Source organism: Durio zibethinus, chromosome 11 (assembly GCF_047325235.1).
Source record: "Durio zibethinus cultivar Kanyao isolate XHJ-2024 chromosome 11, ASM4732523v1, whole genome shotgun sequence".
NCBI classification, from domain to species: Eukaryota; Viridiplantae; Streptophyta; class Magnoliopsida; order Malvales; family Malvaceae; genus Durio; species Durio zibethinus.
Genome location: NC_143172.1, coordinates 14381014 through 14441961, shown reverse-complemented (window position 1 = coordinate 14441961; position 60948 = coordinate 14381014). Strand labels below are relative to the sequence as shown.

The following is a 60948-nucleotide window of genomic DNA, read 5'->3' as shown; positions in this document are numbered from 1 at the left end:
TTACGGATTTCGATTTGTCATGTTTCAATATGTGTAAATTTTTAAAATTTTCAAGATCAAGTTAAAGATTTTTCTTTTTTAAAATCAAAGTCCGATCGAAGACGAGCTTAGAGTTTTTCATCTTATCTTGAGTATATATATACCTATTTTTAATTATTTATTTCATTTTATAGTTATATAAATATATTATATTAATTAAGTTATTATTTAATATTTTAATTTAATAAAATACTATATTTATAAATATTTTAGATTTATTTTATCCATCCATTATATAAATTTTATTTGTTTTTACTTTTGTTTCATCTTCGTTTAAGACGTCAACATGACACTTTTTGTTTCTTTCCCTTCTTTTTTCTTTCCTTTATTTTTCAACTCTTTTTATAAGAGAAAAATATTAATGAAAGTGCCTATGTTGCACCCAATTTTTTATTTCCTTTCATACTTATTTAAATTTTTGTTTTTTTATTAAATTAATTTTGTAATAAAATAAATTGATTGATAAAGATGATAAAATAATCACTATCTGAAAAATTTTTATTCATTTCGATTCGATATGGTATTTTTTATATAAAATTTATATCAAATTAATTCAAGTCGATTTTTATAGAAATTGAGGACAAGTCAAAAGTAAATTTATGATACTTTACCCCAAGCCATTCTATGATATATATATATATATATAAGTATATATTTTATTGTCAATTTAATTTTATATTTGTAAAATATATGTAATATCAAGCTTTTTTGTTAAAAGCTTGATATTAAATAGGTCCTACAAAAAAAAATAAAAAAAAATTTATAAAATATATTTTGTAAGAATAAGAAGTCAATTTATGTATTTGCGTGTGACTTTTATTTGAAGTTTTTTGTACTTTTCACCTTTTTTACTTTTTTTTAATTTAATAAATTTTTTAATAAAAAATTAATGAATAAAAATAACAAAATAAAAAAAATTAACTTGCAAGTTTAATTGATTTAATTGTAATAAAAAAAATTTATGAGCATATATTATCTGTAAATAATAAAAAAAATCTATATGGTAAAATATCAAAGTGACTCAATCTACCATTTAATGGCTCACATTGTGGTGCACATCAACAACGGCTGGCTGCCCCACAAGATGGAACATTTGTTGATAATTTATAGTAGAAAGTTCAAAAGCCAAGGGACAAAACTTTAATAGTTGTAGCACTAGTAATTAACATAGAAGTTTTGGATCACTCTCGTCTCATGTTTCTTGTGAAAATACAATGGAGAGGGAAGATGAAGAGTCTCTGATGGTGTTGGTTTTAATGGGGAGACGAGCAAAGAAAACGGAGTAGGAAGAGAAGAGATTATTGAGGAAGTGAAGAAGCAGCTACGGCTGGCGGGTCCTTTGATATGTGAGAGTTTGTTGCAGTATAGCTTACAAGTAATATCTATTATGTTTGTGGGTCATCTTGGTGCATTAGCTCTTTCTTCGGCTTCACTGGCCACTTCTTTGGCAGCAATACTTGCATTTAAATTGCTGGTAAGAATTGAGACGGGTTTTCCCTCACTTAATTTCTTTCTTGAATAAACAATTTCACACTTAATTCTAGCTTAGTTAACAAAACAAGCCAGATTACAGAAACTTGCTGAAACCTGTTTCCATTGGAATGATTCAAAAACACATTTGCAGTGAATTTCTAAGACTTGTTTTCATATAAACCATGATACAGAAAAAAAGTGATTCAAACAGTTAAAAAATGTATTTTGAGTCACATTTTTGGGATAAAAAAGTTTGTAAGTGGTTTATACTTTTGAGAAATAAGTATAAGTGAATTTAATCATTGACTTGGCTTGGTGAGTATTAAAGTGGTGTTATATCATATCTAATAAATATTTAATTTTTTGTAGTGCTATATTTAAGTCGAGCCCTTCAATTATTGCTAATTGATTTTGGATTGAATGTTTAACATGATATCAGAGTCAGAATTTTTTTTCTGTTATCTTTTTTAAATTTATCACGTGATAGACTTTTTAATGTGATAGAAACCTATTAAAGTAATATTATCTCATATTTAATAGATATATAATTTCTTGCAATCTTATATTCAAATTAGATTCTTCCATTTGCTGTTAATTAATTTTAGGTTTGATGCTTAACAATGAAACATAATGGATGTCTTGTTCTTGTTTGGCCTATCAAACAAATTGAACTAAAAGGAAGGAGCAAGAAAATTAACCTTTTTGGTCCTAACAGTTAGCTTAAAATGAGTTCAATTACTTTTGAAGCGATTTGTCTTCTGTTGGAACAGATAGGAATGTCAATGGCATTGGAGACCCTTTGTGGCCAGTCATACGGAGCAAAGCGATATCGTATGTTGGGCACACACACGCAACGTGCCATGTTTGTTCTTTCACTCATTAGATACCCCTTGCTATCGTTTTGGCAAATGCAGGATCAAGTCTGGCTGCCATAGGCCAAGATCCTGAAATTTCGCAAGCAGCCGGTGTATATGCTTGTTTCATGATCCCAAGCCTGTTTGCCTACGCTATTCTTCAGTGCCCTCTCAGATTCCTAAGGGCCCAAAACAATTTATTCCCAATGGTTTTAAGCTCTGGAATCTCAAATTTAATACACATTTTTGTGTGTTGGATGTTAGGCTAAAAGCTTCCAATTCAATCACACTAGTGAAAGTAAAATCAAACAATAAATCAAATACATAAGAGACAATAATTTAACGTAATTCGGTCAAACTGACCTCCATCCACGGATGAGAAACAAGATCCACTAGTTGTAGAGAATTACAAACTTACATCTAATCATCAACCTCATTCAACAATCAATACTCATAAGACACTCATTCAACAATCAATACTCATAATACACTCTCAATTTCCTCTAGTCCTATGAAGTATTCTTAACCCAAACAAACACAAACCCAAACCCTTATGCACCTTTTCAACATAACCAAATACATACACATATGCTCCCATACATCATACCTATGTGGACTCTCTCAGTCTATTCAGTCCACTCACAAACAAACATATACATCCATAAAACGTAGAGCCCAAATACCCCTATAGGGTGTCTATCTCACAAAATCCTACAACTCTCTTACATCTTTTTCTCATACCTAACCCTATAAAAACTTCACATATTTATAATCATACAAACTTACCTATTAAGAATCCATTTTCTTTTAGAATTCTTCTCTTGCAAGTCAAACTTATCTATTAAGAATTATTTTTTTCTTAAAATTCTTCTTTTACAAGTCTTCTTATCTATCTAGCAATATCTAACAAATCTCGAACAAATTTTTAATGGGATTTGAGTCCATATTCCCAACATTAGATTCTAGTGTTTAGATTTGACCTTGGGAACAAAGGTGCTGCTCAGGCAGGCTCCGTTCCTTACTGGATCAATGTGTTACTGTTGGCATTCTATATTAAGCTCTCTCCCTCTTGTGCTGAAATGTGGACTAGTTTTTCAATGGAGTCCTTGCATGAGATTTTTACCTTCCTTACATTAGCTGTTCCTTCAGCCATAATGGTCTGGCAAGTTCCTAAATCTCAGTGCTCTAAACCATCAACAAAACGTTAAAGAAATGAATGAATAGTTTATCACACTGATCATTCAAAAATGAAAACATTTCTAATATTAATCAGTCTTATTTTTTCTGATTTTGACCCCAGTCAGTGCCTATGGACAACAGGCCATTCTTTTTCTGCTATATTTATAAAGTTCTATCATGTATTTGTGAGATACATAGCCAACTTGCAAAGAAGGAAGTTAATTTTTAGTACTTTCCTGTATTAAACAGCTTGGAATCATGGTCTTTTCAACTACTGGTTTTTCTCTCCGGTCTTCTTCCTAATCCACCAGAGTTAGAAACATCTGTGATTGCAATCTGGTCAGTGTTGGGGCCAAATTTGTCATCATATTCTTCATTTACTCAATAAGTTTAGTTGAGTTTTATTCAAGACTTCTTTTGCTTTCGAAGTCAGTGTTTATTGTTCCCAGCATTAATGCCTACGCAATTATATGGATGATCCCCTTGGACTGAGTAGTGCTGCAAGGTCAGTCATGAAACGACCATTACTGGCATTTGAAATTTAGTTACATAAATTGGCAAATAATTTCAGAGTTCGTTCATTGAATTTTTTCTTTTTAAGTTTCAAAGTTTGTTTAATTTTCCATTTTATGAGAGAATGTTTAATTTTCCATTTTATGAGAGAAAAGAATATGAAAATATCCTGCTATAGTATTATATTAATTGGGACTCATTTGATGTGAAGTTGTGTACTTGCAGCAATCCCTCTACTAAGCACTAGACTGAATCCTTATCTGCTAACATCTTTGGTGGTTTTGTTATTGCAGCATTCGGGTGTCAAATGAATTAGGAGCTGAAGATCCAAAAGCGGCCCATTTGGCAGTGAGTGTAGTCCTAGTCCTGGCTGTGTCTCAGGGCATTTTGGTGGGATTGGTACTGATTTTGATGCGCAACATCTGGGGCTATGCTTATAGTAATGATGTACAAGTCATCAGATATGTTACAGCTATGATTCCAATTCTTGCTACGTCCAACTTAATAGATGGAGTCCCGTGTGTTCTTTCAGGTTTTCCCCTACAAGTTTTAAATATATCATCAGTATCTTTTATCTTTTTTTCCACTTTGGTTTTCCCATCTTCTTCTAGACTGTCACTATAACGTATACAAGTCCTGACTGGCTCCTGACCTATGTTGCTACAAGTCTTCATTTTTCTTCAAGTACAATTGTCTGACACATCCGACGGATGAGTTCCGGGGTTCAACCCCCCAAATATATGGAAAAACTATTAAAAAAAAATTAAGGAACTATTGTGTCCAACATGCATTAGTATCCGACACTCACCCCCTGAATTTGAGTAAGATACCTCTTGGCATTCTATTTGTTGGTAAAGATTGTTATCGGTATCTCAAGAAAATACATTTTCACAATATCAAATGCACCAGGAATTAACAACCATGAGATGATCTTGGAAAATAATTCTTCTACCATGTTGTGTTGCTGGTGAATTGATATTCAGTTGCTGATTGGCTGGTAACATACATTTGTGAACATTTAGGCATTGCCTGAGGGTAACTAAACGGCACATAAATAATACATTAATATTCGTAAATTATTTGAGTTTGATTCAAATAAAATTTAAATTCAATTCGATTATTATCGAATCGAGCTCGAACTTGTGTAATTCGACTTATCGATCGAGTCGACTTCGAGTATTTTTATATCTAGTTCGAGTAACTCACGAGTTTAATCGAATTTTTATATTTTAATATATTTTTATTATTTTAATTAATAAATTATCTCGAACTCAAGCTCGAACTCGAACACAAATAATCGAGTTTTTATCTAATCTAAAAATTGATTTTATTTTTACATGTTAATCAAACTTAATCAAATGAGTTCGAGTAATTCAATTTATATATCGAATTAAATTCGAGCTAAAACAAAAAAACTTGATCAAATTCAAATTAAAATTTAAATTTTAAATTTCGAATCAAATTTAAATTTAAATTTAATATTATATCGATTTAAATTCAATCAAATTATATTTATAGACACGTACATCAATCGAGGATCCTATTATCTTTGTTGGCATTCCTTTGTCCATTGTATTAGCTTTTGTCGTCCGAATCGGTGGCAAGGTATCAAATCTCGTCAGTCACTTACTCTTGTTTATTATGCCTTTTGTCTTTCTCAATTTATGAAATGTGGTTTTACTCATAAACTATTAACCGGTTAATCATAGAGGCTGTGGCTTGGCATCATTGGCGCACTCATCACTCAAATGCTTTTTCTTTGATAATTACGTTTCGCACTGATTGGGAGCAAGAAGTAAAAGCATTGGTTTCCTCTCTTTCCGCACCTAGCTATTTCATAATCATGGCTTTTCTTGACTAATTGCAAACCTTTTTTTGTTGGTCTTAGACGAAAAAAGCTATGCAAAGAGTCCACGAATCTAAAGTACTTGCGAAGGTGGACAATGCTTTATCATGAAGCTCAAACCTTACTGCCCTACACCCAGTACTGAAGTTGAACTATACGGCAACAACACAGAGTTGGGCTATTCTCATTTTGCTTTGGTTGTTGACGATATAAAAAGTGGTGTGAAAATTTTAAAATATTAAAAACGTTATTTTGAGATTTTTTTTTTTTAGTGTTTATATTATTGAAAAAAATATTGTGAAGAGATAAAATGTCTAAAAATACATCTATACCATAAGAAAATAATCTTTTAGAAAACCATCAAAATGCCTTTCTTTTTATTTGATAAAAAAATAACACGTAATTAATTTATTATTATATTCTCATATTATAATTTTGAAAGTATTTTTTTTTTATAATTTTTTATTAAATAATTTTTTAAAAAATTATTAAAATATCATTTTATTATTATACCTTAATATCATAATTACAAAAATGCATTTTTTATCCCAAGTACATTATTTCAAAATAATACCACCTAAGATGCTTTTTTATTTGAATTTACAAATTAAAATTTTAAACTGAAAAATCAGATTTTTTAATTATTTAGCATTGATGTTAATTCGAAATCAATTTTTAAATACAAAAGTTATTTTCAACAGTATTGATAAACTAAACCTTACTATCTTTTTCGTAATTTAACTAACTAAAACCTAAATCTATATCTCTCAACTCCAAAGCTTATTTCAGAAAATTGGCCTTCATCTTTTAAGCGGTAACGGTTAACCAAATAGACTTTAGACTTTCTCATGGCTTGTGCGATCCAGTGATAAAACATTTTATAACAATATAGATTTTTTAAAACAGCTAAGAGAAACTATAAAAAAAAAAAAAAGAGATTAAAATTGCATTTATAAGTCAATATTAAATTTTACCACTATATAGCTGAATTTTGAGATTATAATTATAATTTTATATTTTTTATATAAATTAATAGAATTAACGAAAATTTATCATTTTCATCAATACTATTTTTGTTTAAAATTTCAAGAAATTAAAAAAATCAATGACAAAATTTGATATTTCAATTCTATTTTTTATCTAAAAGACAAAATTAAAAACACTAATAAAATTCAGTAAAATTTAAATACAATAGTAAAAATCAAGACCGAATTATTATATAATGACAAATTTTATCTTAATTGCCAAAAAAAAAAAAAAAAAAAACCTAATGAACTGTTGCTCAAGGCATCTGACACCAAAATACACTCGAGTGATTTTATGTGCATACACTTCTCTTCTTTCACACAAAACATTCACATATACTAGTAATAATATATTTTCTTCTGTCATCCAGATCATTCACATTTACTGAGACACTTTCCTACTTACTACATTATACATTAGCTACACACATGCTAAGTGACATTCGCGCAAAAAATAAAAAAAAATCATCACATGCGGAAATAGATTGACCCAATAAACCCACAACCTGCAACAATATGCCCATCCAATTATCTAAACAAGCATACGATATAAATCAAAGATATTATTCACTCATCTCAAAACATGTGCAAACACACAAGACATTAAGGTAAGACGTGACACTAAAACTTGGTTCATCCCCTCGTGCTGCCCTTCACCCAGAACAACATAAATAATAACAGATCAAGTTGGGTCTTTCTATCAACCTGAACCACCAAGCTGTTCTCAAGCAGCAAATATCAATTTTTCCCTCTTCTTGTTGGATATGCTTTTTTCTTTTTTTTTCCTCATCCTGTTATAGGTAGAACAAGTTATATTCAAAATTTTGCCTTCTATGGGCTAATACAGATTTCGTCAAAATGTTTCTTCCTTTACAGTCTTTTGCAAGCCGAAGAAAATCCTCTCAAAAATAATAATCCTCAGCTTCAACGTTAACTGCTTCTTCATGATATCAAGGGAGGATACCGACCAATAAAAACCCCAGTCCCAAATATAGAAAATGGATAACAGAAACTTCAAGAAGTCACCATATAGCTCATAAATAGCCGTGCAGCAGAAACATAACCATAAAAAATTCTCAGATACAAATATGTAGATTTTTCTTATTCATTGTGTTGGAATTCAAGATCAAGTTTCCTCTTCAGATGAGATCTATCAGCACTGCATAACAACAGTTAAAGAATCAACTCAGTGTTTTTCTTTTTATTGTTTTCAGGTGCAAAGAGACCTAGTCATAACAAACATCAGATAATTTAACATAAGTAACATCAAAAGTGGATGGTAATGACTTTTCTTCCCACTCCCCATCTTTTCACCTTTCCCACCCAACCCATTTTTCCTCCTTTTCCGCTCCATTCCAGAGAAGATGAAAAAGGAACCAGGAAGACGTTAAATTCCATGCTGGACCTCCTTTACAAAGGACCCAATCTAGATATCGCATTTTTAAGTGCAATGACTAAGAAACCCTAACCATCACAAAATTATCTAAAATGAGAAGATGCAGATCACAAGAACACCCATAGCAGACCCCCAAGTTAAAGAATTTGCCACTTTGATTAGATCTTTTAAGATAATATTTTCACTTAGAAGCTTTATCATCTTCTATATTTCAAATGATCATTTGGAATATTTAGCTTAAATTTCTGCCAAATGTCAGAAATGATCATAATCCCTACCTAATATTTTACAAGGCCTCCTTTTGGTAGAACAGAATTCAAAGTAAATTTCCAAAAAGCAAAAAGGAAAAGAGAAACAGCAAACATTCAATGTCTGTTTGATTCAAATCGGAGCTTGAAAGGAACAATATATAGGACTAGAGATATCTTAACAGTAAAATCATCAAATTTAAACACAAATAAATTCTGGTGAATAAATGTTTCAATTGATTTACTATATTAATTAAGGCATTGAAAGGCTTTAAATTAACTCCCCATCCTTCAGCCCTGTCCTCTTCCACACCTACCTTTACCAGCCACAAAATCAGAAACATAAAAATTCCAACTAGAAAAGCTGGCTTGTCCAACTCTAAGTGGGGACACATACAATATATAATCTAGTGAGCATAGTTATGCATGATGAATTACACCAGAAAAAACAAGCCTCGTCTATAGTGGTAACTGGTAATGAGAGAATAAAAGTAAATGAAATACAATTAGGCAGCCAAAGACCACATAAAGATCACAAGCAGACAAAGTAAATGAGAAAGTAGAAGACGCAGCTAACTCCCATTATAAACATACAAAGCCAATCCAACAACCCCAAAGGTCTTACTCCAACTAGATTGTTTAAATCTGGACTTTTTATGGCAGATACAACAAAGCACAAATCTAAATTTTCTTGACAGTATGCAAAATGAACCCAATACAGGAAAACTTTATGATGCATACACAAAATTAAAAATAATGATTTTAGAGAAAAAAAAAATCTATTGTATGCAACTGTGCAACATTCAGTTTAAAACTTATTATTACTTATATTTTGACCCATGTACTTGAGTAACCTTTAATCCTTTTGAATATAGGCAAGATTTACCAAAAACACCAAACTAATTGTTTGCTTTAAGCCAATATTGACCGGGACTAATGTCCATAACTTGAGCCTCATTACCCTGTATTTATCCAAGTAGTAAATGGGAGAAAGGTAATCAACAATGATACAGGCTACAATGAACAAGGATAGAGTAACATACAACATGGGGATTCTTCGAAACTTATTATACAGAGAAAGGGATTTCCTAATAAATTATTCCACTTTCCATATTAAAGCCTTTGCTTTATTAAATGGACAATATCTTACTGTGGGAAAACACTTATTTACAGCTGGTTGTAATCTTGTAATCTGTATATTTATATTTGTATCTCTAGAATTAAGTATTTGTATCCCTAGAATTAAGGAAGATTTAGTTTCCTAGTTTAACCCCTAGTTAGTTGTATATAAACCTAAGATTCTTGTATAATTGTAGATAAGCAGTTTTTCAATATACATTCAGTTTCCACATGATATCAGAGCTTTAGGCTCTTCTTGGGAAGAAAAATTTTCAGCCTTCATTGCCGACTTTTTTAAGCCTTCATTGCCGACTTTTTCAGGCCTTCATTGCCGACTTTTTTAGGCCTTCATTGTCGAATCCTGTTTAGGCTTTCATTGCCGAACCCTTTCAAAAAAAGATATCACTATCACCCAATTTGAGGAAATGTTAACTGGGAAAATCACTGGAGTACTACAGATGTCTCAGAAACAAGGAAAGTTCAACAGGGAAGAGATTGAAAAGCTGAGAAACTTATTGAAAATCCTTGAAAAGCCTGCTATGGTATGTTCTTTGGGTAAAGTTTCTAGTTCAAGTAAAGCTTCCGGTTCTCATGGATTAAATGTCTCGGCTAAGCCTATTACGAGTTCTTGGGTCATTGACTCAGGAGCCACAGACCACATGACACATTCCTCACAAAAGTTTAGTACATATAACCTGTGTCCTAGTAATAAGAAAATTGTTGTTGCTGATGGTTCACTTACCACAGTGGCAGGATTAGGAGATGTTCAAGTTAATCCCTCGTTTGTTCTCAAAAATGTTCTTCATGTTCTTGGATTGTCTACTAATCTAATATCTATACAAAAGCTTACCAGAGATATGAATTGCAAAGTAACTTTTTATCCCTCTTATTGTGAATTTCAGGACCAGAGTTCGGCGAAGATGATTGGACTTGCTAAGGAGAAGGATAGACTATACTATCTTGAGACATTAAATAACACAAGTAGTATAAAAAATAGTTTACCTTTATCATTTCTTTCTGAAAAATCTTCCAATAAAGACAAAATCTGGCTTTATCATTTTCGTCTTGGACATCCTTCTTTTGGAACCTTGAGAAACATGTTTCCTTCTTTGTTCAAAGAATTAAATGTTGAAGATTTTCATTGTGATATTTGCGAATTTGCAAAACATAGACGTGTGTCTTTTCCAATCAATAACAAAAGAAGTTCTACTCCTTTTTTCTTGATTCATAGTGTCATTTGGGGTCCCTCTACAATTTTTAATATTTCTGGTGCGAGATGGTTTGTTTCATTCATAGATGATTGTACTAGGATCTCTTGGGTTTTTTTACTTAAATCCAAATCAGATGTGAATAGTGTGTTTTTAAGCTTCCAAAACATGATCCAAAATCAATTTGGAGTAAGAATCAAGAGATTTAGGTCTGATAATGCAAAAGACTACTTCAACCAGAGTCTATCCACCTATTTCCAAAAAGAAGGGATTATCCATGAGTCATCTTGTGTTAATACTCCACAGTAGAATGGAGTGGTAGAGAGAAAAAACAGTCATTTATTAGCCACAACCAGAGCCTTTCTTTTTCAAGCAAATGTACCTAAATCTTATTGGGGGGAAGCTGTTCTCACTGCCACACACATTATAAATAGGTTACCTTCAAGAGTTTTGGGATTTAAAACTCCTATGGAACTACTCTCACAATTTTATCCCAACCTCAATACCACAAACAATCTCACACCTAGGATATTTGGTTGTACATCATTTGTTCATGTTCACAGTCATAACAGGGGAAAGTTGGATCCAAGAGCGATTAAGTGTATTTTTGTGGGGTATTCTTCAACTCAAAAAGGATATAAGTGCTATCATCCTCCTACCAAAAAATTTTATGTGTCTGCAGATGTCACTTTTGAAGAAAATAAACCATTTTTTACTCAACCTTATCTTAGGGGGAGACTTCATTCATGGAAGATAAGGATAAAGACTTCTTTTTGCTTGATTGGCCCCCTTCTTCAACATTTACACCCATTAATTCTTATGAGTCAAAACCTGTTTCTGCTGAGCCCAAGTCAAACATTGAATTTGAGTCTGAACCCATTCCAAATACGAAAGATGTGACAAAGGATAATATTGTTCTTGATTCTATGAAGGAATTACAGGTGTACTCAAGAAGGAAAGTTCCAGATCCTGAACCAGTACCAGTCCAAGAACCTGATCCTAACTCTGGAAATGAGGTAACTACAGTTTTTGACTCTGTTTCTCAAAATGAGCACGAATCTCCTAAAACTATAACTAGTGATTATGATTTGCCTATTGCCATTAGGAAAGGAACCAGAGAATGTACCAAGCATCCACTATACCCAATATTTAATTTTGTGTCATTTGACAAATTCTCACCATCCCACAAAAATTTTCTTGTGAGCCTAAACACTATTTCTGTTCCAACTACATTATCCGAGGCATTATCCAGTGAGAAATGGAGGCAAGCCATGAAAATAAAAATGGAGGCCTTAGAGAAAAATCAGACATGGGAACTGGTAGAGTTGCCTAAAGGAAAAAATCCAGTGGGGTGTAAATGGGTTTTCACTGTAAAATACAAGGCAGATGGTACTGTTGAAAGATATAAAGCCAGGTTAGTGGCTAAGGGCTACACTTAGACCTATGGAGTGGATTACCAGGAAACCTTTGCTCCAGTTGCCAAGATGAATACAGTTAGGATTTTGTTATCATTAGCTGCAAATTACAATTGGCAGCTTCAACAATTTGATGTAAAGAATGCTTTTTTACATGGTGATTTGGAAGAAGAAATATATATGAAGGTTCCACCGGGATTTGAAGGTCATCTAGAAGCAAACAAAGTATGCAGGTTAAAAAAGGCTTTATATGGCCTTAAACAGTCTCCTAGAGCTTGGTTCGGGAGATTTGCCAAAGTGATGCTAGCAATGGGATATAACAGAGTCAAGGAGATCACACATTGTTTATCAAGCACTCTGATTCAGGGAGAGTCACAGTTCTATTAGTGTATGTTGATGATATAATTGTAAACTGGAGATGATGAAAAAGAGAGAGAATCTCTAAAACAGTGTTTGGCTAGAGAATTTGAGATAAAAGAGCTAGGGAGATTGAAGTACTTCCTAGGAATTGAAGTAGCTCACTCACGGCATGGTATTTTTATCTCACAACAGAAATATGTGATGGATCTTCTGAAGGAAACTGGGAAGCTTGCATGTAAACCTACAAATACCCCTATAGATCCTAATCATAAAATTGGAGAAACTAATGAAGATGCTGCTGTAAATAGAGAGATGTACCAAAGATTAGTTGGAAGACTCATTTATCTCTCACATACTAGACCTGATATAGCATATGCTGTGAGTGTGGTAAGTCAATTTATGCATAGTCCTAAAGAAGTGCACCTACAGGCTGTCTACCGTATATTGCACTATTTGAAGGCCAATCCTGAGAGAGGTATCTTATTCCAAAGAGATTCGGGGTTAGTTCTAGAAGCATATACAGATGCTAATTATGCAGGTTCAGTAACTGATAGAAGATCTACCTCAGGTTACTGCACTTTCTTAGGTGGTAATCTTGTTGGATGAGTAAAAAACAGAATGTGGTGGCAAGATCAAGTGCTGAAGCAGAGTTCAGAGCAATGGCTCAAGGAATTTGTGAACTACTATGGTTAAAGATTATCCTAGAAGACTTGAAGATCAAGTGGGATGGACCAATGAGACTCTACTGTGATAACAAGTCTGCAATAAGCATTGCACACAATCCTGTGCAACATGACAGAACAAAACGCATTGAAGTAGACCGGCATTTCATAAAGGAGAAACTAGACAGTGGGTTGATTTGTACACCTTGCAAATGTGTTGACTAAAGGTCTCAGCAGTGCAACATTTCAAGAAATTATTTCCAAGCTGGGAATGGAAAACACCTATTCACCAGCTTGAGGGGGAGTGTGGGAAAACACTTATTTACAGCTGGTTGTAATCTTGTAATCTGTATATTTATATTTGTATCTCTAGAATTAAGTATTTGTATCCCTAGAATTAAGGAAGATTTAGTTTCCTAGTTTAACCCCTAGTTAGTTGTATATAAACCTAAGATTCTTGTATAATTGTAGATAACAGTTTTTCAATATACATTCAGTTTCCACACTTACAGTCAGAAATTTCAGAAAGATTGTTTCAGAAACAAAAGTAGAAACTTTTCTAAAATCTCATCCAATGCGCATTTAAGTAAAATCTTGTTTTCAATCTATGCATAAGAGCTATATCTTAAGGTTCAAAATGTACCTTTAATATATTTAGAAGTGTCTAAAAAGTACTAAAGATGCCTTCAAAGGTTCAAATTTCATTCATAAAAATTTTGACCAGAATGCATCAATATAGTGTGATTATCATATCCAATGCGAAGGCATTGGTTACAACCAGCTTATTGTAACATCCAGTAAAATAGAATTGCAGGAAGACAATTCCTTGATACTTTTTGCAAGAATTGTTGGATAAAAAGTCATTGTAAAGTATACTCTTATATAATAAAGAGCAGCATGTAGGATCCATTAAGATGCATCATTTTATTAATTATATATAAACAGCAATAACAGTGGGTAATTATGATCTCATCCCCATTTATATCATAAATACTACAAAGAGAAGACTATAAAAAATGTCCATTTCAGAATATGACTAATGTATAATATCATAACCCTTTAGGCGTAACCAAATAATAGCAAATATTTATATAAAGAAATGAGTTAATTACACTTTTGATACCTGAACTTACAAAGTGAGGAATTTTAATCAAGAGGATACCCTTGATAAAGACTTAACACTCTTGATATGATTTCTTTAACCAACTTTGACAGGTGGTGACTCTATTATGTGAAAACGATTGCATTTAATAGTATTGTTACTCCATTCTCAAGTTGAACTACATGTTGCACATTTGAATCACATAAAATGCTTTTGAGGAGAGTATAAAGGATGAAAAACCTTTATAAAATGACCACACAATAACTGTTGCCTTACCTGTTAATTGTAGGTCTACTCAGAGGTTTTGAGCCAAAGATTGAAAAATCTACTGATGTTGGCACATGTTCTTTCTTTCCTGCAACGTCACCAACTGCCTGTCTCACTTCACCATCACACTCATTAATCTTCTCTGCAAGGTTGGAATTACCTTCAAACCTCTCACGATCTGGCATTACTCTCCTCGATTTTCGTGGGGGAGAAAGGACAGTGGGACCATCCTGGGGATTAATATCTGACACTCGCGATTTAGGAGTAGGCCTAGGGAGTTTAGCAGGATCTGTAGGTAGAGGCGCAGATGAAAAATACCTGAACAAAAAACCAAACATAAGAAAAAAAAAACCAAACATTCTCTTTATATTTCTAACTGAAAAGTTTCACACACCTGTGCTCTAATGCTTGCTGCACTGAAATCCTAGCTTTTGGGTCATAAGTGAACATTTTTGATAACAGATCTAAAGTGTCATCACTGGCCATTGGAAACAATGAGCGCAAAGGTGGTGCAGGAACAAATTGGTATTCTACATAATCGGGAAGGTATACCATATCTGGCCATTGAGAAGATGTTGGAGTCCCAAAAGCTGCAAAGATCTTTCCTAATTGATCAATGTCACTTGTGCCCTATCAAATGATAAATGTTGAACCAATGAAATTTGAAAATGAGAAAATATACCAAGAATGATACTTCAAATTGAAGACATATAGGTACATAATGAGAAAAGGAAAGCTGAAAATGACAAACCAAATATGAGCTTGTCAAAATAACTACTAACATTTTCACATGCTAGGATAATAATAAAGTTCAACTAATGGCAAATATTTGTCAGCAAACTCCATGTAATAATCCATATTTACACCAAGACCTGCAAATTGAATATTGCTTGGAATAATGCAACAAAAAGTTAACACTTAAACATTTCAAAGGATGAAGAAGCATATCTAAGATATGCTAAACATAAGATCAATCACAAAACAATAAAAGGTACCAGAACTATGAAAACACGATTTCTGATGGACATCTCACAAGCTAGGACAGAGACATCACATTGTTGCACTTTGTGCACGACCAAAGATTTTGCTTCGTAAAACTAAAACCAAATGCTTATCAAGTATAGCCAAGCCACAAACAATCACCATTAAAATGGTTTCAATTAATCATCTATAAGCTTTGATTTGGTAACCAAGCACCTAAAATTCTATTGCAAACATGAATTCCATACAACGATTCACTTTTTTGACAAATTTGTAGCATATAATTGTCATCCTTAAACAGCATGCATACTTTTTATCTGATGGAGAAATGCAGGTTGATAGAGTATTGTACCAGGGGTTTAATTGTATAAGCCCATTCTAAAGTGATTCTTATGTGAATAATACCATGAATAGGCGTGAGAAATCAAACAAGTGAACATTCTCTAGGGAACTAAAAAGGGAATTAAGTAACCTATAGTTGAACAAAAACTAAATGAACAACAGTTACTGATGACCATATTACAGCATTGTTAGTAACCAATAATTATGGTTAAAGCTTAATGACGGTGAAGATAGTTTTCAGCAAGGCAACATGAAGAAAGCGGAAAGCGGAAAATGAGATCCAATCCTCACATCATCATTTAAGATCTGAAAGAATGCTGCATAGCATAGAGCAGAAATATAAAGACTAACATATAACTTGAAGAACCAAAAAACAATTCTGCAAATATCAAAAGCACTGAAGAAAGATAGGTTCACCTGCAGAAATGGTCGTCGTAGGAGAAGTTCAGCAAATATACAGGCAGCCGCCCAAACATCCACGCCAGCACCATATTGCTTGGTACCAAAAAGTAACTCAGGAGCTCTGTACCATCGAGCAAAGACCTATTTATCATTCCATGGATTCATAAGTACGTTGAATCCAAAAGGATGATAAAATTTACAGCTTCCAATTGACAGATGAGAAAAGCAAAACAGAAAAGAACAATCCATGACCAAATGCCATAACAATATAACTGCTCAAAGGGAGTAGATGTTGAAATAATAATAAAAATAAGTGGCCTTCTAAACCAATAAAAAAAAATTGCATAGAATGTGAAGAAAAGAACATAGAATCAATGGGACAACACATTGTTGTTGATGTTATTAGTGCCTCTCCATAAAATCAACAACATTTGCATGTTTGCTTTAAAATACTACAATAACACATCAGTGCCAAAAACTATTGATACCAATGATGGATATAATGCAGCATATCAATGGATATTTACTGGGAAAACAGCATGCATGTTTTGTGTAAAAACCAAATGCTGGCATAACTAATCAAGCCAAAATGTAAAATAAACTAGAAGATAAAACTGGAAACAACAACAAATATAATCCCAGTTTCTAAACTTCTCCCACAGAAATATAGTGCTTATGAAAAACAAGGGAGTTTTCATTGTGATGATCAACTCTGTACACTTAGGTTAGCAAGTTAGCACTGCCACTAGGAAATGTTATTCCTAGAAGAAAATACTAATTCAAGATATAACAGAAATTTATAAAATCATGGAGGGAAAAAGGAAGATTTTACTCAAAGAACCAATTAGTTAGTGTACAGATACAATTAAAAACACCACTTGACAGCTATAAGCTTACCTGGTGAGTAAACTTACGATCTGGGCTCCCAAATACGCGTGCTAAACCAAAGTCAGCAAGTTTAAGTTGTCCATTGGGTCCAATCAGCAAATTATTCGGCTTCATATCCCTGTAAAGCACAATAACAAGTCAAGCAATTTAGGAAGAACCAACCATAAAATGAGACTAAGGCCAGACAAAAACAAAACCTATGTAAAACCCATTTCTTGTGGCAAAAAGCAAGCCCTTTCAAAGTCATCTGAATGTAGGATTTGATGTCAGCTGGTGAGAGGAATATATTCCGATCTCGAATAACAGCTTCAAGGTCAGTCTCCATGAATTCAAACACAAGATGCAAGTTACCCTTATGTGGGAATGCATCTATTAACTCGATTATATTCGGATCTTTAAGCTCCTTAAGAAGTTTAATTTCTCTAAGTGCTGTAAAATTCACCCCTTCCTTTTGCTTCCCAAGCCGAATTTTCTTAATTGCAACTGTCTGCCCTGTCTGCAACGGACCAAAAAAGCAAATAATTAATCTCATAACAGTGGAACAAACTATTAATCTCAAAACTGGAGATGCCTAATGTTATTGTTGCTTTTGCTACTTCACAAAAAGCGCATTTGGCAACCAAAAGCAAATACTATCAGTTTTTAAATGTGGGCAGCACAAAGAAAAATTTTTTGAATGATTAAAACTTAAAATTGTAACTTCTTAGAGAACAAAATGCGTTATCTTATTTTATACATAAAAATTATAGTCGAATTAGATTTTTTTTTTTTTTTTAGCTCAAAGGAAACCTAGAATTTTCTTCAATTACTTCTGCCAATTAAGCCACAAATAATTTTATTAAAAATATTTAATAGCAAAGTAAAAAATTATCAGATGCTTACAATTTACCCAGGAAGAAAAAGAAAAAGGATAATTATGCACTTTATTTATACTATGAAAAACCTAATTAATCTATTTCTATCCTCAATTTTAAACGCTTTTGAAAAATAAAGGAAAAAAGAAAGTTAGGGTTACCTTGGTATCAATGGCTTTGTAGACAACACCGTAAGTACCTTCACCAAGAACCTCGCGCTTCAAATACCTATCCGCGACTTTCTTCGATGGATCCATTTCTGTCATTTTTTTCCTTTCTTTACTTATTTAAAAATGCTTTTGTTTATTAGAATTTTCACAACGCATTACTTTGAATTTTCTCCAATTTTCAAACACAAAAACCAAAAATGAAAAACTTTTTCCAGCTGTCAGCTCTGGATGAAGAAAGAGGGGCAAAACATAAACGATTGGAAATGATCGGATATCAGGAAAAGTAAAGGAGACGAAAAATAGAAGGAAAATTTTAAATTCAAAAGTTTAAGCAAAGATCAAATTTTGATACAAAATACTCAAAAAAATTTTGATAAAAAGAAAAACATAATTCTATATCTCGGTGAAGAAAAGCTATGGCAAGAGGCGAGAGAAGAGAGTAGAGACTGTCAATGGGGAATTATTCTGAATTTAACAGTTGACTGGCGGAGAGAAAAGCTAAAACAAAGGCTTTGGGCCTCATTCTTCCTCATAGAGTGAGCTTTCTAGCAGATGGACAATACCGATACTTGGTTGGGCTTTACGTACAGCCGAAGGCAAACGGAGAAAAATCGAAAAAATTCAAAAATCATGGATTCAATTTCATTTGGATTAGATATTAAATATTTTAATTCAATTTAAATCGATTTTAGATTATGAAAATCAAAAATAAAAAATATTTGAATCAGTTAAATTATTTTTTATTAGTTTTTATATGAATTTTAAATTTATTAAAATAAAAATAATTATCTATATTTAAATTTGTTTAAATATGTAAAAAATAATATGAAAACAATTACTAAAAAATAATTTTTAAATATCAATAAATAAAACTCAATCAATAAAATTTGATTTCTTAAGAGGTCCATTTGAATTCTATTTAAATTTTAAAAATTTATATTATTATATATTAATAAAAATAATTGAATCTTATTTAATTTAATGTGAATTCATATTACAATGACAATCAAACACTCACTTTTGAAATGAAAGATTTTCAAAACTATTTAACACAAACAACATTGCTCGATATAGACCCATTATTTAATCCAGAGTTCAAATTAATTGAGTTCATACTTGTTTCAAATTCAATTGTTAAATTTAAGATTTTTATTTATATTTTTTTATTTTTATCTTTTTATTATTTTTATTTTTCTATTATATCTTTTGTATTTATCTTTTCTTTTCTTGTTATTTATCTTTATTATTTATCTTCTTTTTTATCTTTATTTGTTTATTTGTTTCTTTTATTTTCTTATCTTATTCTTGCTTATAATTATCTAATTATATGAAAAAAAAAAAAAAGAAATTAAATGAAAAAGTTTGGTGATAAAACTAAGGGAATAGAAAAAATCCATGTGATAATTCAAGTTGTATTAAAGTTAGAATTAAGTTAGAACTCTTAAGGACAAATTGTAACTTTTTTTGTGATAATTCAGAGTTTTTAATTATAAAAACTCTCTTAATTTTCTCTAAAAATAATACTACAAGCAATACAACAAAACATAACAATAATCACTTAGAAATTTTAAGAGCAAAAAATGTTTTAGGTAGTTCAAATTTAAATTAGGTTTTTTTTAGTTTCTAGTGGGTGTTTGACGATATTCTTAAACTCCGACAAGATTTTTAGATTACAATGACAATTTCCTACGAGCACTAAAGGTCCTAGTGAAGATTTCAACGATATCTTTAGATTATGATAACGATTCTCAATTACCCAAGCATCAACTTGATCTTACTCGTACTATAGATTTTTATTTTATTTGTTTATTTTTATTAATTGTGTTTTAATTGGTTCATTTTATATTATTTTTATCATATTTTACTTAGGGTAGGAATTTTTAAGATTACATAAAATTATTAATTTGATTAATAAAAATAAATTAAAGCTAAAATAAAACTTTAACAAAATTTTGAAAAATAAATGATAATTATCCAATGATGAAATTTTTAAAAATTACAAATGGATAATTTTTTAAGAAATTTCTAAATGATAGATTTTTTTTTTAATTTGACACAAATGGACAAAAAATTTAGAAAAAATTTCAACAACAATAATTAGAATTTATTTTCAAAGTAAAAAATAATAATGACAAACTTTATAAAATTTTGGGAATGAATAACAATTATCCAATAATAAAATTCTTAAAAATTTCAAATGATTAATTTTTTAAAAAATTTTAGGTGAAGAATTTTTTTTAAAATTAACTCAAATGGTAAAATAATTTAAATGAAACTTCAACAAAAATAATTACATTCTTTTTCAAATCAAAGCAAAGAATATAACTTATAATTTTTAAAAAAAGTATATGGTAATTATCAAATGATGAAATCCTAGGAAAACTACAAATGAATGATTTCCTTTTGAGTTTTCTGAGTGAGAAATTTTTTAAATTCATCATAAAAGGTAGAAGATTTTAGATAAGATTTCAATAAAGATAATTGACATTTATTTTTAGTCTAAAAATTAAAATTGTAAACAAAGAATAAGTTTGATGTCAAAATTTTTAATAATCACATATAAGCAATTTTCTAAGAAATTTCTATATAAGAAAATAATTCTAAATTTAACCCAAATGGTAAAAAATTTATATATTTATTCCAAAAGAAAATATTAAATAAAACAACTGATTTAATATTTTTTTTGATAATGGAGCTTTTTCAAGAAAATAAATATGATTCTTGAATACTCTTGAAAAAGAAAAAAATTTTTAAGAATTTTGTTAGATTGATGGAGAAAATTTGAAAGTAATTTCCAATATTTATATGCCAAAATTTAACAAAACAAAAGACCATTTAAACTAAGATTTTTATGATAATTTAAGATAAATTGGTATTGTCATATAAAAGTGTTACAACTTTCTTTATACATAACCAAATCCCCGAACTTAGTTTTAAAATGCAGATTAGAACATATTCTTTTAGAGATCTTTAATTAAGCTTAAGACATTCTCAAAGTAATAAATTCACCTAAGTGACCAATCACACATAAACAAGATTAGATTGGGAGTGACTCCTAAGGTTATATCTAGCGGTAGATTCATAATCTACATTATGACACTTAATCATGTGTCTACAAGGCCCAACTTAGACAAATAATCAACAAAATCATTTAGCAAGGAGGCTGGATAAAGTTTATCATAAACGATTCTTGGCTTTTAGTTTATTTACAGTCTCATGTGGAGTACTTTAGCACCTGAGGTCTTGGACCACTGTGCAGCTTATATCAAGCTAAGCATGGTCAACCATTGACATGCAAAACTATTCAAAATTGTTAATTTTTGGACTGAAAAAGTGGAGTTCAATAAGATTATGGAGAGCTCATGGTAAGTCCCTATTTCAGGCAATCTATGAACGCGCTACATAAGAAACTCGAAAGGTCAAAAATGGAGTTAAAGAAGTTCAATCGAAACTGCCATGGTTATCTTTCTACAATAGTGCAAGCCAAAAGGGATGATCTAGGCCAAATTCAAACAGTCATGCTATCTTAAAATCTTTCAAAAGACTTGAAAAAGAGGGAGAGAAATCTATTTAAAGAGCTTACAGTATTGATGAAAGCAGAAGAGAACTTCTTTAAGCAAAAATCTAGAATAAGATGGTTGAAAGGGGGGATCAGAATACTAAATTCATTCTTAAGATGGTAGCAACACTATAAATAAGGAATACTATAACAATCTTAGTTGATGCAGAAGGGAACAGGCTGGATACATACTCTCAGATCATGCAGGAATAATCTCTTATTTTTAAAAGCTTTAGGCACAACAGATAAGAATGTTGTAGTTTGCAATATGAGCTTTTGGTTGAGCTGATACAGAGCACACTGTTATAAGAAGAGCAGAATATGATAACCAGGCCTGTCACAAAAGAAAAAATTAAAGACGCTATGTTTTCACTTAATTGTGAGAAATCTCTTAGATTGAACAGGTCTACAGCCCATTTCTTCAAGAAGACCTAGTCGATTGTCGATGAAGATGTTTACAGTGCTATAATGCAATTTTTTCAAATTGGTAACATGCTGCCGGTCTTTTAACCCTACTATTGTTGCTTTAGTCGCTAAGGGTAAGACTCCCAGCAGCATTAAGGATTATAAACCTATCTCTTGCCGTTCTATAATCTACAAATACAATACTAGGATTTTGGCTGATCTTGGCTGTAGATTAAAGAAAATTCTACCTGGCATAATCAGCTAGAGCCAAAGTGCTTTTATAAAGGGGAAAAGCATCACAGATAATGTATTGATGTCACAGGAGATAGTCAAAAGCTATGCTGCCAAAGTAGTTTATAGGATAGATACAGAGCTGTATCACTAATTCATGGTTCTCTATTTCTCTCAATGAAGGACTAAGGGATTATTTTAAAGGAGCGCATGGGATAAGACAGGGAGATCCTCTTTCTCCCTGTCTGTTTAGCTTGGCAATCAATGTACTATCAAGGCTTGTTGATGCGGTAACTAAACATGGAGTGTTCGCGTTTCACCCCAAACGCAAAAAGATCAATCTTACTTACCTATGCTTTATGGATTACTTATTGATTTTTACAAAAAAGAGCTTGGACTCTGTGATTAGGATAAAGAAGGTGTTGAAGGCTTTCTATACTATTTCTGGGTTACAACTTAACTGTGAAAAAAGTGAGCTTTGCCATTCAAGGATGAGCAGAGAGAAGCGTACACTGATACAACAAGTCTCTAACTTCAAGAAGAGTATGCTGCTAGTAAGATACTTAGGAGTACCACTGGTAACCAAAAGGTTGGAAGAGAGAGATTATTTACCTTTGCTAGAGAAGATTTTAGCTAGATTGAAGAGTTGGGCTGTCAAACATTTGTTGTATGCTGGAAGGCTGCAACTTATTCAATCAGTGTTGTTTAGTGTTCAAAGTTACTAGTGAGGCACTTTATACTCCCCGAGCACATCTTAAGGAAGATCACTCAAATGTGTTTAAGTTTTTTTTGGAAGAGAAGGAAGGGATCAATGAAAGGAGAGAGAGTCAGATAGAAGAGAATTTGCTATCCTAAGGCAGAAGGTAGGCTAGGAATCAAAGACATATTGTTATAGAACCTGGCTTGTATATTGAAGAACCTTTGGTCCATCCTTACTAAAGTACGATCAATGGAAGAATATGTGCTAAAAGGAAGAAATGTTTGGCAAATGATAGCCCAACAGAACAGCAGTTGGTGTTGGAGGAAACTACTCCAACTGAGGTCAACAGCTTGACAATTCATTAAAATAGACAATGGCATAGAATTATGGCCATTCTAAGGGACTGCTACTCAGCCAAAATGATACGGAATGAACTTAGGCCAAAAAAGGAAAAAGTCGAATGGCATAGGATTTTATGGTTTAAATACCATATTCCTAAGAACTCACTTATCTCTTGGATGGTCATTCAGAATAGGCTCCCAACTAAGGACAAGTTGAGAGGCTAGGGAATAGAGATAGAGGGCAGATGTTGCTTGTGTCAACAAGAGGATGAATCCGAGGATCATATGTTTTTTATTGTGCTTATACCAAGGAAATTTTGTAGAAGATTATGCAGAAGTGTAGAATCAATACTAGAATTAGGAGTTGGACTACTTAGTTGGATTGAACAGAGAAAAAGATGAAAGAAAGAGCTCTAATATGCGCAATGGAAAACCGATTGCTGAGTCACTCATCATTCTTGAATACATTGCGCAGGCATGGGAGGACAGTCCCTAGCTCCTTGAAGAACCATATCAGAAAGCCATGTCTCGGTTTTGGGCAAAATTTGCCAATGAGAAGGTACTTTTTCCGGATGAATGAGTTTGTTCTTTTTTAATAAAATAGCAAAAGATTCAAGCTACAAAGAATTAATTACAATTGTAAATCAAGTAATAAAGAAAACAAATAATTAATCAAACATATGCTTATCAAGTTCCCAATTCAAGTATAAACTCTGATTAACAGCATTGTCAGCAAACCGTTAAGTATGTTGCAGCCGAAATCTTACTGTGTAAACATCAAAATACTTGCATTTGTGTCACTTTGCTTCCATTCCATCCAAACAACATAGATTAAAGAATTCCAAGCAAGCTTAAGGATAATGGCTGAAAGAGACTTACCTTTCAAGGTACTTTTTGCCCTATGAAATTCAAGTTGACAGTTAATCACCTGATGTTGGATTCCACAGAGAGACAACACTTGCTTTCATATCTGTTTGGTGAAATTAATGAAATGGTCTCTTGTCTCGGTGTCTTGGTTACAGAAGGTACTTCGTCAAGACCGCTTTCGTTCAATCTTCTAGACTAGCCATTTTTAAATGGTTAAAGTCGTTTTTTAGTTTTGGTTTCTTAAATGCAGTGTTTGTTTGGTGCATTTGATGCCTGCCGTGCTCTAGGAGATCGTAAACAAAAAGCTATAGAAACTGCAGTAGATGCCTCAGGGCTTTGCATTTCTTGTGAAGCAGCTTGAAGGGAAGAAATATTTTGGTGGGGAACAGATAGGCTATCTGGATCTAGCCCTTGGTTCGCTCCCTCATTGGCTCAATGTTATGGAAGAAGTTGGTTGACGCCCAGAGGTGGCCACTGATTCATCAATGGGCAGAGCACTTCATCGGAACGCCATTGATCAAAGAAAGCCCTCCGCCTAGAGATAAGATGGTTGAGCACACTTCACTGCTACCTCAAATTACCTGCGTTTCTTGGCAGCAAGCCGGCATTGAAATCTTTTTCAATTCGTGCTTTTCCCCATGGCCAAGAAATAAATGGAGATTACTCTCAGGATCTTTTTTTTTATTCGGAACCCCAAAGAGAAAACCATAAATAAATAATTGGGAGGTGTTTTGGTTTACCATTTGTTTTCAGTTGTTTTGTTCCAAAATTAAAGTTTTCAATATGTCATCTATAACAGATAGGAATGGGAGTGAATCCAAGTACTCAAACTGAGTTGTCATGCAATACGTTCAGTTCCTATCAAGAGTTGCTGTTTTTTAGTATTTAAGTTCGATCATTTACTACTTCACGGCAGAGGTACCATTGTAATTTCAGTATTTTCCTGAGACATTTTACTTTCACGCGACGTAACAGAGGAATGCAGAAAAAGCTAATACAATATAAACCAGTTTACAAGGAAAATGAAATTAAAGAAAAGATAAATAAGCATATGTAACAGAAGTTCATTCTCTGACATCAATCTCGGTGGCCTGGAAATTTACTGGTAATATGTTAAAGAGAAATGCTTGAGGATAACAGCACTGTTTAGCGAAAAAACTGATAAAATCTAGAAGAAATGCAGAGAAAGTTCCAACTACAAAAATGGTGGCTCCAAGCTTCTCTGTAGTATAACGGAGGAAGACGCTTGGATGCTATTGAACTCTGAAACAAAATTAGTATGCCATTTTGAAAATCAACTAAGCTGAGACGAGGACTTTAGAGATAGATTACATTTGGAACAGGTCTAGGTCTTGTTACGTACAGTTTATGAACGGAATGGAATATCATCAATTCATACATGGAATACACTTGGGTGTATTTTTCAGAGATTTCAAAGAAATATCAAGTAGTAACACGATGACACCGGCACCAAAATGCTGTTCCTCCACTTCTGCCTCGAGCAACTGCTATTTCCTCATCGACATAAAACCAGATGAAGAAGGGGTCCTTAGTGTTTGGTTCTCTATCTTCCTGGCCAAGACTGATCTCTAAAGGGTTAAAAGGCCCAATTTTAACTCTAATTCGTTCAAAAATGAAGGACAATATTCTGTTTTTCCATGAAAATCTTCCTTCAAAGGTTAAGAACCCAACTGGTCCAAGAAATACTCCATTCTCAATCCTCCTTGCCTAACAGTTCAAGCAATGATCCATTAGTTTCTAAAATTGACAAAAAGCAAAGGAACAGCTAGTCTTGTTTTCTCCTGTATTGACATGAAAAAGGCAGTAGCAAAGCCAAATTTAACCTCAAACAGATTTTTCACCGAACAAAATATCACCTCTGATACATCAATTGAATTGCATCAACTATGAGCACAAACGACCATCGTAAACAAGAAAGTTTATTGCAAGCTTAGATTAAAAGCCTCTCTATAGCCTACAAATTTCCCCCGACCTTAACAATTATTCCACGACAAGGCAGTCATTTCCAATAAACTACAGACAGGTTGAAGCCACGGAAAGGAAAGTAATTCAATGAACCGACCATATATAATTCTACACTAAAAACCATATGATGGTAAGCTAAACTTTAAGAAAGAATTCAACAAGACATCCAAAACAGCACTTTAAATCATTTTTGCTAATGCGTTCCAGGAGGCATTATGCACATGAAAGCAGATGTAAAAGGCCTTTCTTTCCTTCTTTGTTATCATCTTTTTTGTCTTTCCATTTTCAGAGGAGTGGAAATCATTTCTGCATTTCCTAATTCTTGAATCCTCAACCGCCTATATGGAATATTTGCAATATTCTGTATTCTAGCAGTCCTTGGTATATCAAATTATTTAAAAGTAGTGACACAACAAGGTGGAAAACATTGAAATATGACATGAAATATGACAAGAGATTAAGGAGCATACAGCAGCATCGAACCTCTGAACAGCTGTAAGAGGAAAGTAGCGGCCGCCCTTCAATTTTTTCTACAACCCAATTCAAAGGAGCTTAATAGCATTAAACATAAAACTAAAACCATCTTAAAGGAAGATGGGAATAAAACGAAACCTCAGCAGTAAAAATGAGCATCCAGGTTCTGCCAGGGGAATCCTGTCCACCAAGAGTTTCAAGAAACCTTGAGGTATTGATTTCGGCCTTTTCAATAACAGAAAATGCTGACAGAACTTCCTCAGCTGGGACTTTTCTAGTTTTTGCTGCATTTTTCAACACTTTGACCCACTCCTCCACTTCCTATTATATGTACCCACAATGGAAAAGATGACAGGTTATGAAAATCAATGCATTCAGTCAGTCAAGCAGTTGAATTAAAGGAAAACCATACTTTGTCTGGCTGCTGCTCTTGAACAAGGAGTGGGTCCTTCTCCTTCTCATCGAGGGTAGCTCGGGTCCTTGCCTTGAAGAATTTGGCAGAATTGAGACAAGGAATGTGTGGCTTAAAAGAATTGATATGTTTGAGAGGGAGTAGGAAGGGTCTAAGAGATGACAATGAAGAGGAAGATGGATTGAGATATGTGTAGCAGCAAATGGGAGAGAGAAAAGAGGACGATGGTGCTGCTTGGGAGCCCATTTTGGCAGGTGACTGCTCGTTTGTGGCTGGCTCTTCCTATGAGGTCTGCTTTCTTCCAGGCTTCCCCGCATCCATGCGCTTCCTTTTGGATTTTTTCATTTTCTCTAAAACAACAATTATTGGTTCAAGCCTTGAATAATTTCATCCCCATACAATAGTGATATGATGATTTTAGTCCCTGTTTTTTAATTTTTGTAAATTAACTTAAACCCCTTTATTTTCATAAAAAATAATATTTGACTGTTACATGTAAATGTGGTGTTTTGGTCATCACTTGAAACGGATTAATTTTAATGAATGTTGAACGTTAAAACAAATATTATAAAAACAATATCAAACGGATTAATTTTGCTCTTAGCTAAAATTTTGTTCAAATTCGTATGTTTCTCAGTCACTAGCTAAAAGTTCGAGTTTTATATTGTACTGATTGGAAGAGGCGATGACGTTAATCTTCTACTTTTTATTTATATTTTTTAGTTTTTTATATTAAAAAGTAATTCAAAAGTGTTTTATATTATTAAAACTCATTGGAGAAGAAGAATTAAAAGTTCCGAAAAAAAATTAAAAGTTTAATAATCATCAAAATAAATGTTGAATCATAAGATTCACGAATTGTGCTTTCGATTTTTTTTTAAAATGTAATTTAAATAAAAATGGGTCAGGTTTATCTAAACATATTCATTGATTATGAAATTTGTTTAAAATGAAAAAAAAATGATTAATCTAAATTCATTATCTAAAAAAAATTATTTTTGGTCTAGATTGAAAGTCAATTTTTTTAATCTCGATCCATTAAAAACACAGAGTGAGGAGTTTTTTTTTTTTTTTTTCAAAAGACGGAGAGAGGTGATGAATTTGACTCAACTGTCATTTGGTTTTTTTCTTTTAATTGCAAAAGTCAGAGAAAATATAACATTACAAAAAATTATTCTGAACGGAAAAACTATCCTATCATATAAATATATAAAACTCAAATATTTTATAATAAATGTTAAGTATTTTATATAAATTCTAAATTTATATTTTCTAATTTTATTACATAAACATATAAGCTTTTGGTTGTTTAATATTATATGAATTCTTAATTTTTTATTTTTTTTATTCGTGTTTTTTAAAATCATTGCTTGTTAAAATTTATTAAAACTTTTGGGTTTCTAACCTTTATAATTTTTTATTTTTAATTGTCTTATACCTTATAATTTTTTATCTTCTTTTTAAGGATGAAAAAGTTATACAAGTGTATTTCATATATGTATTATATTTTTTCTTCAAATCATGTAGGGTTTTTTTGTTGTATTTGTATTTTTGTAATTTTTACTTTTTTGGTTATGATCTATAATTTTTTGTATTTGGCATTTCAAGAAATTTTAGGGTGTATTTTTGTAGTGTTGGTATTATATATATATATATATATATATATATATATAGAGAGAGAGAGAGAGAGAGAGAGATATATATTTTGTCATGGTCATATTTTTCATTTAAAGTTTATTTTTTATCCAATCTGAATATATTTATTGATTGTAGGATATTTATAATTATAAGATTAAGTAATTTGTTAGCATAAAAATGATGTTGGTTGATAAAAAAGTACATAAATAAATTTATTTTTGTTTTTATTTTCATTACTTTGATTTATTTTATCATTTTTTATACTTACCTAAAAATTTTATATTTATAATTAGACTTGCTCATGGGTTGGATTCAGGTCAGACCTATCATGATATTTCAACATTTTAAGCAAGCTCAGACCCAACTTGACTTGATTTTTTTGGTCTCATTGTTTGTCCAAACTCGTTTTTACATATACTAATAAAGATATTTAAAATTGAATAAAACCTGTCTAAAATACTTATATTTAAAATTGAGGAAAAGAGTTATTTTATATAAATTATTAATTTAACTAATTTAATTAATTTTAATTAAATTTATGAGTCACTTGAGTTTGAGTCCAATTTTAATTTTGTTAAATGTAATTTAAAATTATATCATTATTTTGTATAAAAAAATGAGTTTTATCATATTACAATTAATAAAATAAATAGACATTCTACATTATAAAAAATAAAGCAAATGGATTTATCCCATTATAATAAAAAATATTTTTTTAATTTTTGGGTCAAACCAGACGAATCTAAACTTTAAATGGTGAAATCCAAGCCCGACCTTATTTTTTATCGAATCTTATTTATTTGTCCAAACGCATTTAACAGATTTAATATTCATGTTTAAACTCTTCAAAATTTCAAGCAAGATTTTGGGTTAGGGTGGGCTGCTCGACCCATGAATAGGTCTATTCGTGATATTCTATAGAGTTTTAATATATATATATATATATATATATATATATATTGAAGAATAAGATTTAGGAAGGAGTTTTATATTATATTAAAAAAATTTTATTATAAAAAATAAAAACGATTGTCAAATAATTATTGCAAATGATATAATTAATTGTATTGTTACCATTATCAAAGAGATGCTTGATGAAAGTATAAATATTCCATGATATATTATTTTTAGTTAGTTATTATTATTTTGATTAGAGTTCAACTTATATAAGTGTTTAATAGTTTTTTTTTTTTTATAATTTATTATGGATTTTGAGTTTTGTTTTTTCTTTAAAAAAATTTTTTATTTCAAAATTTTTCATTAGATATTATTGGTATTATTATTCGCATAAATTTGTTTCATTATCAAACTTTTGGTAACAAGTCCATAAATTTCATGATGTTATGCCTTCAAGATTTAAGTTTTTTTAAATATTTTTTATATTGACAATATTATATGAATGATGATTTATTTTATAAAAAATAAATTTTTATTAAATATTATTTTAATCATTTCTTTTTGCTTTAGCGAAAAATTTACAAGTACTAATTTATAGGAAAATTTTATTTTTGAGTATTAAAATAAACACTTAGTTTTGGGAAATGAATCTCAAATTGTTATACTTCTTTGATTGCTAAGAGTTTCAAAGAATAGTCAATACATAAAAATTGCAAAATAAATTTTAAGTTGCTATAATTATTTCATTGATAGCTAATAGTTATCTTTTTTTTATGACATTTTCACTATTTTGTTGGTTCCTAATTCTTTTCATAGTAGTTATGACTTGATTTATTTAAAAATATTATAATTTTTGAATTAATGGTTTCTTTATTAATTTTATTATACATTTTCTTAAGCTCATAGTTGTATTTGAGTTATATTGTGTTTCCTCACAACGAATTCATTTAAAAAATTAAATATTTTTTTCAATATTTTTTAATCTAAAAGTTAAAAGAGTATTTTTTTTATTCTTCTAAAATCTATATTTTAATCTCTTAAAATTTTAATTGTATTTATTTTAATCTTGTTGAATTTTTTTCAATCTTCAATTTAAAGATTTTTTTATTGTTTTATTATTATTTTTGTCTTTATACAACACTTAGCCATTAACAATCTAGTCCTTTTTATAGATAAAAGGTGAAAAATATTAAATATTTTTAATTTATTTTTTTCTTTATAAAATTCATATTTTTTTATATTTTTATTTTAAAGATTTTTAGAGTAATTTTTAGTGTTTTACCTTTTTATGGATGAAATATTGAGATAGATTAAATATATTTTTTTTTAGTTCCTCAAAAAATATTTTTATTATTATTTTTTTATTTTAAAGATTTTTTAATAGTGATTTTTAGGATTTTAATTTAAATAACTAAGCTTATAATTTTTGTATAAAGATATCTTCCTGATGGGATTATCAATGATCTGTTCATTTTTATAGATGAAAAGCTTAAAAATATTAAAGGTTTTAATTTAATTTTTTATTTCTTATAAAATTTATATTTTAATTTCTTTAATATATTAATTTTATTTATTTTCATTTTTTAAGAATTTTTTAATCTTAGAGTAAAGATATAATTTTTTTATTATTTTAATCACTTATTTATTATTTTTTTCTAAAAACTATTAATAATATGTTCCTTTTCTATAAATGGATTTGTCAAAAGAGTTAAAGATTTTTATATTATATCTTTACTTCTTACAAAATTCATGTTGTATTATTTTGTACTAATTTTTAAGTTTATCTATTTAATAAATTTCCATATGAATTATATTAGCTAGATAAGTAAATTTATACATTAATTTAATTGAGAATAAAAAGTACAATTTACTCGCATGTTATTTTATAAGTTTCATGTTACAGCTATTGTTTAATATTATGTTAGTTTGTCTTTCTTATTTTTTACGATATAGTTGTGATTTTTTTTTGATTAATTTTTTTTTTTTATGTTAATTGTTAGATTCCAAGTAGTTGTAATCAATTCATGTAAGCAAATAGAATTCTATCAAAATTAAAATTTTAATTTCCACATTTTTTAGTAATAAATCTCATTTATTTGTAGTAACCATAAAATATAAAATATATTTTTCTGTTGGAAAGTTATAATTAAATGTTGTGATGTTTGAGGTACGTTCAATTTATTATTAGTTATACTATTTTTAAATTGTTATTATTATTTTTTTGCCTTTTTGAATTTATTTTGTTGTGGGATATATTAATTTGTTATTTACATTTGTTATTGATAGTTTGAATAGTGATATATGTTAAAGATATTAATGTAATATTTTTTTTAATTATTACTTAATAATTTTATTTTAAAAAAATTTGCAACATGTACCTTATGGAGTCATTTCTAAAAGACACATAAGATGTATGTTGTAGATAACATTATATTACAATGTATATCATATAAAATAATATTTTCTAATTACATTTTACCAAATTCCATATAAATATGAAAATAAGAAAAAGAAAGTTCCATTTATTATAATCTTTAATAAAGTTTTTTATTTAATCATTTATTTAACACAAAAATAATTTATTTTTAAGAGGATGCAAAGATTTTAAACTTTCATGTTGCAATATTTTAGGGTCTTAAAATAAAAGTTTCATTCTCATAATAATTTATGATTAATATTATTTATATTTTTAAAAAAATTAAATAAATAATTAACATTGGTTCGAATAAAAATATTAAAAAAAGAAAGTTTAAACAATAAGTACTACTCATGCAAATAATTCAGTGATTTTTATAGTTGATTTTATCATTATTTTAATTAAAAAAAGGTTAAGTATGATAAATTTCGAATTTGTAGTAAATGACGTGACACTCAAAAATATTATTTTTTTATTTGCTTTAAAAACTCTACAAAATATGTTATATTTAAATAACAAGTTATAATTAAAATATTTTTTCCTTTTTATATGTTTAATATAGTCTGTTATTATAAAATAAATATTTTGTGAAAATTAAAGAAACAATAATATCTTTTTGATTATTTAATATTTACTCATCATTTTGTTGAGCTTCACTAAATTTCTATTTTTCTTATAAATATATTGAAATATTAATAGAAATAGAAAAATATTGGAGTTGAAAGGATATTTTAATAAATACTTCTAAAATTTTTCCCTAGAAGCTCTTCCATTAAATTCATATTATATCTACATGATTGTTTGATGATAATTATACAAATTTAAATAATAAGCTTTTCTCATTTTTACAATTTTTAAATTCAAATACGATTGATTTATTAAAATCTTTTTTATTAAATTTGTTTTTACCTTATGAAATAAAATAATAAAACTCTTTTTTTTTCAATAAATGCCATGTTAAATTATGTAGTATTTGATTACAAAAAATTTCACATAAAGCCTAAATCTTTTAAATTTATTACATAAAATTTAACTGTTTAGCTTGTTATTTTTTAAACTTTTGGCTACGTTACATTTATATAAGTTCTTAACTTTTGATTTTCTTTACATTTATATTCTTTTCAATTGTTTTTGTTAAAATGTTTGTAAAACTTTTTATTTTCTTCATGACTTATGGTTATCTTTTTATTTTTTGTGACACTCACTTTACCATCGGTTAGACCATTTTCAAATTGTAATTGTTTTCCCTCTTTTAATAGATTTGTTTGTTAGATATATTAATTTATTATTTGCATTACTTATTGATGGTTTGAGTAGTGATGTCGAAGATACTTGTAATTTGGTTTTAATCACATTTATTAACTAGATATTTTAGTTTGAAATAAAAATTAAATATTAGTTTAATTTGTATATTTTTTAATTATTACTTAATCATATTATAAAAACTTATAGCATGTAACTTACCGTGCCATTTATTTTAAAATGCATATTATATAAGATAATAAATTTTTAATTGTATTTGCAAATTCCATGTAAATTTAAAAATGAGCAAAAAAATCCATTTTATTATAATTTTAAATAAAATATTCATTTATTCATTTATTTGACACAAAAGAAATTGATTTATTTTAAAGAAAATGTAAAAATTTTTAATTTCATCTTGAAAACTTTTTATAATGTTAAAATAAAAGGCTTCATTATTTTAATAATTTATGGTAAACATTATTTATATTTTAAAAAATTAAAGTAAATAATTGATATTGATTCAAATAAATATATTAAAAATAAAACTTAAAATATAAGTGTTACTCATGCAAATAAATCTCGATTTTTCTATAGTTGATATTTTGGATCATTTTAATTAAAAAATTGAGCATTGAATAGTTTCGAATTGGTAATAAATAACCTAACAATAAAAATATTATTTCTTTTTATTTTCTTTAAGAATTCTACAAAATAAGTTATATTTAAAGAACAAGTTATAATAATTAAAATGCATTCTCTTTTTAGTATGTTTATGTGGCACACTACTAAAAAAATAAATATTTTGTAGAAGTTAAAGAAATAATAATTATAATAGTTTATGGTTCTTTAATATTTTACTTATTAATATTACAATGAGTTTCATTAAACTTCTAATTTTTGCATATAACAACATTAAAACATTAATGAAAATGAACAAATACTGAAGTTGGAATGACATTTTAATAAACCTAAAAGTTTTCATTTAAAACTTTTTCGTTACGCATTTATATTATATATACATGATTATTTGATAATAATTAGGTAAAATGAATAATGAATTTTTTTCATATTTACTATTTTTTAATTCAAGTACAATTAATTAACTAAAATCTCTTTTTAAAAAACTCTAACTTGTCAAATAAAAAAATGAATTGCATACATAATGAATTTTACATTTTATTCCATATGATATGTACCATTTATCAAAAACCACATGTTTTATTTGTTTGTTCAATTAAAATTTTAATCCTTATTTTTTAAAAGATAATGGGAAGTAAAATTGTTAAAAATATAATATTTTAAAAATTTAAAATTAATTATTTTCAAATCATATTTTTAAAAATTTTTTGAAATCACTACAAAATTTAATTTGATTATTTTGTATTCATTAATTTTAGAATCTAAATAAAAAAAATATGATGTTTTCTTTTTTATAACTATGAATATTTAATTATTCATATTATCAATGACCTTATATTCTTTGTAAATTTCACTGTTATAATAAAATTATTAGTAATCTAAACTAAGAAAAAAGTTTTTGACATGGATACCAATTATTATATTCCTTATAATAATTATAATAATCAATAATTATCTTTTCGTATGAATAATGAATAACTTTTATGTAATATAAAATAAAAAACTTAATTCTCAAATGTTAGCTTTCTGGATGGGAGATAGCTGATGCTCTTTTTATAGTTTAACACATGATAACTTATGAATATTGAAAAAATCGAATAATTGGCATTGAAACATATGTATAAATACATGAAGCATACAGGTATTTATTTATTAATAATTTTGGTCATAAATTTTTCATTAACTTCCATACTTTACAATATCTCCTTCATAAAAAAAGAAGAAGAAGAAATTAAAAAGAGATGAACATTAATGATTAAATAACATAATAAATAAATGTAATATCTACATCATTTAATATGATGATTCATAAGAATATAATTGTTGTTTTCGCTTCATATCTATTGGTTAAAATATTGGTTTTAAATGATGATTTATATAGAACAATGAAATTATCATTTTCATTTCAAATTTTTATCTTTGAAAATAACACATATACAAAAAAGAGAATGAAAATCAATTTAAGCTAAACTTAGCCTTCTCTTGGTCTTGATGGCTACATGTATATCGTCATTAAGATATCTAATTCAAAGGCTACCAAAAATATGAGAAGATGAGTTTGTATTTGAAAAAAAATTGATAAATTGTATCTTACTATTGAAACCATGGTTAGAATGCATGAGTTTTGAAAAATAATTCATTGTAATAGAAACTTCATATAAATTTTTTCTTCTAAGTACATGGATACACAAAAATAAAATATTATTATTGGTTTTAATGTAAAAATGATAAAGCTTATGATTATCTAAATATTTTTGTTTATTTATTTAGATTTCCTTCTCAAAATAAAATTTTTGTTGAAACAACACCTTCGTTTGGTTAATTAAAATAATTTTTTTTAATTATTTTTCTTATTATTGATCCCTTAAAATACGAATTTTTAATGATACCATATGTTTTAGAGAGTATAAATATAAACAAGAGAAAGTAAAAATATTTATTATTTATTTGATTTTAATATATTAAAAAATAATTTATTCTCCAGTTATTTCTATATAATGTTAGGTTTTCAAACAATAAATATAAATATTAAATTTTTTAAATCTTTTTTTAGTATAAATTAGTTTAAATAAAAATAATAATATGAAAAGTCATCATATTAATTTCAATGTTGGCAAATATTAATTGTTTTTTTTAAATAAATTAACATAAAACATAGAATATAAAGAATTAGCATATCTATTTATCTATATATATAATTAGATTCCAAACAATAAATATGTTAATTAATGATTCGTATATATTAAGTATAAGTTGTTTGAGTATGTTTGATGTATAAAATTATAATATGATAAGATAAGATAATATTATAAATAATTTAAATTAAATAATATCATTATACCTTGTGTTTGATGTATAGAAATATTCAAATATGGTAACTTTATTTATTGATCAAAATTATCATTCCTCAAAATTTATGTAATTTAAATTATTGATGTAATTTGTAAGTATACAAGAAAACATATAAATTTAATCCTATGAATTAAAACTAATCTTCTTAATTTTGGGATAATTGAATCATCTTATGCTAAGAAGATGATTAATTCTCTTTACAATCTTATTTTTTAGATATAAATCATTCTATCTTATCCATCATCATATGCACCAAACATTACCTTAGTTCATTATTTGTTTGAAAATAAAAAATAAAATATGAAATGTTAGAATACTAATTTTTTATGTTTTCATATTTTAATAATTAATGATTTTGAAATAAAAAAGAAAAAATATATAAATTAACTTTTTGAACTTTTATTATATTTTACCATCAAAGTGAATTAAAATGAGAGGATAAGGAAAATTTATAAATATTATCATATTAGTTTTAATATTTTCATAATCAATTTATTTTTAAAAACTTTTCATTTTCTACTAACAATTGAATTTGAGAAAAATGATAGAGATATGAAGAGTCACATAAAATATTATATTAATTTTAATAGAGGGATCAAATTACACAATTATAAAATTAATTTGTTTTACACTATTTTATAATGTCATATTCGATAATTTTTTTTTTTTTTTTTTATAAATTGACCATTAGATTAAATAACTTACTTGAATATGTCATTTATGTAAAGTTTCAAATTAATTCAATATTCTTATCATTTAGATTGAGAGCAATATTATTTTGAATATAAACTAATGATTGAAATTTGATTATTATCACACAAATAGATTAATATAGATTTTAAATTTACTTGAAATTTGGCAATGTATGATTTACTTAAATAGACCATAAATTCAATGGTTGAATTAAAAAATATATATTGTATAAAAAGATATGAAACATTCTAAAACTAATTTAGTTTTACACATGTTGAAGTAAATTTCTTTTCCTTTCTATTTTTATATTTATTTGTTTAATGATTTAAAAATAAATCTTTGAAAAGAAAAAATATATAAATTATCCTTATTTGAAAAAAAATTATATTTTATTAATTGCTTAAATTTAATTAATAATAGAGAGAAGAAAAGTCACGAGTCATTATTATATTAATTTCACTTTATATATATTTTATGAATTAATGATTCAAAAATAAATATTTAAAAAATAAAAAATAAAAATAAAAATTATTGATTTTTTATTTTTATTTTTTATAAGTTTTGTAATTTTATTTGTCTTTAATATATATTTTTTCGATATGGTTGTTATTTTAATATTTGATTTATTTCTTTTCTTTTAATTTAGTTTGTTTTTTATTTAAAAAAAAAAATCGTGCGGGTAAAATTTTGGAAATAAGTTTTTATTAAGTATGGTTAGATATTAAAAAAAAAAAAAAAAAACTCGAGTATTATGCTAAAACATAGTAACCCTAGATTTAGAAGTCCTGTGTGGATTTTAATGTGTTGCCATCCCTGATGGCTGCTGCTCCGTCTTTCGGTCGATCTTCCCTCAGCCCTAACTCACTTAAACTAATCTCCCTGCTTCCTCTCCCCGCTGGCTGCTGCCCCCTTCTGTCGTTCCTTCACCCACTCTAACGGTCCCCATCGCCCCGCCGAGTCCTCACTCTATTCATCTTTAATCTCAGGTTTGCTTGTTTCCCTCTTAAATTCTTTTCTGGTAGCTTGTGCTATTGTTTAAACTCAAGAGCATGTGAAAATTCTTATTATCCTTGCATATCATGTAGTTAACGGCATAGGGTTTGAAATTTTAATAATGTGGTTAACAGCATGAATATATTGATTTATTTCTGGGAATGTGTCATGGCCATCTTATAGTACTAAATTTTGATTTTGTTAAGGCTTAAGCAGTTAGAATTGTTACATGTTTATTTATGTTTAGTAATTGTATTATTTATTTGAATTATAAAAAAAGGAATGCTTATTTTAGTATTTTGATATAAAAATTTAGGATTTTAAGATATTTCTACTAAGTCACTCTTAAAATTATGTTAATTCAAAAACCTACTGAATTAACCCAAATGTTTTCTGTGGGTTAAAACTAAATATTGTGTGATTTGGTTCGGTTTATGGTAGACTAGTAGGTAACTTGGTTAATTTGGCTAATTGCTATTCGGTTATGGTTTTAACCTTATGGACCGAATGAACACCACCAAGTCTTTTACTATTACGTAATTTTCTTCTATTAGTATTGTATTTTTTTTTAGTTCTCATATTGAACATACCAATTTGTTATTTCTGAGTTAAAATTTTTTTATGTATCCAGGTTCAGCAAGATTTAGATTACTTGAACACACTCCATTGCCTTCTCTATTCAAGTGTGGTTTCTCTCATTTTGGTTTTGTTACTTGCTAGCTTTTTACTCCCCTTTCTTTTCTCTTCATTCTCCGAAACACTTCACTATTTGGTCATTATGGATTTTTATTGATTCCCATATGATTCGTTCCCTTGAAGCGATATAAAGTTTGTTGCTTTCTATTCAATCTCATCTTTAGCTTTTGATTGTTGCAGTCCAACAATGGAGCAACTATATATGAAAATTAAGTTTGTTATATTTTTCCTCAATTTAGCATTTCTAAGAAGCTCTCAATTTTTTTCACTAAATTAAATTAATAACATTCTTTAGGTAGTTTATTTAGTTATTAATGTTGATTTACCATTTTTATTTACTGGATCAGCTTTATATAGATATGACTAGAATATAGTGGACTTACATTTAAAGTTTCGCTGGTGATTCATCTCTTCCTTGTATTCAAGCTGTAAGAGTTCCTCTCAAAGCCTGTGGTGGTTGTGCTGGAATCAACAAGAAGAAAAAAATAAATGCTATTGTTTTTGCTTCATCGAGGAAATTAGAGAAAGATATCAACCTTCAATCAAAGGTACTTTTTCTTTAGTATGGTTTTATATGTTATACATTTTTTTTTTGTGTATTTGCTTGATGAAACAGCCAACTGTTTTTAGTATCTATTTGTTTGTTTAATTTATGGTACTATATAAATGAACTATGTCTATCAAGGCATTGGTTGATTAAATAGTCCTGCAAAAGCACAGATTTAATACAGGTTTACCCCTGATCCTAGTAGGAAAAGTGTGAAATATTATCTTTTTTTTTTTGGCCAAAGTGTGAAATACTATCTAATCATACATATACTTTATGAATGGATTCGGCATGTCAAATGAAGGCAAAAGGACAAGCTAGATTGGTTAGCTATTAATGAATGGAGATATTGGATAGAAAAAATGAATTTATCAAAGTTTGATTTGGTTTTAGCTGTCTTGTACTAGTAACTGACTTTGCCTTAGCTATGAATCCTGGCTTATTTGCCAAAACTCATGCCAATATTTGATGCCAAATTACTACTGGTAAGTTAACTGGCATTTGCAGGCCAAGCTAAATATGACTAAAAGCAGTTAATAATGTTATTACCATTCCTACTTTATCCTCTTGTTTACATCTATTATGTTTTGACTAGTGCCTAAGAATTAACCGGGCATATTTCAGTTGCCTATCTTATCCATTACAGTAGGGATTGTTACATGTCTGGAAAATAAACGATAGGGAAGGAATTGATGGTTTGTTTTCCAATCTATCTATTAGCCATCCCTTGAAGGAGTCCATTGTTGCCCGGTACTATCTGTTTAGTTATTGCTTGAGCAAGATCTGTACACTATATCTCTCAACTCCTCTCTACTTCAGTCATCAATTCTTATTTTGGATATGGTGGACAACTGCTGTGAATCTGTTCCTTTTTTAAAGAGATAGTGAAGCAAATGATAATAACACCTAATATATGCATTTGGAAATACTTTCTATGCTTATATACTTGCTTTAAAGATAGATACATTTTAGGGGTTTTTCTGTGAACTATTATTTTAATATTTTACTTGTTTACGTCCTATGAGTCTAACCAGATGTAGTCAGGTGTCTACCTTTGATATGATGGTAGGGACTGTTACATGTCTGGAAAATAAAAGATAAGGAAGGAATTGATGGTTTGGGTTTCCAATCTATCTATTAGCCATCCCTTGAAGGTGTCCATCGTTGCCCAATACTATGTGTTTAGTTATTACTTGAGCTACATCTGGACACTACATCTCTCAACACCTGTCTACTTCAGTAGTCAATTTATACATTCAAGTATGAGGCCAATCTTATTTTGGATATGTTGAACCACTGCTGTGAATCTGTTTTTTTTAGTGAGGTAGTGAAGCTTATGCATAGGAAATACTTTCTATACTTATATACCTTAGTTTGAATATAGATACATTTTTAGGTGTTTGTCTGTGAACTATTATTTTAATAATTTGCTTGTTTGTTTCCCATGAGTCTAACCAGACATATTCAAGTGTCTACTTTTGACTTGATGGTAGGGACTGTTACTTGTGTGGCAAAGAATAGAAAGGAAAGAAAACTCTGAGGATGGGTTTCCATCTTTTTGTTTGATTTCTGTGGAAGGTGTTCATCGTGGCTAAGTAACCAGCATTCAGCACTCAACACTTACATGAGCAACATCTAGACTTCATATCTCAAGAGTAGAGGTGGCACAATGAACCTGAACCTGAACCTGAAAACGGGCTCAAAAAAGCTGATCCCTAACCCATCCGAAATTGATTTGAACAAGAAAGACAAAGACTTGAACCTGAAAAAACCTGAATCTGAAATGACCCAAACTTGAAAAGATCTGAACCCTAACTTGATTTGGACTCAAAATTCATGCTTAAAATGATTACATCTTCCTTGAAATCTAAAAATGAACTGACTAGTCCAAACCCAAGCCTGCAAAAATCCAACTCTGAAATAACCTGAATATGAAAAGATCTGAACCCGAAATGGCTCGAACTAACAACAGCCTGAACCTGAAGTAACTCGAACCTGAAAACAGATCGAACCCGAAATAACTCAAATCAGAAGTGATGCTATATGAACCTGCCATGCCCTGACCTTTGCCACCTCTACTCAAGAGCTTGTCGAATAAAGTGCTTCAAAGTCATCTTCAAAGTATCCATAATATGAAATTAAAAGTTAACTTTTAAAATACATCTACAATTAACGACATGGACGTGGATGCAACTAATAAGAAATGATGAGGGTTAAAGAAGTTGATGAAAATGTTGTTTTTGATAGGAATGAGTGGCACTAGAAGATTCAAAACTATGACGTAACATGATTCTTTTATTTTTTTGGCCTTTCATTATGCCGACCCTAAAGTTATGGGATATAAGACTTAATTTGTTGTTATTGTTCTGAAGTTTTAGATTAGAAATGCAAACATATTAGGTTTGATACTAGTGAAAACCTATATAAAAGATTCTATTAGGGATACCTTTGTATTCTACCAATACTAGATTTGCAAAAACTGTCATGTCACTTTCTTATCATAAAGCATGTTCAGATTTATACTTACACTGCTCTGTATCTACTATTATCAAAGGATAAAAATTGCTGTAGGAATGTTAGCATCCTTTCACGTGATTGCTCGGTAAGCACCCATAACCTATTTTATATCTGCAAGTTGGAAGTAATGTGGTGTGTGGTGAAACCCCTTTGTTTTTGAATCCCTGTCCTCTGTATCTGTCATTTTCTGATTTTTGATATTTTATTCTTAAAGATCAGATCTCTGATTAGTTTAACTTGCCTTGATTTTGGAATTTTGTTTTATGACTTGTGAAAATATAGTATGTATGTAGTACTTTGCACCTTTGTAGAAGTGTGGTTATAGTTAAGTATAGTTATTTTTGTATGGTATGTAATTGTTTTTTATCTCTATCTTCTTTTCAGACTTCTGTATATTTTAAAACATAACACATCTTAATGGAAGGACCTAAATATCTAAAAATTTTAAGTTTAGGTTGATGCATTGTTGGACAGAATAAAATGGGACAACAAAGGTTTAGCAGTGGCTATAGCTCAAAATGTTGACACGGGAGCCATATCAATACAAGGCTTTGTCAACAGGGATGCACTAGCTGCAACTATCTCTTCTAGGAAGGCAACATTCTTCAGTCGATCACGGGCAGCATTGTGGACAAAGGGAGAAACTTCCAAAAATTTCATTAACATTCATGACATCTTGGTTGATTGTGCCTGTGATTCTGTATGTTATAAATGACTTTTTCTGTGACATCTTTATTGATTACTTAATTTATTAAGCTCAACTTAACTGAAAGTTCTTTTTTAGATAATTTACCTTGGGAAGCCTGATGGCCCTACCTGCCACACAGGGTCAGAGACCTGCTATTTCACATCAATAAGTGATTTGTTGAAGGAGCAAGAAGTAAGCTGCTCTAGTTTTTAAAAAGAGCGTTGTCACAATCTTTTAGTTCTACATTACATTATATGGTATTATTTTGCAAGTTCATAAATTAACTTAGTATGTATTGGCAGGTTGAAGAAAATAACTTGGCATTGACAACTTTATACATGTTAGAGTCTACAATTTCCCAACAAGTAGGGTTAGCAGGGCAACATGGAAAGCCCTCTTGGACTAAATGACTGTTACTTGATGAAAATTTGTTGTGCTAAAAAAATTTGGTATAGTCACTTTTACATTGGCTATGATAGTATTGTATGTCCCATAGAGAACTGTAGAAAGCAGATCTAGTTGTTAAAAAAAAAATGAAAAAAAAAAGAAAGAAAGAAAGTAGTGTTAAATCACTAATGAACATCATGTTATATCATTTATGTCTTTTGAAGATTTAGTAAATAGCCAAGCTGTTTGTTTATTAAGTCTTTAGCATGTCTACGAGTATGTTTGTTTAATGGTATGTGCATGTTAATTTCATGCATGATCAAATTATAATTATATATATATATATATATATATATATGTCAGTTTACTCATATGCAGGGAAGAGGCAGATGAATTGTGCCGAACACCGGAGGAGAAAGAGGATAATTCACGTACTGCTGTAGAAATGGTAGATGTGATTTAACATGCCATTGTTTTGCTAAGGCGTAAAGATGTAAAGATGGAAAATGTGCTACAAGTTCTTCGCCTTAGATTTTCTCAGTCAGGCTTAGAGGAGAAGCAAAGCCGTGTAACAACACACAGCTAAAGCATGATAAGCTGTTGTTCTTTTGCCAACTAGAATCCTATGCTTGGTTTTGTTCCAATTATTGTCTTGACAGCTTGTTTTCAAATAAAAACCTAATAGTCCTAAGGAAACTAAATATGAGAGTGGGTTTATATTTGGTGTTTTGATAATGGGGTGCATTTCGCTTATAATTTTTTATTATAATTTTATAATTATTTAAAATTCATCATTTATAAGTTTCATATAAAATTTTAATAAATTACATATGATTATGAATTTTAATAAATTGCATATGATATAGAATTACAAGTGATTGATTAATTGTAGTGTAATGCTTGTACTTGATATGTATCCACGGACAGTGCACTAATTTTGTATTAATTTTATGTTGTCATTTCGTTATTAAATAAACATAAAAGCTTAAAAACCCTTATAAATTCTAATTTAAAGAAATTACTTAAAATAAATATAAATTCACAGTAGCTGAAGGCTGAAACTTTGGTGGTCGGAAGGTGGGGAGTATTCTTGTGGGGACTTTTCGAGGTTGAGAGTCGAGGGTTTTCAACCAAAGCCAGACAGCCTCTCTCCTAGTTGCGTTATCACTATAGAATTCTATACTAAACTTTCAAAGCCATTTTTTTTTAATTAAAAAAAAAAAGACTTTCATGAAAATTTAATTGAAAACGCATAAAAGTATTCGGAAGTTAAATAATTGTCAATCTATAATGAATGATGATGGATAGAAGTCAAAGAAACAAGTCGTCAAAGGCCAGAAGATTGAAGGTTAATATTTGAAAAAAAAAAAAAATGTTGAAAAAGATCAATGGTGTGGTTTGGCAGATTGCTTAATTGTGGGTCTCCAAGAAAAGATTTAAACAATAAAAATGATGCTTCATGTGTTTGGGATTCAAAAATAATGGATTTCTTTATTTGTTTAGAAAGTTCACATAGCTAGATATGAAAATTTGTTATGCATAATAAAGTTTCCTATCCAATCATGGAAAATCGAACAAGAAAGTTATTAATTATTTTTTTTAGCTAATCCAAGTATTATAATTTAAAGGTATTTATTTTTAAGGATTTATGAAATTTTATATTTGTTTATTTATTATGTTGTAACTAGTAGTTAAAGTGTATAAAAGCTTTCATAAAAATTTAATTGAAAACGCATAAAAGCATTCGGAAGTTAAATAACTGTCAATCCAGAATGAATGATGATGGATAGAAGTAAAAGAAACAAGTTGTCAAACGCCAGAAGATTAACGATTAATATTTGATCTTCAGTGAAATCAACCATAAAAACCATCTCCCTCATAAGCAACGAGCCTAAACTATCTATTCAAGGTTTGTTCAACCATTCAAACTTAGAACAAAATAGAAAACATTTAAATTTAATTTCTCAAGAATTTATTAAAAATGAAATAATTTTAAGTCCTAAAAAGATAGAGTTTGAAAAAATTGAGATAAAATTTTTAGGATTAAATTTATTATCCGAAAGTCTTAATTTACAAGATCATATAATTATAAAAATTAAAGAATTTTCATAACAACAACATTTACAAAAGTTTTTAAGTCGTCTAAATTTCATCAATTTATAATAAACCTTTCCGAAAAGGAAAAGATTTTACAAAATAAATTAAAAAAAAGATAATCATTTTATTTGGACTACTGAAGGTTCTGAAATTATTAAATAGATAAAATCAGATCTTATATTTATTCTAAAAGTATATCTTCCTAACACAGAAAAATTATTAATTTTAAAAATTGATGCCTCAGATGAACACTGGGGTTGTATTCTTAAAGCTAAGGTAAAAAACTAAGAATTAATTTGAGATTATAATTCAAACAAATTTAAACAAAATGAAATAAAATATATTATTTTTGAAAAAGAATTACTTGTAATAAAAAATGTAATAACAAGATTTTATATTTATCTAGCACCTGCAATATTTATTATTAGAGCTAATAATCAAGCTGTTGAAGATTTATTAAAAAATATGAAATTAGATAATAATCGTAGGCAAATTACATGGTATAATTTTTCTTACTAATATAATTTCATTATTGAATAAATTAAAAGAACTAACAATGTTCTTGCTGATTTTTTGAGTACGCCAGATGGATCAAGGCAAGAAACCTCTTGAACAAGAAGAAGAATGGATCACCATTCAAAAGAAGCAATATAAACTAAAGATTTCGTCTTAAAATCCTAATCTAGGATTTTTTTTTCAGCAACCAATCCCATATCCTAATCTAGGATATTTTATCTACCCTAAACATATTTTTTTTCCCATAACCATTCATTACAATAGTAATGGAACCAGTTCAAAATTTTCTCAGGATCCAAACCAATAGACTCCTATCTCTTATTATGAAATTCTTAAGAGAACGGAGGAATTGCTATAACCAAGACAACCTTTAATAGAAATAAAAGATTTTTATAATCTAGGCATACCCTTTGAATTATATAATTTGCTTAATAATGTATGAAAAGCTCATATATCTGAAAGTAAAGCTAATTTTTGAAAAAATTAGATAAATTAGTACAAGTTTTAGCTAATCAGTCTTACAAGCAAGCTCGATTTTGAAAACTTATATACAAAACAATGTGTGCAAGTAACTTGCTTAAAGAGTAAAATCTCGATTTTTTTGCTATTGATGAAAATCAATATTCTCTTGAAGAGATAAAAAATTTCTTAGAGTTTTGTGAAATTTTTGAGAATCAAAATTTTTCTTCCAAAATATTAAAATTAAAGAAAATTCTTATGTTTGAAAAAGCTGCTAATCTCTTATAAAAAAGAAATATTTCAAAGAATCAATAGTTTTATTTTTCTTGAAATAGAAAAACTATTACAAAAACAAATTGTAAATTATCATTTTCAAAAAGATAGTTTTATGATCTATCTTGAAAATACTGAAATAGAAGAACCTTTTCCAAAAATAAAATTTAGACTTGATCCTAAAGCATTCAATATAAAAAGTATCAAAATTGGACTCGTAGGACAAATAGTTATACAAAATTTTTTTTTAATTTGATAAAACAATTTTTGGCCTTCATTAAATCAAAATTTATTGATTTCATAAAAATGATCAATATTTTTGCTATATTCATTTTAAAGTTATAAGCTTTTTAGAGATTTAAAAAAAAAAAAGATTTATCCAACCTTATCAAATTTGAAAAATTCAAAAATTAATGGGTGGACCGCTCTTTTATAATGCTTCACTTGGAGATCTAAGATGTTCATCAATTTTTGGATTAGAAACTTCACCAACTTTTCTTTTTTCCTTTATTAACCTTTTGTTGATCTATTTCCATAAGAGTAGGTGTATCTTTTTTTATTTTTTCATATGAAGAAGATTCTGTAACGACAGTTTCTTTTTTTATTATTGATTAGTAGCTAGAATTTTATCTGTTTGATTATCACTATTAGAATTGCTTTCATCAGTAGTATCATAATTAAGCATATAGTGATAATTGAATTTTTTGAAGTTCTTCAATCATATGCATGTATTTAATACTTTCTTTAGAAATAGTTACCTTTTCTATTTTAAACTTAAGGTGTTTTATAAGACTCTTATAAGATTTAAAATCTAATTTCTTCGATTTAGAGAATTGTGGTTGACATGATGATGAATTATCATCAGTAAGTGTAAGTATAGTATTATCGTAATATAAGGGTCCAAAGTCATTTGTTTGACTTTTACTAATGTTTATAGTTTTTATTTTTTCATTAATATTATCAATTCTTATTCTAATATTTCTACTCTAGTAAAAAGACACTTAAAGCAAAATCTAATAAATAATGCTATAGCTGATTATCGGTGTATGATTTTTTAATTAAGGTTCTATATGCAAACTATGATTATGAAATCTTTTTAGATAAATGCAATTTTTAACTTCTTGTTTCATGTTCCTGGTATTTAAAACCATCTGTATACCCTACAAAGATCTCAAAAGCTAGATTAAAAGGCAACAACAAAGCCATAACATTAGCACAAAGATAGTAAATAGATATATGGGTTTTGAAACATAAAACTAAAAATTAAAAGCTGTGAGACTAAAGAAAAACTTACAATAATATAATTCAGAAAAAGAATACAATAGTATCGTAATTAAGCATATAATGATAATTGAATTTTTTGAAAAGTTTTTTATGAGTTTCATAATTCTTAAATCATATGCAGGTATTCAATCTTTCTTTAGAAATAGTTACCTTTTCCATTTTAAACTTAAGGTATTTTATAAGACTCTTATAAGATTTAAAGTTTAATTTCTTCGATTTAGAGAATTGTGGTTGAGATGATGATGGATTATCATCATTAAGTGTAAGTATACTATTACCGTAATATAAAGGTCCAAAGTCATTTGTTTGACTTTTACTAATGTCTATAGGTTTTATTTTTTCATTAATATTATCAATTTTTTATTCTAATATTTCTACTCTAGTAAAAAGATGCTTAAAGAAAGATATTGATAAATCTACTAAACCATTGATACTATGGCTAATTTTTCGATGTATGATTTTCTAATTAAGGTTTTATATACAAACTATGATTATGAAATTTTTCTAGATAAACGTAATTTTCAACTTCTTGATCCATATTCCTAGTACCTAAAATCGTTGTATACCCTACAAAGATCTCAAAAGCTAGATTAAAAAACAATAACAAAGCTACAACACTAGCACAAAGATAATGAATAGATATATAGGTTTTAAAACATAAAGCTAAAAATTAAAAGCTGTGAAAGTAAAAAAAACTTACAATAATAGAATACATAAGAACTTCAACTTGGATATATATATATATATATATATATTTCTTCAAGCTATATCATTACAAAGATCTAATATCAATTACAAAAAGAACAAAAAGAGAGGATAATAGATGGTAAAAGATAAAATAAAGGATAAAAAGAGAAAAGAAGTGGTTCTTAGGAAATTTGCATTTCCAATCCATATTGAGCCTATTTATAAACAATTTAAACTATCTTAGGTTGATTGAACCCTAGTTATTGTAACTCTGGTTGTCTGAGTTATCTTATTGGGAATTTAAACACAACTATTGCTTTAAAAGTTGATTTTGACTTCTGACTGCTTTATTATTTTGCAGGTTAATGTTGACCTTGCGTCTTATCTTTCTTGGATATTATCAAGTTGATTAATTCTTCATCATTCGAGTGAAATGATTATAGAAAGCTAGTTCTGTTTTTGTTTCAGATGTTCCATCTTTCTTGATATTGGAATAACAAATGTTGATGATGGTTTATATCTTCCATTTTTGATAATTTTTTCAACAGATCTAGGCTTGTGGTTCAGTTGGTGAAAGATATTCTCCAATGTAAGATCTTTGAATGAAAATCCTATGTCCATCTGTTGAGGTAAAAAGTTGAGAATATTGAGATTTTATTATCTCACAATGTAAGGTTTTTGCCTTATCCATCATTGATATTTCAGTTTGGAATTGATTTTGATTAAGGGAGGAGAATTTTCGTAATGCTTAATTAAGTTGTTCAGGATTCTCATTAATTTTTTCAAAAAGAGGTCCACTCATTAATTTTTAAATTTCCTAAATTTGATAAGGTTGAATAAATTTTTCTCTTTGAAAAATTTCCAAAATGCTTGTAACTTTAAAATGAATATAGCAAAAATATTGATAATTTTTTATGAAATCAATAAATTTTGATTTAATGAAGGTTGAAAATTATTTTATCAAATGAAGAGAAAAATTTTGTACAACTATTTGTCCTACAAGTCCAGTTTCGATACTTGTTATATCGAATGGTTTATGATCAAGTCAAAATTTTATTTGGAAAAAAGGTTCTTCTATTCCTGTATTTTCAAGATAGATTATAGAATTATCTTCTCGAAAATAATAATATGCAAATTTTTTTTTGTAATAGTTTTTTTATTTCAAGAAGAATAGAATTATTTATTCTTTGAAATATCTTTTTTGGTAAGAGATTGATAGCTTTTTCAAACATCGAAATTTTCTTTAATTTTAATTTTTTAGAAGAAAAAGTTTGATTTTCAAAAATTTCACAAAGCTTTAAGAGATTATTCATCTTTTCAAGAGACTATTGATTTTCATCAATAACGAAAAATTTTGGATCTTATTTTTTTAGCAAGTTACTTGCCCAAATTGTTTTGTATACAAATTTTTGAAATCAAACTTGCTTTTCAGCTTAATTAGCTAAAGTTTGTGCTAATTTTGTCATATTTTTCAAAAAATTAAATTTACTTTTAGATATATGGGCTTTCCATACATTATTAATCAGATTATATAATTAATGGGGTATGCTTAGATTATAAAAATCTATTATTTCTATAGAAGTTTGTCTTGGTTGTAGCAATTCCTCCATTATTTTAGGAATTTCAGAATAAGAGATAAGAGTACATTAGTTTGGATCCCGAGAAAATTGAGAAATATAGGGAGTTTGAATAGGTTTTATTACTGACTGTAATGAAGGTTGTGAGAAAAGAAAATATTTTTTTAGCAAGTTACTTGCCCACATTGTTTTGTATACAAAATTTTGAAATCAAACTTGCTTTTCAGCTTGATTAGCTAAAGTTTGTACTAATTTTGTCATATTTTTTCAAAAATTAATTTTACTTTTAGATATATGGGCTTTCCATACATTATTAATCAAATTATATAATTAAAAAGTTATGCCTAGATTATAAAAATCTGTTATTTTTATAGAAGTTTGTCTTGGTTTTAGCAATTCCTCCATTCTTTTAGGAATTTTAGAATAAGAGATAAAAGAGTCAATTAGTTTGGATCCTGAGAAAATTGAGAAATATAGGGAGTTTGAATAGGTTTTATTACTGACTATAATAAAGGTTGTGAGAAAAGAAAATTTTATGGCAGATAAAAATATTTTGGATTGGGATATGGGCTTGGATGCTGAAAAGGAAATCCTAGATTAGGATTTTAAGAAGAAATATTTAGTTTAGATTACTTCTTTTGAATGGTGATCCATTCTCCTTGTTGTCCAAGAGGTTTCTTGCTTCGATCCCTTTGGCCTAGTAAAAAACCCAGCAAATTGTTAGTTTCTTTAATATATTCAATAGTGAAATTATATTGACGTAAATAATTAAACCATCTAATTTGCCTAAGATTATTATCTAATTTCTTATTTTTTAAGAAATCTTTTACAGCATGATTATCAGTTCTAATAATAAATATTTTAGAGGCTAAATAAATATGAAATCTTGTTATTGCATTTTTTATTGCAAGGAAATCTTTTTTAAAAATAATATATTTCGTTTCATTTGGTTTAAATTTTCCTAAATTAGAACCAATAATTAATTCATGATTTTTTATGTTAGCTTTAAGAATACAACCCCAGTGTTCATTTGAGGCATCAGTTTCTAAAATTAATAATTCTCATGTTTTAGGAAGTTATACTTTTGAAATAAATATAAGATCTGATTTTATCTGTTTGATAATTTCAAAATCTTCAGTAGTCTGAATAAAAGGAGTATCTTTTTTTTTTTTTAATTTTTCTTATAAAATCTTTTCTTTTTTGGAAAGGTTTATTAAAAATTGACATTCAGGAGGTTTCTTGCCTTGATCTATCTAGCCTACTTAAGAAATCAGTTAAAACATTGTTAGTTCCTTTAATATATTCAATAGTGAAATTTATTGGCATAAAAAATTATACCATATAATTCACTTAGGATTATTATCTAATTTCTTATTGTTTAAAAAATCTTTAACAACTTGATTATCAATTCTAATAATAAATGTTTTAGGTGCTAGTTAAATATGAAATCTTGTTGCCATATTTTTTCTATTACAAGAAATTCTTTTTCAAAAATAATATATTTTATTTCATTTGGTTTAAATTTTCTTGAATTATAACCACAAATTAATTCTTGGTTTTTTACCTTAGCTTTAAAAATACAATCCCAGTTGTTCATCTGAGGCATTGGTTTCTAAAATTAATAATTCTCCTATTTTAGGAATATATTCTTTTGGAATAAATATAAGATCTGATTTTATCTGTTTGATAATTTTTGAATCTTCAGTAGTCCAAATAAAAAGAGTATCTTTTTTTTTTTAAAATTTTTCTTGTAAAATCTTTTCCTTTTTGGAAAGGTTTCTTATAAATTGACATTTATAATTTAGAAGACCTAAAAACTTTTGTAAATGTTTTTTATCTGTTAGTTGTTCTGAAAATTCTTTAATTTTTATAATTATATGATCTTGTAAAATAAGATCTTCATATGACAAATTTAATCCGAAAAATTCTTTCTTAGCTTTTTCAAGCTTTATCTTTTTAGGACTTAAAATGATTCCATTTTTAATAAATTCTTGAGAAACTAAATTTAAATGTTTCCTATGTTGTTCTAAGTTTGAAGAAAAAAAATTAAGAATATCATCAATATAAACAATGCCAAAATCTTTGTATTTTTCAAAGATTGAATCTATCCATATTTGAAAATTTTGTGGTGGATTACAGAGACCAAATGGCATGACTTTCCATTGATAATGCCTTTGAGGTACACTAAATGCCGTTAATAATTTTGATTCATCAGCTTGCTTTTTGGCTTGATTAGCTAAAACTTGTGTTAATTTTATCATATTTTTTCAAAAATTAGCTTTACTTTCAGAGATATGAACATTCCAAACATTATTAAGCAGATTATATAATTTTTCGGGTATGCTTGGATTACAAAAATATTTTATTTCTATAGAAGGTTGTCTTGGTAGTAGCAATTCTTCTATTCTCTTAAGAATTTCAGAATAAGAGATAAGAGTCCATTGGTTTGGATCTTGAGAAAATTGAGAAATATGAGGAGCTTGAACAAGTTCCATTATTGATTGTAATGAAGGTTGTAGGAAAGAAAAATATGTTTGAGGTGGTTAAAAATATCTTGGATTAGGTTATTTTATTGGCTGCTGAAAAGAAAGTCTTGGATTATGATTTTGAGAAAAAAATCTTTGGTTTAGATTGTTTCTTTTGAATGGTGATTCATTCTCTTGTTGTTCAAGATGTTTCTTGCCATAAATGATGGACTTGAATGTGGACTATTGGTTTTATAAGTCCTTTTTTGTAAAAGTTTTGTAATTTGAATATTAAATTCATCTATATCTTGTTTAGCATAGATCATTCGATTGACCCTAATGATTTTATTAGGATTTGTCATTTGTAAACTACAATATCTATGACTTATTGACCATAATTTTAGTGGTTTTTCACTAAAATTTTCTTGTAAAATCTTTAATAACCAATGCGTTTCATTGATTAATTTAATTTCTATTTTTTTAGCTTTAGGTCTGAAACTAGAATCACAAATATATTTATGATGTTTAACTAATGGTATTTCTATATATTCTTTATCTATAGTAAGTGTCATATAATTGGGGTTTAAGCAAAATAGTAAATAATTATATAAAAAATTATTTCCTAATAACATGTCTCCATACATAAAAGGAAAACATAAAATTTTAGGAATTATAAACCTTTTGTTCATGAAATATATAGAAATATTTTTAGCTTTATAATCTTTGATGGTTTCTTTACCATCTATTCCTATAATTGATAATGGACGTTTCATTGATTGCCATTTGTTTAACGGTAACGCATTACTACGACAGTTAGAAATAGTAGCTCTTGTGTCAATTAAAATATTTAAAAAGTATGGTTTATACTTTTTAAATCTAAATTTAGCATTAATATAATTATAATGCTTTTTTGGTTGATTATTAGAAAAAGTAATAAATTCATCATTTGAAAAAACAAAAGAAGATACGCCTACACCTATGGAAATAGATTAATAAAAAGTTCATAAAGTAAAAAGAAAAATTGGTGAAGTTTCTAATCTAGAAACTGATGAGCATCTTAGATTTCCAAACATAAGTAACCCAAATTTGTTTGACCAACAAACAAATAAAGATGAAATAAAACAAACAAGTCATGAACCAGTTCCTCAGAATAGCACATATAAAAAGAGAAATGTTGCATCAGAGGCACATACTTAGATTTATCAAAGGTTTCTATCTCTAACTATGGAAAAGCCATAGAAGATTGGGATAGTTTATGTCAATATTAGTAAAAGGCTATAAAGATACATGGACAAAAGAAAATTTTCTAAATTATATTTGTGAAACATGACAAGGAGATGTTTTACAATTTTTGCGAAAATGAAAAAATTTTGAAGCAGGAAAAAGCCAAAAAGGGATATTACTTAATTAGATTACAACAATTCTAGATATTTTAAAAAATCAAAACCATAATGCTTAAAAACGAGTTTTATGGAAGGATGGAACATCTAAAATAAAATTGAACCAACTCTCTATAATCATTCCACTCGGATGATTAAAAATTAATCAATATTGATAACATCCAAGAAGGATAAGACAATAAGATTAACATCAACTTGTAAAGTAATAACGCAGTTAACCTAACTAGTTAAAATCAATTTTTGAAACAATGGCTGTGTTTCATTCACAATAAGATAACTCTAACAACCAGAGTTACAATAATTAGGGTTAAGTCAACTCAGGATAGTTTAAATTGTTTATAAATAGGCTTAATGGTGATTGAAAATGCAGAGTTCCTACGAACAACTTTTTTTTTTCTATCCTTTCTTCTATCTTCTATCATTCTACTATTCTCTCTTTTTGTTCCTTTTGTAATTGGTATCAAATCTTTGTAATGATATAGCTTAAAGATATATATATATATATATATATATATCCAAGTTGAAGTTCTTCTGTATTCTATTATTGTAAGTTTTTCGTTACTTTCGTAGCTTTTAATTTTTAACTTTATATTCCAAAACCCATATATCTATTTACTATCTCTATGCTAGTGTTATGACTTTGTTGTTACCTTTTAATCTAGCTTTTGAGATCTTTGTAGGGTATACAGATAATTTTAGGTACTAGAACATGGAACAAGAAGTTGAAAATTACGTTTGACTAGAAAAATGTCATAATCATAGTTTGCATATAAAACCTCAATTAAAAAATCATACATCGATAATTAGTCATAGTATTAATGGTTTAGTAGATTTATCAACATCTTTCTTTAAGCGTCTTTTAACTAGAGTAAAAATATTAGAATAAAAAATTAGTAATATTAATGAAAAAAATAGAAACTATAGACATTAGTAAAAGTAAAAAAAAAAGACTTTGGACCCTTATATTATAGCAATACTATACTTACACTTACTGATGATAATCCATCATTATTTCAAATTCAATTCTCTAAATAAGAGAAATTAAACTTTAAATCTTATAAGAGTCTTATAGAACACATTAAGGTTAAAATGAAAAAGGTAATTATTTCTAAAGAAAAGATTGAATACATGCATATAATTGAAGAACTTTATGAAACTCATAAAGAACTTTTCATAAAATTCAATTATCATTATATGCTTAACTATGATACTACTGATGAAAGCAGTTCTAATAGTGATAATCAAATAGATAAAATTTTAGCTACTAATCCAGTAGTTAAAAAAGTAACTACTGTTACAGAATCTTCTTTATCAGAAGAAACAAAAGAAGATACGCCTACCCCTATGGAAATAGATCAACAAAACTTGATAAAGGAAAAAAAATTAATGAGGTTTCTAATCCAGAAACTGATGACCATTTTAAATTTTCAAACATGAGTAACCCATATTTGCTTAAACAATAAACAAATAAAGCTGAAACAAAACAAACAAGTCATAAACCAGCTCCTCAAAATAGCATGTATATAAAATCTCTTAACAAGAGAAATGTTGCATCTAGAGGCATATACTTAGATGTATCAAAGGTTTCTATCTCTAACTATGGAAAAGCTGTAGAAGATTGGGCACAGTTTATGTCAATATTAGTAACAGTCTATAAAGGTACATGGACAAAAGAAAATTTTCTAAATTATTTTTGTGAAACATGATAAGAAGATATTTTACAATTTTTGCGCAAATGAGAAAATTCTAAAATTGAAAAAACCCAAAAAATGATACTCCTTAATCAGATTACAATAGTCCCATATATTTTAAAAATCTAACCACAATGCTTAAAAATGAGTTTTGTGGAGGGATGGATGAAGCCGATCTTAACAATAAAGCTCAATTTATCCTATCTAAAATGAAACTTAGTAATATTAGAAATTTAGAAGAATTTTCGAAAAAATATATTAGTGAATATCAAAAACTGGATTAACAACATTTAACGTTTTGGAAACATAATATTTTCATAAACTTCCCTTACCATGGGATGAATTATGTTTACAAAATTATCCTACATATTTAGAGTTGCATAAGTCAATAATAATTTAGTTTATGTTGATACTTAAGGGAATAGAGTATATTTTGCTAAAAAGCAAATAGTCGAATACTGTCTTGAAGAAAAGACTAATAAACAAGTTAAAAACAAAATTAGTGATAAACAATGCACTAGAATTTTAGATAACGAATTTGAATTTGGTTGTAATAAAAGCATCCTAGAAAACAAAAACGTTATAAAATGATAAAATGGAAACCTAAATATAAGGTAGCTAAAAACAATGATTTGTCGCTAGAAGAAAAAATTGTTACAAAAAGTTTAAATGCAAATGTTTTATTTGTGAAGAAAAAAGTCATATAACACCACACTATCCTAATAAAGCAAGAGTACTGAAAAAGTTATAAAAACTCTTTAAGAGTGTGAGTTAGAAAATTGTTTTGGTAAAAAAAATTTGATAATGAAATTATTTATCAATTGGTTTCTGAAACAGATTCAGATACTAAAGGAGAATTTATTTTTATGATGAATTTTACAACTCCTTTAGAAGTTAATACAAACTCAAAAATTTCTACAATTGAACAACGACAAATGACTTTTGTTAGAGATGTTTTAAGACAAGTTTATAGTTTTATTGATGAGCAACTAGCTCAAATGCAATCCATAAAAAAAAGATGAGATCTATAAAATTTCATTTTTTACAAAATTTCAACCTTGGGTGCAACGTCACATTGAAAAAGTCAATGGTGATACAACAACAAATGACTCTAAATAAAGATTTATGGATATACTCCTTTTTACTAAAGAAAAAATTAGAAAATTTAAGCAAAAATATCCTGAAGTAAGATATATATATATATATATATATATAGGAATCATTATGATTACTATAAAATCTCTTTTTATAGCTGGTAAAAACATACCAATTTTAGTTGTCTTACTTGATAAAAGGTTTACCAATCCTGTTAAAGCAATAATTGGTGGTATCCAATCAAATTTAGTATCAGGAGCTGATTGGTTAAAAGTCAAACCAATTATTTTATTTTTGTTAATGACTTGTTAATAGAAGATTGTCTTAGATTAAGAATTAGAACTAAAAATTCAGATCTTAAAGACATAGCTCATGATCTTTCTATAAATTAGACTGCGATTTAAGAATTGACAAATCATGCCACAACCAATATTAAAGAAATTTATTCAAAGATTATGGAAATCTTTGAATCAAGATCTTATGATTAAAAAATCAAACAAAAATTAATGAATCTACGAGATTTATCTATCCTAATAGATTGGCTTTTAGAAGGAATAACAGAAAAAAGACCTATAAATAGTAAAGTCAAATCTTTAGAAAATTTTGCATTAAGAAACAATCTTTATTTTAAAAATCCAAATACTAGTAGTACTAGTAACAATCTAGTTTTACTTTCATTTTCTTTAGTACCTTCATACTCAAACAAAGATGATGATATTGAAAGCATTATTAGTGAACAATTTTTTAGTTCACATAGAAATTCTTTTCAATCCCAACCAACTTCTATTGGCATAAAAAAATCAGTATTCCTATATTTCCAAGTGATAATACTAGATCTAATCAAGAAAACTCTCTTTATAACACAGTAAACTTAGTTTTAAATTCAGTTTCTTCTAGATACATTAGAAGAGATGATATTAAAAATTTAGCTATCATCACTCAATATAAAATATGAGATGATGAAGTTATTCCTTTTTCTAATAATCAGTCAAAAAGACATTATAATTATATTAATGCTGAATTTAGATTTAAAAAGTATAAACCATACTCTTTAAATATTTTAATTGACATAAAGTTACTATTTCTAGTTGTCATAATAATACGTTACCATTAAATAAATGGCAACCAATGAAACATCCATTAGCAATTATAGGAATAGATGGTAAAGAAACCATCATAGGTTATAAAGCCAAAATTATTTCTATATATTTTATGAACAAAAGGTTTATAATTTTAAAAATTTTGTTTTTTTTTTTTTATGCATGGAGATATGTTATTTGAAAATAATTTTTTATATAATTATTTACCTTTTTGCTTAAACACTAAATATATAACAATTACTATAAATAAAAAATCTACAAAAATACCATTAGTTAAAAATCACAAACATATTTGTGATTCTATTTTCAAACCTGAAGCTAATAAAGCAAAAATTAACTTAATCAATAAAACACATTGGTTATTTAAGATTTTACAAGATAATTTTAATGAAGAACCATTAAAATTATGAACAAGAAATCCTAGATATTGTAGTTTACAATAACAGATCCTAACAAAATATTAGGGTCAAACCAGTGATCTATACTAGATAAGATATAGAAGAATTTGATATTCAAATTACAGAAGTTTTACAAAAAGACTTATATAACCAACTAATAGTCCACATTCAAGCCCAACATTTATGGTAAGAAACCATGCTGAATAGAAAAGAGGAAAAGCCCAAATGATAATCAACTATAAAAGGCTAAATCAAAACTTAGTTTTTGATGGTTATTTTATTCTTTGAAAAAATATCCTAATAAATTTAGCAAAAAATGCTAAATATTTTAGTAAATTTGATTATAAATCAAGTTTTTGGCAAATCATGCTTATTAATGAATCGAAAATTATTAACGAGTGTACCTAAAGGGCATTATCAATGGAAAGACATGCCATTTGGTCTATGTAATGCACCACAACTTTTTCAAAGATGGATGGATTCAACCTTTGGAAAATACAAAAATTTTTATATTATTTATATTGATGATATTCTTGTTTTGTCTTTAAACTTAGAACATAGGCAACATTTAAATTTCGTTTCTCAAGAATTTATTAAAAATGAAATCATTTTAAGCCTTAAAAAGATAAAGCTTAAAAAAACTAAGATAAAATTTTTAGGATTGAATTTATCATCCGAATGTCTTATTTTACAAGATCATATAATTGTAAAAATTAAAGAATTTGTAGAACAACTGGTAAATAAAACACATTTACAAAAGATTTTAGATCTTCTAAATTATAGACGTCAATTTATAAGAAACCTTTTCAAAAAGGAAAAGATTTTATAATAAAAATTAAAAAAAGATAGTCCTTTTAATTGGACTATTGAAGATTATGAAATTATCAAATTGATAAAATCATATCTTATATTTATTCCAAAAATATATCTTCTTAAAACAGGAGAATTATTAAATTAGAAATTGATGCCTTAAATGAACACTGGGGTTATATTCTTAAAGCTAAGGTAAAAAATCAAAAATTAATTTGTGGTTATAATTCAAGCAAATTTAAATCTAATGAAACAAAATATATTAGTTTTGAAAAAGAGTTACTTGTAATAAAAAATGCAATTAACATTTATTATTACAACTGATAATCAAGCTGTTAAATATTTTTTAAAAAATAAAAATTAGATAATAATCCTAAGCGAATTAGATGGTATAGTTTTTTATGCCAATATAATTTCATTATTGAATATATTAAAGGAACTAACAATGTTCTTGTTGATTTCTTGAATAATCCAGATAGATCGAGGCAATAAACCTCTTGAACAAGAAAGAGAATGGATCATTATTCAAAAGAAGCAATCTAAACCAAAGATTTCTTCTCAAAATCTTAATCCAGGATTTCCTTGTTAGCAACCAAACCCATATCATAATCCAAGATGTTTTTATCTGCCCCAAACATATTTCCCATAACCATTTATTACAATTAGTAATGAAACCTGTTCAAATTCTCAATATTTCTCAATTTTCTCATGATTCAAACCAGTGGATTTCTATCTCTTATTTTGAAATTCTTAAAAAGAACAAAGGACTTGTTACAACCAAGACAACCTTCTATAGAAATAAAAGATTTTTATAATCCAAGCATATCCTTGAATTATATAATTTACTTAATAATGTATGAAAAGCTCATATATTTGAAAGTAAAGCTAATTTTTGAAAAAATGTGACAAAATTAACACAAACTTTAGCTAATCAAGTTGAAAAACAAACTCGATTTCAGGAATTTATATGCAAAACAATGTGTGCAAATAACTTACTAAAAGAGTAAGATCCAAATTTTTTTGTTATTGATGAAAATTAACATTTTCTTGAAGAGATAAACAATCTCTTAGAATTTTGTGAAATTTTTGAAAATCAAACTTTTTCTTCCAAAATATTAAAATTAAAAAAAATTATTATGTTTGAAAAAAATACCAATCTCTTACCAAAAAAGATATTTCAAAAAATAAATATTTATATTCTTCTTGAAATAAAAAAACTATTACAAGAAAAATTTACATACTATCATTTTCAAAAAGATAATTTTATGATCTATCTTAAAAATACTGAAATAGGAGATCCATTTCCAACAATAAAATTTGCATTTGATCATAAACCATTTGATATAACAAGTATTGAAATTAGACTTGTAAGCTAAATAGTTGTACAAAAAATTTATTTTCATTTGATAAAATAATTTTCTGCCTTTATTAAATCAAAATTTATTGATTTTATAAAAAATATCAATATTTTTTGTATATTCATTTTAAAGTTACGAGCTTTCTGGAGATTTTTCAAAGAGAAAGATTTATCCAACCTTATCAAATTTGAGAAATTCAAAAATTAACAGGTGGATCTCTTCTTGAAAAAATTAATGAGAATCATAAACAGCTTAATCACGCATTAAGGATATTCTCATATCCAATCAATATCAATTCTAAACCGAAATATCAATGATGGATAAAGCAAAAACCTTATATTGTAACAAAATAAAATCTCAATATCCTCATCTTTTTGCTGTAACATATGGACGTAAGATTTTTATTCAAAAATCCTACACCAGAGAAAATCTTTCACCAATTGAACCATAAGCCCTGGATCTGTTAAAAAATTATAAAAAATGAAAGATATAAACCATTCTCAATATTTGTTATTCCAATATTAAGAAGGATGGAATATCTAAAACAAAATAAAAACCAACTCTCCACAATCATTCCATTCAGATGATAAAGTATTAATCAGTCTTGATAACATACAAGAAAGCCTGACAAGTTAAAATTAACTTTTGAAGCAATGGTTGTGTTCATTCACAATATGATAAGTCTGACAACCAAAGTTACAATACCCAAGGT

At 28.1% G+C, this 60948-nt stretch overlaps 3 protein-coding genes and 1 pseudogene across 3 annotated transcripts; 2 read left to right on the top strand and 2 right to left on the bottom strand.

Moving 5' to 3' along the window:
• The first annotated feature begins 1075 nt into the window (after positions 1-1075).
• LOC111290186 (protein DETOXIFICATION 16-like) lies at positions 1076-6015 on the top strand (annotated as a pseudogene).
• A 1421-nt stretch (positions 6016-7436) lies between these two features.
• LOC111289632 (cyclin-dependent kinase D-3-like) lies at positions 7437-18816 on the bottom strand. The gene is made up of 7 exons (XM_022880843.2): positions 18335-18816; positions 17517-17815; positions 17329-17437; positions 16447-16572; positions 15101-15336; positions 14716-15024; positions 7437-8088 (listed from the first exon to the last, which is right to left on the bottom strand). The coding sequence occupies exons 1-7, from the start codon at positions 18437-18439 to the stop codon at positions 8031-8033; spliced, it is 1242 nt and encodes a 413-aa protein (XP_022736578.1). The 5' UTR covers positions 18440-18816; the 3' UTR covers positions 7437-8030.
• A 6894-nt stretch (positions 18817-25710) lies between these two features.
• Positions 25711-27677, bottom strand: LOC111290717 (microbial collagenase). The gene is made up of 4 exons (XM_022882152.2): positions 27319-27677; positions 27045-27227; positions 26903-26962; positions 25711-26174 (listed from the first exon to the last, which is right to left on the bottom strand). Exons 1-4 carry the CDS (start codon positions 27562-27564, stop codon positions 25890-25892), a joined length of 774 nt encoding a protein of 257 aa, XP_022737887.2. The 5' UTR covers positions 27565-27677; the 3' UTR covers positions 25711-25889.
• A 10395-nt stretch (positions 27678-38072) lies between these two features.
• Positions 38073-43282, top strand: LOC111290183 (histidine biosynthesis bifunctional protein hisIE, chloroplastic-like; the record flags this gene model as incomplete). The annotated part of the gene is made up of 7 exons (XM_089768722.1): positions 38073-38184; positions 38823-38874; positions 39321-39435; positions 41989-42036; positions 42406-42651; positions 42736-42831; positions 42942-43282. Coding segments are annotated over 7 exons (777 nt in total), but the record flags the coding sequence as incomplete, so codon positions are not given.
• Positions 43283-60948: the final 17666 nt, after the last annotated feature.

Coding starts and splice junctions, on each gene's coding strand:
- LOC111289632 (XM_022880843.2), bottom strand. CDS start 18,439: ATGACAGAAATGGATCCATCGAAGAAAGTCGCGGATAGGTATTTGAAG. Junction 16,573..17,328: donor ATCGTAAGTTTACTCACCAG/GTAAGCTTATAG, acceptor AATGATAAATAG/GTCTTTGCTCGATGGTACAG. Junction 15,025..15,100: donor CAGCAAGCATTAGAGCACAG/GTGTGTGAAACT, acceptor TTTTTTGTTCAG/GTATTTTTCATCTGCGCCTC.
- LOC111290717 (XM_022882152.2), bottom strand. CDS start 27,564: ATGGGCTCCCAAGCAGCACCATCGTCCTCTTTTCTCTCTCCCATTTGC. Junction 26,963..27,044: donor TGCTCATTTTTACTGCTGAG/GTTTCGTTTTAT, acceptor ATTGGGTTGTAG/AAAAAATTGAAGGGCGGCCG. Junction 26,175..26,902: donor TTCAGAGGTTCGATGCTGCT/GTATGCTCCTTA, acceptor TTGAACTGTTAG/GCAAGGAGGATTGAGAATGG.